At 45.0% G+C, this 72,089-nt stretch overlaps 1 long non-coding RNA gene across 1 annotated transcript; it reads right to left on the bottom strand.

The window, feature by feature from the left end:
• Window positions 1-25,273: 25,273 nt before the first annotated feature.
• LOC140624702 (uncharacterized) lies at window positions 25,274-37,868 on the bottom strand. The gene is made up of 3 exons (XR_012024172.1): window positions 37,586-37,868; window positions 30,506-30,626; window positions 25,274-28,819 (listed from the first exon to the last, which is right to left on the bottom strand). It is a non-coding gene; the product is annotated as an uncharacterized lncRNA (long non-coding RNA).
• Window positions 37,869-72,089: the final 34,221 nt, after the last annotated feature.

Here is a 72,089-nt window from a genome sequence, read left to right as displayed (position 1 = left end):
CCATATCATCTTGATGTAAACAAGGATTAGCACATGTCTATCTGCCAGCTCTGCAGGTGGGAACTTTCTAGTCACATCCCCACCTCCAGCCAGTTATTACTGCCCATACCCCCAGCACTGCCAAAACATCTTCCAAACAGCTGGAGGTTCTACTTGCTGACTTTGCAAAAGCCCCTCTTAAATTCCTCTTTTCTTAGAAAGTGACTCTGGCCAAGTACTGAGAAGTTCACACCAGATGGGATGCATTTACACAGAACCAGGGCCAAAGAACACCCATCTCTTTGTGCGTGGTCACAGTCTGGGCAGAAAACATCCTCTGAGGCTCTGCTTTTCACACCTGTCAGATAGAACAACTCTGTGTGAGCATGCACTTTGGTGAAAGAGATTTTCCTGATTAAGGAAATATTTTTAAACAAATATACAATTAGGCTTTTTTTCCTACTACAATGTCATTCCCTTCTTCCTCATGATCTTGAATCAAAGCCAAAAAGATGTTCTCTAGTTATGTGTCTTTGAAAGTTGGAGCTTGGATCTGTCCATTCCCTATGTAATTTATGAGAGAAATATGTTCTGACTATAGTCACATGCCAGTTATGGTCATTTCTTTCTCCAGGGCTTTTCTGTGGGGCTAGACTATTCATCTTCAAGTTCAGGCCTTTCCTATTTGGAAGATGTCATGCCATAGCCTGGGTTTCCTGGGAAGCGGGCTCTGAGAAGGAAATAGCATGCAGGATGTCTAATAGGGCACACTCAAAGGGAAGGGGAAAAAAGGATGCAAGATGGGGAAGAAGGAAAAGCCATGCTGCAGAGAAGGCTTCCGCTGCCTCCATAGAGGGCTCAGAAGCTGGAAAGGCCCTTCAGCATTGTCCACTTCACAACACAAGCAGAGGGCTTTCTGCATCGGGTACCCATTGGGTGCAGGCTACCCCAGAAAGGAGGAATGGTTTTGGATGAGGAAATCTATCCAGTGCAGGGCAATTTCAGGAAAATGTCAAAAAACATTTCCTACCACTAAAGAACAAAATCATTTATTGCTAAAGAGGGATCTAGGTGGAACATTATACTATCCCCTATTCATTTTGTATTCATGGTTAGAGTTCAAGTTAGGCTAGGTGATGTCATAGGGCAACACTTGATCAAAAGAGCACTAGACAAAGATCAGTGATCTTCAGTCAAGCTGAATTGAGCAACTCAGGCAATCATAGGGGTGCTGCACCTCAGTAAAGATTAAGGACTCTAGTCAAGCCCTTGATGTTTGTGATCCTTCCCTAAACTCCATAACATACAGCCCATGGCCACTTACAGGCTGGTACAAACTGGAATAGATTTGTCTCACCCTGACACTTGTGGTCCCTTTCCTGAAAAGCTGATGTCAGCTAACAGCCCACTGCTGTAGACCACCCTGTGCCTTTAAATCAGGCCAACTCACCCACAGCCATCAACAGGGATAATCGCAAGTACTCTAGCCTGTTTTACTTTGCTCAGGATCTTACACTTCCAGATGCCAGCATTTGCCTGGCTTGAAGATTTCCTTCACCCTGTTGGCCTCTGGGAAGAGCTAAAGGAATGTGAATTTCCTAACTGGGGTCCTCATCCTCCCTGTTTCTGGCTCACCATCATTCTTTTAATTCTTCATCTCTTAGACATGTCAAGGAGCCTCTGCATGCAAACTTCAAGATACCTGGCTTGAATTGTGGCTTGAATTATGCCATCCAAAAATAACATGTTAAAGTCCTGACCTCCAATATCTAAAATGTGACTTGATTTGGAAATCAGGTCTTTAAGAGGTAATCAGGTAAAAATGAGGTCATGAGGGCAGGCCTAATCCAATATGACTGTGTCTTTATAAAAAGGGGGAATTTGGTCATCCACACAGGGCAGATCCATGTGAACAGGAAAGCAGAGATCAGGATGATTGTCTATAAGCCAAAGATTGCTAACAAACCGTCAAAAGCTAGAAGAGAGGTATGAAAGAGATTCTCTCTCACACCAACCCTACCGACACCTTCCTCTTAGACTTCTAGCTTCCAAAACCATGAATCTATACAGGTCTGTTGTTTAAGCCACCCGTTTTCTGGTACTTTGTTAGGACAGCCGAAGCAGACTAACCCACTTTGGAATCTCATCTACTCATAGCCTGCATCCTGGTCATCATTCCAGACAGGCCTACCACAAGCCCCCTGAGACAGGGAAACCAGACATTATGCCAGGGTCACAAGGTCAACAAGTAAAAGAGATGACAATAGTACTTTAGAAGCTAGGACATCTGCAAATCAAAACCACAGCGAGCTGTCACCTAACACCCATCAGAATGGCCACTACCGAAACCAGATAATAGCAAGGGTTGCCAAGGATGTCAGGAAATTGAAATACCTATGAACTGCTGATGAGAATGTAAAATGGTATACCATGGAAGACAGTATAAAGGTTTCTCAACAAATTGAAGTAGAATTACTTTATGACCTAGCAATTGTACTTCTGGGTATAGAAAGATCCAAAGGAATTGAAATAGATCCAAAGGAATTGAAAACAGGATCTTGAAGAGATACTTGCACACCCATGTTCACTGCAGAATTATTCACAACAGCCAAGAAATGGAAGTAGAACAAACACCCACCCACAGATAAATGGATGAACAAATGTTGTATGTACATACAATGGAGTGTCCACCCACAAAATTAAGGGAATCCTGTTATGTGCTACAATATGGATGAACCTTGAGGACATTATGCTGAGTGAAATAAGCCAGTCACTAAAAGACAAATCACTGTATGATCTTACTTACATGAGATATCTAGAGTAGCCAAAACCATGGAAACAGAAAGTAGAGGGGTGGTTGCCAGGGGTTAGGAGAAGGGCAGATTGGGGATTTAGTCAATGGGTATAGAGTTTCAGTTTCTCGAGGTGAAAAGTTCTGGAGATCTGTTACACAATAATGTGAATATAGTTAACACTACTAAACTGTACACCTAAAAATTAATAGAATAAACTTTATGTTATGTGGTTTTTTAACCACAATTAAAAAGAAAAAGAAAGAGAAGCTGGAGGCCAGGTCATCTGGCTCCTGGCCCAGCACTCTTTGGCGCAGCATGCCACCTCTCCCTGCCTGCAGGATCCACCCAGGGAAAATGCCATAGGGACATGAAAGCAGAGATTGGGGTGACAGATCTAGAAGCCAAAAGAATGCCAAAGACTGTCATCAAAGCAACCCATGTGAATGCTTTGCAAAAAGACAAGGGACAGACTGGTCATCCAACAAAAGTGCTGCCCGTCCTTTGGAGCCAGGAAAACAGAAAAAGGAGCATTCATTGAACATCTACTGGGGGTGGGGGGGTGCTCAAAGTATACATAGTCTTCTGAGCAACACTGGTGATGGTTCTCATTTCTCCAACATGTAGATGAGGAAGCTGAAGTGCAGGGGTGAAGGGACCTGTTCCAAGTCCCCCGGCTGGCAGGAGGCTGACCTGGGACCTCCTCCCTCCACCACCGTTGCCTGTTTGATGACTACTTAGCAAAACCACTTGGCTTACAAAGCTCTTAGGAGCCTTTCAAAGGGGTAACTGGAACTCTCTCTCTGCCACACACACTTATCTGTGTGTTCATCTGTTGTTTTTCTTTCCTCTTTTTTCTGGAAGAGAAAACTGATCAGCTAGTGAAAAATATTTTTCTTAGAGATCATTCAAGGTATTTGGCAATTTGGATTGCCAAATATCGCAAAAGAGAAAGAAGTATGATGTGGGGCTGAGGGTGAAGGTAAACATTCAGCCAGTCCTAAGAGGCTTGGGAAAAGCTTCCAGCATGGCTCCCTTGCCACCACCCCAGATGCTCACACAGCCTTTTAGGTTGGCAGACCCTTGGGAGCCTGCACCAGGGTGGCCAAGGCCACCTCTTGCCAATCTCGGTTACCCTCTCAAATCCTGCCCACTGAAAACAAACCCACCGCCCCCACTCGCAAGCCTTGGTGTGTTCGAATTTCTTTCCCTCTTGCCAAAACCTGATTTCCTGTTTCTAAGAAAAAAAACTTTTAAAATACCCCTTTAAAAAATCTCCTTAAGGCAGCTTACACATCAAAGAACTCTTAGAAAGTAGGGTTCTGTTTGGTTAAGTACACATGAATCAGAAAAAAATCTGATTAAATTTCCCCTTTTAAGTGCTAGGATTTTTACTAGACTCGGGCAAAAGGTTTTTGGACAAAGCATAGATTCTTGGGGGCCACAAGGAACATTCATTTCATCTAGTACGCTCATTGCAGAGATAAGGACCCCAAAACCCAAGGAGGGAAAATAATTTCCTAAGGCCTTGGGGCAAGGAAGAATCACAACCAAACCTTAAACTGGGCTCTTTACTCCTGGACTGGTGGTGTTTACATACTTCTGTCAATTTCTCTGTAAGGCTTTTTTCAAAGTCAAAGATGATTTAAAGTTTAAAACACTCAGAAGGAAGCTGATTACTAATCTCATTTTTTTTTAAAAAAAAAAAGGTATCAGAGTCTTAAAAAGAATGGCCATAACTACCTTTCCTGAGCACTTATCATATATACACGTTGTTCATTTAATCACCACAATTCTATGAGATATTTACTGTATTCTGTTTTACAAAACAAAAAAGAAAGAAAAGAATTTTTAAAAGAGAGGGGAAGAGGGAGAACAGGATTCAAATCCTGGTTCAAGCTTTTGCTCTGTATTTTGAGGGACTGAAATGTGCCAGGGTCTTTCTTGTACCAGATATCCGTGAACCTTCAAAACAATCTTACAAGGTAAGTATTATCATTTCCGTCACACAAATGACAAAAGCAGATCTTAAATTTGTCAACCCTTCCAAGTTCTTGCCACTAGTGAGTAGTAGCACTGGGATTAGAACCTATATCTAGACAGCAAAGCCCACCCTCTTTCTGTCATTTCACAGGGTTGTTTTGAGGGTCAAATCAAATCATGGAAGTGAAAGCCTTCCGAAAAACTGTAAAGAAGATAGCATATTTGAGGAATAATCCTTTGAATTCTAAGCTGTTGTATTTTTCTAAATTTCCACCCTGGCTTTTAGCAACAGGATCCCAGAGCCAGCCAATGACCAGGGGCCCAAGTCTCTCAGCTGAAAAACATTTTCCAAATAAAAGATTTGATTGAATACACTCTTGTTTTCCTTGGGCAGGTCCCAACCACCCAAATGTTTAATTGGGTTGGAAAGTTTTGATCCTGATGGCCATTGTTGCAAGCAAATGAGAAACGTGGAACCTTGCTCTTTGACCCTGAGAGGAGAATGGGGCCCAAGAAGCAGAGAGCAGTCACCCGGCTAGGGGTGATGCTATCCAAATAGCAGCATTATTAGATCAAATGCTAGTTCATTCATTTGCCTGGTCACTTGTTTATTCTAGGCTGTCTTATGAGCATCTTCTGCAAGTCATACCCTGCTTGAGGCATATGGAGTACAAAGGAATAGCTACAGTCGTTCCCTGGAGGAGCCCACAGTCCTGAGGCCTTGGATAACATCCCTCATGAAGGTTCCCCTGCCCTTCCTAGTCAGAACATACTGTTTCCTCTTCTCTGTGTCATAATCTTGTGCCAGTGTTAAGTGCTGAGTTATGGACCACCCTCAACAAATTCATGTTGAAGTCCTAACCCCTTAACCTCAAATGTGATTATATTTGGAGACAGGGCCTTTAAAGAGGTAATTAATGTAAAATGAGGTTGTATGGATGGGCTCTAATCCAATATGGCTGGTGTCATGGTAAGAAGAGGTTAGAACGTAAATGTATACCCAGAGGGAAGGCCACATAAAGACACAGAGAGAAGAAGGCTATCTATGAGACAGGGAGAGAGGCCTTGGAAAAACAATCCTGCCACACTTGGATCTCATACTTGGAGCCTCAGGAACTCTGAGAAAATAAATTTTTGTTGTGTAAGACACCCACTCTGTGGTTTTTGTTATGACAGCCCCAGCAAACTCATATAACTAGCTAGAGCCTTGACTCTGATCTGCAGGCTATAAGAATTATTTTTGTGTTTACTGAATTTTAAAATAATGGTAAAAAATAACTATAGGTCAACCCTCAACAGGTTTGCAGTCTTAAGGGGAGACTGGCATTTTTTCTTCCTATTCTGTGCTAAGTGCTAGAGGCACTGGGTTGGAAACACTGTGAGCCTTCTTTGTAGGGTATTCACTTAGTGGGGAGCCAAGCCAACATCTTATGCATAGTGATTTAAGTGCTATGATAGGAGACTACAATGCCCAGGATGCAGAGGAACACCCTGACCCAGCTGGGGGAGGGACAGAGTCAGGAGATTCCTCCAGGAGAAGAAACTCCTCGACTGTCATGATGTACAAATAGCTATTACCCAGGAGTGGGTGGGGACAGACCATCCCTAGCATGTGCACAGGTGGGTATGAGTAGCCCAGCATGGCAAGTCAGTGCAAATGAGGGAATAGGAAGAGAAGAGGCCTCAGCTGAAGCTGACACCAAGTCCCAGAGAGGGTAAGAGCCAGCCTTCCACAAAAGAGGCACTCCAGGAGTGTTCGCTGAGTTGAGTTGAAATGAGCACACCTGAACATGGTGTGCAGACCCACCTGTCAAGAAGAAACGATCCCATTTCCCTTTTTCCTCTACTCTACCCAACCAGACCCCATTCTTTCCTCTTTCATGCCACCTCCTTCTTTGTGAAATCTGGCCATAGTTTGGTTGGATGGTGGTCTTTATCTTCCTAGCAGTCACATTAATGCTATTTGTTGAGATTACAGAATAACAGAGGCTCTTCAAGTAAGCAGACCTGGGAGCCAGTCCTGAAAAGTTCTGGGACCTTGGGGTGAGTTGCTCCAGTTTTGGAGGCCTCTGCTACCTTATCTTTGAGCTGAAGGTCACAAGACCCACCAGTATCCATCCTCCTTTTCTTCCTTTTTTATCATAGAGCCTCCCTATCATCCCATGTTAGCTGGGAACACACGGCCACGAGCTGGAATCTGTGTTTCCCAGGCTCCTTTGCAGCTATGGTGGTCAGGTTCCTCAGGTCAGAACAGTGGACCTGAGCAGAAGTGAAACAAACAACTCTTAAGTCATTCCTTAAAGACAGCTTCACTACATGCCAGGGGACCTCTTCCATTCTTCCTGAAGGCTGGGAAATGGAAACAACCAGAACAGTCTCAAAGCCACACCAGGCAGGTGACGGACTGACCTACCAGCCAGGGGTTCTGGATTCCCTAATAGAATAGAGAAGTCCTGCCAACCTCAGACCACTTCTCTCTGGACTCTTCTAAAAAGGAGTAAATATCTGCTTTGTTTATACCACTGAATACCTGGGTCTTTCTATGCAAACACTTCATCTATACCCTAAGTAACCCCAGCCTTATTTTGGAGATTGTAGATAATATGTTCAAAGCAACTTAACACAGAATGGATCTGTGATGAGTTGATTCTAATAGCTATTATTAGGATGAATTGATAGGATGTGGTGACTCTCTATAGCTGGCCAAAAAAAAGGGAAAGCTCCCCAGACTCTGGGATTTCTCACCCAAGAGTCTAGGACAGTGGGGCAATTCTGGCTAGAAATGGGAGCCTATGGAGAGGGCAACTCTGGTTTGAAATGGGAGCCTATGGTTAGAGGAGGAGCCTATGGAGAGGGGAAATAAAGGCAGACTTTAGCTGTGTTGAATTTTAGTTGCTGGCAGGACTTTTGGAAAGAGATGCCAGGAGGCAATTTGAAATTCAAGTTGAAGGTAGGCCCAGAAATCAGGTAGGCCCAGGAGTGGGGGGTGGGGGGAGCTGTAGGACCATATGAGATTTCTAAGGGAAAGAGCCACAGACACAAGTCTTAGAAGGATACTGAGGAGATCAGTCAGTCTGGAGCAAAGACTTTTAAAGTCCAAGGGAGAGAAAAGAATAGAAAAGCTGGGTCAGATCTTGGAGAGCAGCAGGAGCCCTGCTGAGGAGTTCAAATTTTACCCTACAAACAGTGGGGAGCCATGGACCATGCTGAATGAGGAGGAGGATGACAAGAAATCTTCCTGTCCTACCAGAGGATCCCTGGGTGACACAGAGGAGCACAGCTCATCTGCAAGACAACCAGCTACCAGGTAAATCATTGCACTGTTATTTAACAGACACTTGCAAAGTATGGGGAACACCATCAATAAATATTTGGCCTCAAGGTGATGGCTTGGGAGATCATAGAATTTTTTTAATATAAAAATTGAATGAATTAAATGTGTTAAAACGGCCATGTGCATTATGAACTAGGTAAATCAAAGCACTTAAAGGTTGAATATTTTGGAGAGATTCTATGCAGAAGGTGAAAGCAAAGATTTTGCCAGAGTGACCCTATGGATTGAAAAATGACAACATGAAGGAGGAGGAAAGACAAATATCTCCCATTCATCCTTTTGGTCCTTGAGACAACAGATCAGCATTGAAGGTGCACTCCATGTCTGTGTATGCTGGGTGCTGATGGGAGGGTGGAGACAAGACAAATCTGTTGGGAGTTGAGGAGTTTGTGGTGGAAAATAAAGCTTAATGAAGGAATAAAAGTGAAGAGTACAGCTGCCTTAGCTCAGAGAAATTCCCTCCGAAGCAACCTTTGAGCCCAGAGGGCAGCGAGGAGCCCAGGTGGGTCTCAGACGCAGAAGGAACAGGAGTGGCCCAGAGGTGGGGGACAGCATGACATGAATGGCCATGAGGTCAAAGCTAGCACCAGGGTAGGACGAGTGCCTAGGTGCAAATTTAAGGAGGCCCTCACTCTCAGGGCCACACAATTGCCAGCTCAGAGAGTAACTATCTCCTGACATACTGTTTCCAAGCCACTCTCCTTCCATTCTTGGGTCTCTCAGTCCAAACCCTGGTGGTAGAAGCTGAGCGCAGGATGGGGAGAGTGGCAGCGGGCCCCAGAGTGGCCACTAGACTCAGAAGATCCCTACCAGGAAGCCCAAGGCCACAGATGCTCACCTGCTTGCTCTGCCTAAGAAACCAAATGTACAGTTCTCAAGAAACCCCACATGCCTGGAGGTGTCACCTAAAGGGTAAGAGGAGGGTTTGGACCTACTTCTCGATTTGTTAGAGGATCTTCACTAAGGAGAAAGGTCCAGCCTTATGTCCCAACATGACATGGCTGTAAAACCTCAAATAAGCCCCTTCTCCATTCTGGACTCAAATTTCCTTTTGTGTACCATCAAAGAATTGGATTTGATGAACTCAAAGTGCTCCCCACCACCACGCAGGCCCAAAATGTTAGGATTCTATGAACTCAAAACAAACCTCTGTTTTCAAAAGTAGAGAAGTGTGTCAAGGAAGCTGTCAAAAGCTGAAAGAAAAGAAACCCTTTTCTAACTCAAGTAATATGGGAGCTAGTTAAGAGGTCTAGTTGTGGGATCAATCTCTCTCAATAGGATGGATAGCCTCTTTAGATATGTGATGACCTAGCTATTACTCGAAATCTGCCACCCTGGAGAGTGTTCAAATGTGAGCGCTTTCACTGCCCGGAACCATAGTGCACACTCACGGTAGGAGTAACTTCAGGATTCAACAGATAAAGAGCAATATTCTGTTTTGAGCAAGGTGGTCCAGGGCACTTGGGTGGCTCGATGGTTGAGCGTCTGCCTTTGGCTCAGGTCATGATCCTGGGGTCCTGGGATCAAGTCCTGCACCAGGCTTCCTGCTTCTCCCTCTGCCTATGTCTCTGCCTCTCTCTGTGTGTCTCCCATGAATAATTTTTTTAAAATCTAAAAAAAAGAAATGGAACAAAGTGGTCTACTTGAAGCCAATATTTCCATTCTTAATCCTGAGCCAACACAGTTATAACTGTCCCGTTACCCTTCTCTCTTAGGCTTTCTGCAAGCCATCTTGTTCTTTCCACATTTCTAACAATCTCCCAGGGGCTTAGAGTTTTGGGGGCAATTTCCATTTTGACCTCTAACTTGACTTCTGCACCCAGGATCTGAGGCAGAAACTATCATCATTGCTACTTTACAAATGAGGAAACTGAAGCTTTCAGAGAGAAGAGCTACAAACCACCTCCCATGTGGGTGTCATTCCCGAAAAGCTGGCAGCAAGACCCTATCAAATTGTATCATGAAAGCTCATAATAATAGAGGGTTAATGACAAGAAATACCCCTGCCTGTTGCATCAGTGAATCAAATCTCTTTTTTATGCCTTATAAATATCTACTGTCTACTTATCATATCCCAGTATAACAGATAGTTGGGACACAGATGCCACACTATCCCTTCTGTCCTCCTCTACACCTTTACCTTTAGACTCTTGGACACATATCAATTCCTTTCTCTTCCTACTCTCCCTTAAAAAGTCCATGCATATCAGCTCCAGCAACTAGATCCATGGAAGGATCACCATGCCACTGGTTCTGCCACCAGCCCGACTCCAGTGCAGGTCTAGGCTCCACTGGAGCACCCCTGCTATATGCCACCTTAAGGAAAATCTTTTCAGGGACTTAGAGTGGCCTCCATCCTCTAAGGATAGAAGGATGGAGACACATAGATCCAGGACATCAGCTACTCTAATTTTCCATTCTTGACTCACAGTGCCCTGCCCAGAAAGCCGTTTGGGTCCCAGACTATACAGAGTCCAGAATGCCAGGATTTAATAGATGTTTTTGCATGTGTAGTATGAGCCAAAGAATGGAAACTCTGTCCACATCTAGAGGGAACGCCCATGACAGATGTGTATTCCCTAAAATAACCTGATAGCAAAACTTGGTAGAGGCAAGAGCTAGAGAGGAGAGACAGTGGTCTCTCAAGTTACAAAGCACAGTTAGACACATGCAGAGAAAGGCCTCTGGGGCCACCACCTAGAGGAGGGTAGACTCATGACAAAGACAAGTAGAGGGCAGAAGTTACCTTGATAATTTGGTTTGTTTTCACTTTGGGTTTGGCAACCAAGGATTTGCCTTATAGAAAATGGAAAAGCATAAGTTCAAAGATTTAGTCTCCTGCAGCCTGCTTCAGGCCAGTCGAATCAAGCAATAAGTGAACAAATTACCCATGAGAAGAGCAAGGAAGTTCAGAATGGATTCCAGTGTGACCTGGAAAAATCTTCCCCCTGCCTTGAACTTCGTAAAGTGCTTTCATTTACCACTCAGCTCTGAACCATCCCAACGGCCTTGTAAGAGATGACTTATTTCTATTTTGTAATGAGAAAACTTAGGCACAAAGAAATAAAGTGACTTATGCCCAAAGCCACATGCTGCTAAATGGCATAGCTGGAATTCTACCCCAGGTCTCTTTGAACCTGGAATGTCTAGCCAGCTTACCACATGCTTCGGAACAATCCGATGAAGTAGGGACTTCTTATACCTCAGAGTCAAAGGAGTTAACTCAAGGTTGCATGAACAGTAAATTCAATACCAGGAGGTAAACATAAGTTCTTAGCACCAGAACTAGGCCACTTTCCACCACACACAATGCTTTGGTGAACACTCTCTATCCGATCTATTCCTCTACACTGCTAATGCAGCATCTGGTGTGTAGTAGGTGTTAAATAAATACTTGGTGGGTAAATGAGACTTTCTTTGATTAGGATTAGTTTTATTAGGAAAGCAGATGATCGTCTTAACTGAGCGAGATAGTCACTGACTCATTTTGTTCAGGGCTTAAATCTGAATTTGGAGCAAATCTCTTGATTTCACTATGAAATACAGCCCAGGCTCCTCCCCACTTAAGAAGAGGGACAACTGGAAAAAGAACCCACTGTTCCTCTCTGGAATGAGAATAAAACCATAAATTAGGCTTTTCTGTTTGTTTTTTTTTTCCAAGGCAATCAGGGAATAAAGTTGGTACTTGACTACATTGTGACACCCAAGAGCACAGCTTCTAAGTGGCCAAACACTACTTTTTTCCTCCATTATCTGTTACTTTGTTAAGCTATGGTGATTTACCAATTGAAAATCATAGAAGAAACTTCTATGCTTACCTCTAGGGAAAATTTACTCATACATCCCTCTCCTACATTCTTTAAAGTACTGGGTAAAGCACTAACATCTAAGGGGTGGGAGCCAGTGGAGGCGGTGCAGTGAAAGGGGCTGCTGTGTGCAGGCATGCTTCCACAGAGGATCCCTTTAATCCTCATGGTGAGCCTGCAAAGAAGCAACCCCCATTCCACAAGGGAGGAAATTAAGGGTCAAAGAAGCTTTGGAATTATTAATTTTCCCACAATTAGTAAGTGGCAGTCAGGATTTGAACCCAAGACTTTATGAACTCAGAACCTATGTTCTATGTCATATACCATGTTTAGAGTCTATTAATGATAGGTATGACCACAGGAAAACTCCTCCACAAAGAGGCTTCACTCACTTTATCTTTTATAGTATGTGAGGATCAAAAGTGATGGAGAGGGACACCTGGGTGGCTCAGTGGTTGAGTGTCTGCCTTTGGCTCAGGTCGTGATAGTGGGGTCCTGGGATCAAGTCCCATATCGGGCTCCTCACAGGGAGACTGCTTCTCCCTCTGCCTACGTCTCTGCCTCTTTCTCTGTGTCTCTCATGAATAAATCAATAAAATCTTTTTTAAAGAAAAAGTGACAGAGAGTAGGGATAAGAACTCCCATTTTATAGGTAAGGAGACAGAGGCATATAGTGTTTTGAGTGATACACGGATGTAATATATGCTCCATATAGTTCCTATTTTATTATAGAAGAGAGAGCTGAAGCTCAGAGATAATCATGTTGCATAAGCATATACATATATTAATACTGTGCTCCTACTATGTGCAGATTCTATGCTGACATTTATATTTCTCCAAACCTCAGCTGCTTCTTTTGTAAAATGGAGATGAGTGGCTTAACCAGAAGTAATCATCTAGAAAGGGTTGCATTTAGAATCTGCATCTAGACTTTTCTAATTTTCAGACTTATTAAACTTTTTTATGTTACAAAAATCTCAAAGCTTTTAACTATTTCCTTCTACCTTGATATCCTAAAATATGTGGCTTCTAAAAGCATCTAAATGGAGACCATTTTATCATTTCCTAGTCAGGGTAGATATTCAAATACTTCTCTGAATCTGTGTAGGAAGTCTTTAACTCAGCTGCTTATATGAATCATTTACTTGTGGAATCAAAACTATTCATTCTACTAGTGTAGGAAAGCCGCATCTGAATAAATCCTGCCTGGCATGTCGCCTATGAGGTGGTGGGAGGGAAAAAATTTATTAACTTCCTCCAAGAGAATGGACAAGAAGGCCCTTCAGTCAGGGCTCTATGCCAAGTACGTAAAATTAGAATGGCTTTTGTCCTCTTGGAGTGCAAGAAAAGCTATATTGGACAAAACTATGGAAGACAGAAACCCTTAGCCAATCTCTGTAGAAAGATTCCTTTCCAGCCAAGGTTGTTCAGCACCAGTCCTGAGCTTAGGGAAGTTCAGCAAAATGCCTGAGGAGCACATGTTACCACCCTTGGAGGCCAGGCCCAGAAGAAGACAGGGTAGATAAGCCTGGCCTTGACGAGGAGCCATATTTTAGAACTTTCAGGGCAGTCCAGGCACAAACGCTCACATGAGCAAAAGCTTGAGTTGAGAAACAAATTGGACGTGAGGGCCACACTGGGAAAAATCATTAAGGTCTGGACCAGAAATTTGGACTTAAGCTATTAGACACTGCTGAAGGTAGCAAAGAAACATAATCAGAACAGTTTTAGGAAAACTAGTCTTTTACTTATTCACCAACTACCTGTTAGACATTTTGATGTGTGGCATCTTACCGGGATTTGCACACTTAGTCTAGTGCACAGATGTTTTGGAGGTTTTCAGTGTGGGAAGTGTTGCACTGGAAATGGTGCAAGCTGCAGCAACCCTGAAGCAAAGAGCCTGAGGGCAAATGGCTCATTTAGGAAATGATCTCAAGAAGCATTCATAGGGAGACTGAGGGAGTGAGACAGGAAAAGGAAAACTAATACCTCTGGAGTAACAGAGTCTTAATCCCAGTGGATGCTTCCAGGGGAACCATGCAGGGCACATTTCAGAGCAGTCCCACGTAAGGTATGAGAAAACTAGGGTATTTACCTACCAAATACCATCCTTCATTGGCTCTGGGGTGCTCCCTGGAGACAGGAATGGCCAGGCTTTCACAAGCTATGCTCTGCAGCCAGAGAAACCCTGAGGCAGATAGTCCCAGAGGCTAGAAGTGTGTATGGGAAGGGATCCAAGCAGGGAGGAGCTTATCTCCTGCCATGGTTCCCTGGAAGGACAAGGAGGCACCACTGCACGGGTGGTGCTTGAACTGAGGCTAAGAGAACTAGCACATTCTCCCCAAAGGGCAGTACAATAGACAGTACACTCCAGTAAGTAAAATGAAAGAAAGGAGAAGGAAGAGTGAGTTATGTCACTGAGCAAGTAGGCAAGAGCTAGATCACAAGGACCTTGGAGTCCCTGCAAGGGCTTCATGGCATTATGGAAAAAAATTAACTAGGATGTTTCATGGTCAGAATAGCACGCTTCTGTGGAGGAGGGATGCAGAGGCCAGACCTGGAGGGTAAAGACCATTAAGATGTAGGGTATGGGGTGCAGGGAATCCCGGGGGGGGGGAAATATAGGCTTGAACTAAGGCAGAGGCTGTGGGATTAGAAATGAAGTTGCTGACAGGAGAAATAGTTAGGGAGAAGACGCTAAAGATTGTCCTCCATGCACCTAGAAGGATACCTATGTAGGATTTGCCTGTGAAGAGCACAACAAATAGGGAAAAGGAGCTGAGGGGCAGAACCCAGAAGCACTGCTGCAACCACAGAGGCACTGCCATAACCACATTCAGGGCCTGGAGGAAGAAGAGCCAGCCACAGAGCTGTGAACTTTGAGGATACCCAGGTGTCTTTCTACGGAAGCCAAGAGAGGAGCACAGCACAACCAACACTGCTGGTCAGCAGAGGTCAGGGAGGAGGAGGCCCATCCCAAGACCACAGCTGTTACTCATTAGCTGGAGGTGGCTGCTGACTCTGACTTCTTCAGTAAGGGAGCAGTCAGGTGACAGGGTGACAATGGTAAAAATTGGTGAAGATGTAGAGGCCAGTGGAGCCAACCAGATGGAAGAGGTCTGGCCATGAGCAGATGAAGAGCTGCATATGGCTTTGATGGGTAAGAGTGGTGTGGAGTGAGCAGGGGACACAAGGTGTGGGAAGCACATAAAATATCTTCAAGCCAAGGAGGCCAACCAAGCTATGGTCTGAGGAAGAGACTAGAAGCAGAAGAGGTTAAAGATGAAAAGGAAGGAGGTGTCAGTGTTTGATGGAAAGAACTGAGATCTTTTAAGGAAGTCCACTACTGCCATTGACTACCTGGTAAAGAATGGTCCTTACCTCATGGTATCTACAACCTTGTGTGGTCCCCTCCCACATGGTAGGGGGGCTGATCTACACAACCTCTGGAATATGGCAGAAGCGATGGTACATCAATTTCATGATCAGGTTAACAAAAGATACTGTGGTTGCCCTTTTGCACTCTCTTCTCTCTTTCCCATCACTTGCTCTGGGGGAAGCCAGAAGTTATGTCACGAGCAGCTCTATTCTGATGCCCACACGGGAGGAATCAAACTCTCTACCAATGGTCCTGTGAGTAAGTTGAGTTTGGAAGTGGACAGCTCAGCCCAAATGACCACAACCCCCACCAACTGCTTGACTACAGCCTCGTGAGGAAGCCTGAGCCAGAGCCACCTCCCAGCTTGCTCGCCTCCAGAAATCGGGTGAGATAGTACTTGCTTATTCCTTTAGGCCACTATGTCTTGGGGTGGTTTGTTACACAGCCATAGATAACTCATGGTCATCTTCCTGGAACAGTTGATGTGACAGCAAAGTGACACAAGGAATGACATGACATAGGGACTCATGAAAATATAGAGGAGAGAGAAAGAGGCAGGCTCAGAAGTTCGGGTGAGATGAAGGGCCACCCTCCTTATGATGTAAGAGGCAAAGAGCAGAAGCTCCAGGTCCTAATCTGTGGTGAGCACTACCCAGGCCAGGCACTGGTGAGCCCATTATGCAGTCTCTCCTCTGAACCCCTAGCAGGACATTGAATCATATGGGTTTTACTGCACAGACACCAAAGCTGGTGGAGATTTATTTAGTAACTTGATGTAGATACAGATCTGGGAGGAAAAAAAAAAAAGGAAAAACAGGGCCTTGTTCAGGGCAGGGCTTAGGGTATCAGGCCTTAGGTGGAGCTGGGTGAGTGGCAGGAGAAAGGTTGGAGCCAGACAGACAGCCAAGGCAGGAGGCCTCTCCAGCAGGCAGCTGGATCCCTGGGCACAGGAGACTTCCCATGTGACTCTAAATGAAGGGCCAGCTCACTTTATATCCTTTTAAAGTAAAAAACCCAGGGATGTTCCCAGGCCATCTGTGTTCACCAGAAAGGGCCATTTTTCTACCTCCTGGTGTCCAGGAAAGACACTCTAAGAAGGAACAGAGCATACCTCCCTACCCATTGCTCCTCTCTGCCAGCAGGCCCAGCTTGGCTCCACACAACTCCATCCACACATGATCAATGCATTCTGTAAAACACTTGGAGGAAGGAGGACATAGGTATCCCAGTGCATTTCAAGTTCTCCTGAAAACACTGGCAGATGGTGACTGTGCTCTGAACCATCTTCCTTTTGTCCTCCCCAGAAGGCAACCAACCATGTAAGAAACTTCATTAACACACCATTAAGAATTCTTTTTTAATCAACTAGGTTATTACTTCATTTCCAAATTGTTTTGTTTTTCATGTCATAAAAATACAAGGAAATCTGTGGTGTAGACATCTAAGTACACAAAACAAACATAAAAGAATTTTTAATAGAAAATAAAGCAGGATTCATTTATTGATAATGTTTTCCTATCTAGAATCATAATTTTTTAACAAACATCACAGCTGACAAGTGTGTATTTGTACATATTTTGCAGTTTGCAAAACTTTCCTCACTTAACCTTCATACCACATCTGTACAGTAGCAGGGCACAGTTCCCACCCCTTTCAGAGGAGGGATCTGCCTACGGGGAAGCAGGAGGGTAGTATGGACAGCTGAGGACTTACTACATCCTGCTCAGTCTCAGTCTCCTCATGTGTGTCATGGGGATGAGAAGAGCACTGACTTCGACTAGTTAAAATTCTCATAGTGCTAAGAACCTAAATTTGGTCAGTAAGCAAATGACACTTGTTTATTGTTGCTGTCACTTTATACTGCAAATCTGTAAGGATTAGAAGCAGTGTTTATAAAAATGCCGAACATAGTACCCAAAACATAAAAGGTGCTAATTTTGAAGAGGTAAAGCTAAGATTGTGAGGGGTTTCTAATTCCTTAATAATTCATCTTTTCTCTGCACCCCAGGCACCTGGGCATGGGTTCAGTGAGACACATCTCTTAGCTTGAGAATGAGTAGACTAAATCTTTATTTAGGGAGGGAGGGAAGGAGGGAGGGAGGGAGGGAAGAAGGAAGGAAGGAAGGAAGGAAGGAAGGAAGGAAGGAAGGAAGGAAGGAAGGAAGGAAGGAAGGAAGGAAGGAAGGAAGGAGTAATGAAGTCTACCCCCACCCTTCTGCCCTAAGATGATACTTTGCTGTACTCATGTTTTTGAAGATTCACACATTTCTCTGCATGAGTTGTAGGGGAAGCAAGGATCATGAATCTGTAATATTTTCAGTGTCTCTCCATCCTCTAAAGAAAAAACCCATCTCCATATCCTTGTTCAAGCTGTCCCTAAATGGCATCTACTCCATTTCCAGCTACCATCCCTCTGGGAAAATCTCCCCACCACCCACCCTTCCCTCCCACCTTCCCAGACTGCCACACCTTTGCCCATGCTGTAGCCCCTGCCTGAAATGCCTTCCCTCACTTCACCTACTGAAAAACTCCCCACTCCTCAAGCTCTGACAGAGAGGTCAGACCATCAGAAGGGGTCATCTTTGAGGACAAAGGTAACATCTCATCATCCCTGTCCCCTTAGCACCCAGCACAGGGCTGGCACCAAGGAGCATCTCCTTGTGTTTACTGAGCACACCAGTTAGAATGAAGCAATTGACCCAAGTTCTTTCCTGGCAGAGGGGGTTGCAGCATCCCAACCCCTAGGATATGCCTGCCAGGGAGAAGGTGGCAGAGACAGCACACATGTAACACCCTGTTCCTCTACTTTGTTCGTCTCCTAGTTGTCAAGATGAGGCAAAAAAGTGGATCTTACCCTGGTAATCACAGACTATCTGGGTGTTGCTCTGGTTTTTCTTTAAAAGAATTATTAAAAGGGATGGACCCTCCAATTATAGCCATGTGGAGAAAGCATCACACATTGCAAGACAGGTCATTTTAGAGCAGAGAAAAAGTACTCTTATAACTAGTTTGGCTTGGGTCCACGGCCTGTCTCTCTCCAGTACCGAGAAATGCTGCCACATGAAAGATGGCAATTGCAGTCACAAGAGGCAAGAGTTAGCTTTGATCGCAAGGCAGCTGCATGGGCCTGAGTAGTAGAGCCCCACACAAAGAAGCTATACCCCAGGACACCTGCCTTGTATTTCTTGTTGCCCTGGGTTTGGGTCTCCTCACTTGCAAATTTGATGGCCTTCCCCATTCAGAGTCTCCCTGTTTCCTGTTTAGTAGACATCAAACTAATCCAAACAAACCCTCATCATTGTGATGAGATTAAAGAGACTGCCAACTCCATGAGGACAGGAAGTCTGTGACCAGCTGACAGATTGCTGCCTCCCCTCAGTGGACAGTTGTCAAAGGTGTGAATGAACAAATCAAGATAGCCATAGGACCACATAAGTTACGCCAATATTAATGTGCTGCTGGGAAATCTCAGCCCAATAAATGTTTCTTAAGGCTTTGTCCTGGAGTAATCCCCTCAGTAGTGTTGGAGAGTTTATCTCACTGTCTTGGTATCTGACCAATCGATAAACAACTCATCCACAAAGCTGGGGGAGGAAAGGAAGAAAGGAAGGAGCAGGACCACCTCCCCACTGGGTCCCTCGAATGTGAGGCTATGAGTGGTGGGTATGTCTTACTATTTTCTGGCTCCATGACTTTCTTTGTACCCACTGTGTCCTCTGCCTGGAATTTCCTCCCTCCCTGTTTTTCTAATACCTACTTATCCTTCAAGATTCAGCCCAGGATCACCTTCTCAGGATGGCCTCTCCAGGTGCCCTGTCAGGGTCAGCTGCTCCCTCCAAGGCAAGTGTAGGGCATGGCCATGCTGAGCATCACACTTACATATGGCATTGTCATATCCCTTTAGTTGTCTGAGAACCCTTACATCAGTGAGTTCCTTAAGAGCAAGGAACCTGTCTTCTCCTTTTTTAATCTAGCACAAGGGATTGTCAGATGTTGGTTATTCAGAGGATGAACGTGGAAAGGGGAGAGAAGGGAAGAGCATTCTCCAACAGTGAAAAGTACTATTGTAGATAATAGTGAAGTCCCTGTCACTTGTAGCAGGCAAGTATCCTATGCATCTTGTGGAAGAAGAGCCCCAACAGAGGCCCCTGCAATGCTACCCCCAACCAAGACTCAAACTTAAACATTTCTAGGAAAGGCAAGGTCTGGAAACAGAAACCTACATGACAGCTCATGTGTTTGCTATTCTCTCTCATACACGCATGCACGCACACCTGCACAGAGGCATCGGCACAGATCCAGATGACCCCAGATGATGAGAAGTCCTTCTCCCTACTGATACTTTAATCCTCAGCACACGCTTCCCAGATATGACTCCATTCACGTGACGCAACAATCCTGCTCTGAGCAGAGGCAGATCTTACCTTTGTTTCCTACATGGACCAGTTTGATAAGGTGAGAAGATTCTTGAACAAAAGTCAGGAAACTGTGTTTGTATCTGGAATCTATTAAGATTTGCTCTAGGCTGAAAGTCTGTGTCACCCTACCCGCTAGATTCATATGTTGGGACCTAATCTTCAATGTGATGATATTTGGAGAGGGGGGCATTTGGGAGGTGATCAGGTCATGAGGGTTGTAAGATTAGTGCTCCTGTAAAAGAGATTCCAGAGCTCCTTCCCCCTTCTACCATGTGAGGACATAGCTGGAAGACAGCCATCTAGGAACCGGAAAGTGGGCTCCCACCAGACATCTAATATGACAACACCTTAATCTTGGACTTTCCAGCCTCCAGAACAATGAGATATAAATTTGTGTTGTTTGTTGGCCACCCAGGCTATGGTATTCTGTTATAGCAGGCTGAATGAACTAAGGCAAGATCCAAGGTTGAGACCTTGAAAAATTACCTAACTTTTCAGGTCACCAAAGCAGGAGTTTCTTGGAATGTCAGAACTTGCCACTTAGGAAATGTCTGGGTCTCCCATGGACTGTCCGGGCAGGGCCTGTAACTGCTGGGCTCACCACTGTATCTTCAGAGCCTAGCCCTGTACCTAGTGCATGATGAGTGCTCACATGAATTAACAAGTGAATGAGAAGCAAATGTCTCCTCTGAATTCCAAGTTGCTACATTTAGCAGTGACAGGCCATATGGAGGAATTGTGGTATTGTCACTGGGCTTCCAGGCCTGAACTTCATGAGTCATCCTCACTGATAACATGTACACAGCATGTTATGGACCCCATAGAGCTCCAATTATCATGAGACTTCACGGGCGACTTATCCCCCTCTAGATGCTAGGTTCATTAAAGGCAGACTTTTAATTGTTTCTGTATCCTAGGACTTAGTGCCTGCTTTGGCATATGGCAAGGGCTCAGTGTCTATTCATTCGTTCATATAGAATTCAACAAAGTAGGGACCTGATACATAGAAAAGTAGCTTGTTTGCACAGTGTGTTGGTGACAGGACCAGTGCTATACCCAGGCCTCTGTACTTCCTACTATATTATATGGAGTACTATGTCATTTCATGTGTGAGGCTGAAAGGGATTCAGCCCCTGTACCCCTCAAAAGCCATGAGGATAGGGTTCTATCCTGCGCTGGCAGGGCTCCAGCTGGGACTGGTGCAATGGCTGACTACAGGTGCCTTTGAGAGCATCTGAGCTTGAAATACATCTGCCTCCAGGTGCAAAGAAATTGTGAGGGGAGTCATGTCCCCAAAAAGATATGCTAGAGTCCTAATCTCTAGCACCTGTGAATGTAAACTTATTTGGAAATAGGGTCTTTGCAAATGTAATCAAGTTCAGATGAGGTTACTCTGGATGAGGGTGAGTCCTAAATTCAATGACTTGCAACTTTATAAAAAGGCCAAGCAAAGACAAAGAGAATACCATGTGACAATGGAGGCAGAGCTGGGCGAAGGCATCGATAAGCCAAGGAATACCAGGAATCACACTGAAAGCCACCAGAGGCTATGAAGAGGCAAGGAAGGATTCTTCCCTAGAGCCTTCTGAGGGTGCATAGCCCTGTTGACACTGTCAGACTTCTAGCCTACAGAATGGTGAGAGAATAAATTGTTGTTGTTTTAAGTCACTAGATTTGTGGTATTTTGTTATAACAGCCATGGGAAACTAATACAGTAACAAGAGCCTGAAGTTAGAGATGTTTCTCTGCAGTTTAGGCAAGATGAAAATATGTGGGAAGGAGGTCAGTGGAGGAAATGAAAGGAGATGAATACATAATTAATAGCTTATACTTGAAGACTCAAAGATCCCTATGACATACAGTTTAGGTTTATATTTTTATCAACACAATCAAATGATGTCAGCAGAGAACCAACATATTTAGAGAATAGTGTTTTCTTCCAAACAGAATAATCACCTGATTTGTTTGCTCCCAATTTGGAAACAGGTCCACCCAGTCAATCGGAAAGAAGTGTTTATGGTGTCTTGCTCTCTGGCACTGGCATGCCAGCATGTGTGATCTGTGAGGCCCCTGACCAAGGGGCTCCCCATTCAGTTGGAGAGACAGTATTTTGAGTCAAGCGCACATATCAGCTTTTTTTTTTTTTATCCCCCACGAGGTTATAATATGATTTTTTTAAATAAATTTTTTATTGGTGTTCAATTTGCCAACATACATTATAACACCCAGTGCTCATCCCGTCAAGTGCCCCCCTCAGTGCCCATCACCCATTCACCCCCACCCCCCGCCCTCTTCCCCTTCCACCACCCCTAGTTCGTTTCCCAGAGTTAGGAGTCTTTATGTTCTGTCTCCCTTTCTGATATTTCCTACCCATTTCTTCTCCCTTCCCTTCTATTCCCTTTCACTGTTATTTATATTCCCCAAATGAATGAGAACATATAATGTTTGTCCTTCTCCGATTGACTCATTTCACTCAGCATAATACCCTCCAGTTCCATCCACGTTGAAGCAAATGGTGGGTATTTGTCGTTTCTAATGGCTGAGTAATATTCCATTGTATACATAAACCACATCTTCTTTATCCATTCATCTTTCAATGAACACTGAGGCTCCTTCCACAGTTTGGCTATTGTGGACATTGCTGCTATAAACATCGGGGTGCAGGTGTCCTGGCATCTCACTGCATCTGTATCTTTGGGGTAAATCCCCAGCAGTGCAATTGCTGGGTCGTAGGGCAGGTCTATTTTTAACTCTTTGAGGAACCTCCACACAGTTTTCCAGAGTGGCTGCACCAGTTCACATTCCCACCAACAGTTTAAGAGGGTTCCCTTTTCTCCGCATCCTCTCCAACATTTGTGGTTTCCTGCCTTGTTAATTTTCCCCATTCTCACTGGTGGGAGGTGGTATCTCATGATACATCCACGAAGGCAAAAGAAACAAAAGCAAAAATGAACTATTGGGACTTCATCAAGATAAGAAGCTTTTGCACAGCAAAGGATACGGTCAACAAAACTAAAAGACAACCTACAGAATGGGAGAAGATATTTGCAAATGACGTATCAGATAAAGGGCTAGTTTCCAAGATCTATAAAGAACTTATTAAACTCAACAGCAAAGAAACAAACAATCCAATCATGAAATGGGCAAAAGACATGAACAGAAATCTCACAGAGGAAGACATAGACATGGCCAACACGCACATGAGAAAATGCTCTGCATCACTTGCCATCAGGCAAATACAAATCAGCTTTTGACAGAACCCTCTGGGGTACACCGAGAAGTCAGGGCAGGAAGGTTCAACAGAGGAGAAGTTCATTTGAGCTGAATCATGGGGGAGAAATGCAGGTGGGGTTGCTTAAAATATAATCAAGGTGACAAAAGTGAGAGAGCACTCACAAAAGAAGGAAGCACACAAGCAAATCCAGAGCATGTTCCACTGAGAGACCAACGGTGTCCTTTGATTTGGCTGGATCTGGCAAAAAGGAAGAAGGCAGATGAGATTTGTTGATTACCAGTTCAGTGTATGTGAATTTCTCACTAAACAGTCAAGTGCAAGAAATGCCATTCATTTTTCTAAAAGCACCTATTTTCTATTCTAAACCCATATTCTGCCCAAAGGCAGAAATCCTCATATAATCCCTTTGAAATATTCTTAAACCACGGTTTTCTTAAGCCAGAACTTCCATCTGGGACCAAACCTAAGCTTGCACCTTAGTCCTGATGTGAGTGGGGGTGTTGGAATGATGAGGCTGGTACATGATGTCAAGGCACTAAGAAGAGGGCCAGGAAGGCAAAGATATCTCATCCTCAGCAGCAGGGCTTCCCATGTGGCCCATGCAGAACCTTCCACCCTAATCCCTTACCCAGCCTTGCAACCCCAAGATCTGCTCCATCTCAATGTCAAGTCAGTCTCCAATGCTCTCAAAAACATGAATGTGGCAGTTTGTAACTCTGTCACCATGGCTGGCCTAGAACTACATTAACCAGAATTCCTTTCTATGCAATTTCATATTGGAATTGGTCAAAAGAGAAATTCACCTGAGCTGTAGAAACAGAAGGGAAGCTACAGCCATTGCTGTCTTGAGTCAGTTGTGTTTAGATGAGGTGAAGGACAAACGCAGAGGTGTTGAAGATCCAGAATGTCTCGTTCTCACCTTGCCTACCTGCACTCTTAGAAGCATTGGTTAGAAACTTTGATCCTCCAGCTGCCCAGTTCAGACGTTTTTCCTCAGCTCCCACAGTCCTTTATTCCATAGGGTCACAATGGTTCCACTTCCTCCACTGAATCCCCACCTCAGCCAACAGAGAAATATTTGCCATTCTCTGTAGGCTCTCTGTAGCAGAGTCATGAACTGTCCCCAAATATTCATTCTATCCTGATTCCTATTAGTTATAAAGCCCCACACCTATAAGTTTCAGCTGGTCTGATGATCATGCAGCTAGGGATTCCATTTCCAAGACTTGCTTGCAGCTCGGGATACCTATATGACCAAGTTCCAGCCAATAGGATATGAGGAGTGATATGTGAAATTTCTGGTCATGTCCTAGAAGGGGAGAGGTTGCTTCCCATTCCTCTTCCTTCTTTCTTTCCCCTTTCCAGCTCACTGATATGAAGATGTGGTGGATGAGCACTAACTGCAGTTAGGGAGACCAAACCAATACCCCAGGGGAAAGTGAAGTAACAAGAAAGAAGGAACCACAGCCCCAGAAGACTCATGGAGCAGAGCTGCCTTTCCTCTCTGGACCACCTACCAGTCTTAACTTTAAGGTGACAGAAATAACCCTCTCATTTAAGTCACTGTTACTATGGGTTCAGTTAAAGGAGCTGAGCAAATAGTCTATTACTCTACTACCCTTCCCATGTAGCCCTCTGACGAGGGCCCCACTCATCAAGGGTAAGATCCTTGTAGAGCTCACAATGCTCCAGAACAAGGAACCAGACTCTGGGCAGAGGATCTCCTGCCGCTCTTCTTTGGGAGGCATCAAACCCATCTGGGAATTCCTTCACCCTCTGCTTCATGTCCCCAAGTAGGACAGGGACACTTGCACCAGAGATTCACTCTATTGTCCTCCTCCCAACTCTTCCATCTTTCTACCAACTCAGAAAGGTTTGAACTCTTTTTATGCAAGACTACAGCATCATTCCTGAATCCTTGGTCATTTTATGCATAAACTGCTTGTCCCAGGTTGGTCTGGGCTTTGTCTTCTGTATAGACTGTTTGCTGCTAGGAACTTCAGTGCCTACTTAGAAATCCTAAGGTGATTTTTTTTAAAACTAGGGTTTTGGGGCAGCCCTGGTGGCTCAGCGGTTTAGTGCCACCTTCAGCCAGGGTTGTGATCCTGGAGACCCTGGATTGAGTCCCACGTCGGACTTCCAGCAGGGAGCCTGCTTCTCCCTCTGCCTGTGTCTGTGCCCCCCTGCCCATGTGTTTCTCATAAATAAATAAATAAATAAACAAACAAACAAACAAAACAAAATCAGGGTTTCTGCCCTGATAACCATGCTTCAAAAGCTGTAAGTCTAGAATATGTCTGCTGCTACATGAAAGGAAGAAGGTACAGTAATTAGTACTTGACAGCATCATCTCTAACACCTATGATGAGCATCATGCTAGACACAGGTCATTTCCTCTGCGACCCAGCCCTGAGGCCCAATTTCCTTGTTTGTGAAATGGACCTAATATGACTCAGACCAACAAAGTGATTTGCCCAAACACACACAGACCGGAAGTTACAGAACAGAGTTTAATATCAAATTCATACTTTTTCAGCTGCATACCTTTGTGGGGAGTGAGGGGCTAGGAAAAATGGACTTGGGTTTCTTTTTTTATTTTTTTTCTAAGTTTTATTTGCTTGGTGTTGTAGAATTTTGATGATTGTTTTTCCTTCTTTTTTCCCCCCTAAAAGAGACTTATATTAAATTCATGTTTTAAATGATCTTTTAGGGGATCTCTGGGTGGCTCAGCGACTGGGCACCTGTCTTTGGCCCAGGGCATGATTCTGGAGTTCCAGGATCGAGTCCCACGTCGGGCTCCCTGCATGGAGCCTGCTTCTCCCTCTGCCTGTGTCTCTGTCTCTCTCTCTCTGTGTCTCTCATGAATAAATAAATAAAATCTTTTTTAAAAATGATCTTTTAATGTTTTATGTACTAGGCAGAAGTAGACCTATTAAATAACAGAAACATTAAAATCATGTTTCCTTTCAGAATAATGAGAGATTAACACAGAAGCAAAGAGAGATTTTTAAAAGACACACTTTTTGATATTCTTTGGATTTCTAAACTGGTTTTAATTGTATTGCATTAATAGTTTTGATAATTTAACTACAAATATTGAAATCATTTCCTCTTGCATACTAAATGAACCTCAGAAAAGGAATCCTGCCTCTGAAAATCTGTGATTTCTACAATTACATATAAGGATTACATAAATGTTTTGAATGTTTTTCTGTTGAACTACAGTTCTATTTCTCATCCCCAATAGCTCCAGGATGATTTACTTCTCTTCTGCAGATTTGTGGTTAGAGCAGAAGTGAGTCTTAGAAGCAGGGTGTATCAGTTTCTTCTTGCTGCTGTAACAAATGACCACAAAGTTAGTGGCTTTAAAAATAAATTCATTCTTTATGATTCCGGAGGTCAGCACTCCAAACTGCATTTCACTGAGCTAAAGTGAAGGTGTGGGCAGGGCTGGCTTCTTCTGGAGGCTCTGAAGGAAGACTCCATCTCTTTGTCTTCCTCAGCTTCTAGAAGGCACCTGTATTTCTTGGTTAGCCCTCTCTTTCTCCATCTTCAAAGTAACCCCCCCACCCCCATCCTGTCATCATATTGCTTTCTCCCATGACTCTAACTCCTCCTGGATCTCTCTTTAAGGACTGTTGTGATGATGTCTGGCCCAGCAGATTATCTAGGGTAATTAATTCTCCATCTCTGGATTCTTAATTTATTCACATCTGTAAAATCCTTTTTACTATGTGTTAGGGAATGTGTTCACAGGTGCTGGGGGTTAGAACATGAACATCTCTGGGGTGCTTATTCAGCCTTCATCATGGGAAGATGGGTTGGGACTAAGGCTATGGGGATGGATGAGACTGAGGGAGCAGCACGTGGGTTGTGACAGTATAGATGAGAAAGGCAAGAGCAGAGGTCTGGACACCAGAAAGCCTGGTTAGAACTTAAACACAATCTGCAGAGCCTGGTGCAAAATTAAAATGCAGAGCATTGCTCAAAAATTTAAAATTTTGAGAAAGTACCACAGAGCAATAAGCCAAGGGTGGAGCCCTTCTGAGTACACAGCCCTGTGCAGCTGCCCAGGTTGCACACTTATGAAGCCAGCCCCAGAACTGAGTTAGAATCCAATTTGAGGCATTTGCCAATTCTGTGATCTTAGACAAAGTCCTAAATTATTTCTTAGCCTCTGTTTTCTTATCTGTAACATAAAAAAAAAAAAAAAACAGGGGCACCTGAGTGGCTCAGTCAGTAAAGCAGCCAACTCCTGGTTTCAGCTCAGATCATGATCTCAGGGTCCTGGGATCAAGTCCTGCATTAGGCTTCATGCTCAGTGAGGAGTCTGCTTGAGGATTCTCTCTCTCTCTCCCTCTGCCACTCCATCTACTCTCTCTCTCAAATAAACAAATATATCTTTAAAAAATAATAACTCCTATATTATAGGTATTAAAAATTACCAAAATCTTGCTGGCTTAAAACAACAGAAATTTACTTTTTGACAGTTCTGGAGGCTAAAAGTCCAAAATCAAGGTATTGGCAGGGTTAGTTTCCTCTGGAGACTCTGGGATAGAATCCATTCCATATCTCATTCCTAGCTTCTGGTGATTGCTGGCAGTCCACAGCATTCCCTGGCTTGTAGCTACACCCTCCAATCTCTGCCTCCACCTTCACATGGATTTCCTCTCTGTGTCTCCATGTTAAATCTCCCTCTCCTTTCTCTTATAAGGATGTCAGTCACTGGATTTAGGGCCCACTCTAAATTGAGGATGACATCATCCCAAGACCTTTAACTCAGTTACAACTGCACAGACACTAGTTCCAAAAAAGGCCATGAGGGTTAGAATTTGAACATTTCTTTTGGGAGAGGACCCTATTTAATCCGCCACTATAGGGTGCCAATATTCCAGGCATCGTAAATGAAGTGATCAACACAGTTTCTGTGACATTGGAAGCCCTAAACATTACACCTATCACTGTTAGGAGTATTATTTACTATATCTAAAGTAAAACTAGACATATATTTGACAATGGCTTAATATCTCAGAATGGAAATCCAGAGAAGAAAACCCATTCTAATGAATATGAGAAGAGGAAACTGAGGAGACTGTTTATTCCCAAGACAGGTCAAGCACAAGGTTAGGGTGGGGAGGGGCCTGAAATCCAGACTGGCCGCAAAGCAAAGGAGTTCCCAGGGGAGCACACCCAGGCACAATGGAAAGAAGCCCTGAAGTGGAGGCAAAAATGGGCACAAGTAGGCCCCTGTGGGAAGAAAGGGGTGCAGGTAAGCAAAAGAGGGATCCATTTGCCCATATTGTTGTCCATCATTTGCACCAACTAGAGCCAGGCTTGGTGCCACGCACTGGGGATACCAGCCAGAGCAAGAATGCTGCACTGTGGAAAGACTGCTGCTTCTGCTGCTCTTTTTTCTGGAGCAACCTTTTAAAATGTGTCTGTTTTCATTGTGAAATTAAGGTTTTGGAAACCCCTAGAGGCAAACAGGAAACCAGAGGAGACAACTGTGGTACAGAGAAGACTGCAGGCTGGGAAGCAGACAGACGAGGTTTGAACCCGCTCACCAGTGGCAGAGCCTGGATTGTGTCACAGAAACCCTCAGAGCCTGTTTCCTCATCTGTAAAATAGGGAGAAGACTACTCCTCCCCAGGAGGGTGGTCCTACACAAGGGGAGCTAACAGATGGGAAGCACTGGTACTCAGACTGGAATGGGGGGTTGGAATACACGCTCACTTTCCTTTTCCGATGGCTGTTTCAGGAAGAAGGCTCCCCACATCCTTGCACCCATTCACCATAGAATCTGACACTCATATTCCCTCAGTCAACTTTCACGAGAGGCTCACAGGCTGTTTTCTTTCAGCGCAAGAGAGATATTTTCCTGGCTGTGTTGTAGCTGGAAAGAAAAGCAAGAAATATAGAGTAGAGTGAACTTGGGAAATCTTTCCTGTAAAAACCCCAGCAGATTTATCACAGATGTCTGGCCCACTCATGGCCTTCTCCTGAATTCTATTAAAAATAATAACAAACAATCAAGAAACTGAACCCCAAAGCCCCAAAAACAGTGTTCTGGGTCTCTGGCAAAGTGGGGTCATGTACACACACAAGAGACCCGAAGCCCTCCGGGCACTCCCTGGTCGCTAGGACAAGGAAGTCAGCGATTACCGAGCACCCCTGCACAGGCGCTGGGTCGGCCCCTTTCACATGCATCAGCTCTCCTGGGTCCTTGCACGGAGCCCTGGGCCCCAGCGGCCCCCGTTTTTCAGATAAGAAAACACGAGACTGAGTTTCTTTATGCTGAGATTCTCAAGCACAAAAGCACATCAGAATCACTCAGGGAGCTTATTCGGAATAGAGCAGTTCTGATTTGGCAGGTCTAAGGTGGTGCTCTGGTCTGAGTATTTTTTAAAAGTGTCCGAGGCTCTTCCAAAGTATACATTCTTCTGACCAAGAACCACTGTGCCACAGGCTTGAGCTCTGCCAATATCTAACGAGGTTGCATTGGGCAAGTTACTTAATCTTTCTGAGCCTCGGTTTCTACTTCTGTCAAGTGGGGGTAATTAAACCCAATCCATAAGGTTGCTTTAACCAGGATCAAATATGATAATGTATGCAATGCAGCAATGCATTTCTATTAAAGGCTAGTACACAGTAAGTGCTCAATAAATCATAACCGGGACTGTAATTACTGACTAGTCCTGTGATCCTGAGAAAGTTATTTAGCTCCTAGACTTAATGTCCTCTTCTGTAAAAATGAGGACTATTGGATAGAATCTTTAGAAAACATTCTGCTCCACTTAACCTTGAATGGGCCCCTGCTAATCTGTCCCTCCTCCAATGAGGAGGGAACTCAATTGGCCGCTTAAGGGATGAACTAATTCTGGGGAAAGACAGTGAGCTGAGTGAGAAAACAATGATAATTCTAGGCTAATATATTTCTGTTCTGTCTCCTGAAGAGCTGGGCCATCTACTGCAGGATGCATCAGCAGCTGATGTCTGTGGAAAGGTCTGCAAATGGCACCCAACTTGCTCTGCCGCCAACACCGTCCTCCTGCAGCTTGGATTTATGTAGCAAGCCATATGCTCCAGGGAGGAGCATGGCTGAGGCAGAGGCCACAACAGGGTGCTCTAGTACCTGGCTTTGCTCCTCCAGCTTGCAACCACTGATGAATACAACATAGGAGGCAGTCATTCATTCATCCTTTCATTGTGTTTTGAGTACCTCCGATGTACTAGTAGACACTGCTAGGTACTAGAGATACTGAGACAGGCATGAGGCTGGCCCTAGCGCTCACAATCAAATGAGGGGAGACCAGTTGTGAAATCAAGGCAGCACTGTGACTAAAGGAAGAACAGATACCTGGGGAGACCTCATGGGGGACCTGGAAGCCAAGGCCTATGTCTGTTTTACTCATGATTCTTTCATTCTTAAGTACCTGTCGCATGCCAGTCTCTGTGCCAGTCACTGGCTTTGAGTGATCATCAGATCCAGTCTCAAGGTTTGAGCTGCTTACAGCTCATCCATGTGGGTATGCAGGACTCAGCCCTGTCCCAGAAGCATAGGTCTCTACAGTTCTAATACCTCCGAAGCTGTAGGCCTCTGGAGCGCAGCAGCTCTGCAGGTAGAGCCACATTCCAAGAGCTGAAGGCCAAGAGGAGATGGTTGGTGTTGCTCCACCGACTTGGCAACCTTTCTCTTGAACCTGAACCAGTCACAGAAGAAGGTGAGAGGAACTGTGAGCAAGGTGACAAGAAAAGGCATGGAGGTAGGAGACTCCAGACACCCTAGGGGAAGGAGGGAAGATCAGTTCTTCCCATCAAATCCATGACCTATCTCAGCAGGGTCCGGAGGCTCCTTGGCCCCATCCACGGCGCCCCACCCACAGGGCCTCACTGGATGTTCCATGTAGGCTTCAAAGGAGGTGATACGTACAGCCCCAGACATGCACTGACAAGATTAGAAGGGGATGATCTTGCCCTGCCTTCTAACACATCCTGTTTTATAATCCTGTGTGGCTCTTTTTTTTACCTTCTATTATTATTATTATTATTTATTATTATTATTATTATTATTATTTATTGAAGCATCTTCAAGAATGGCAATGGCTGAAGTTTCCTTGTATCTCTGCAAATCTCCATCTACAAGCAGCTCTCCCTGTCATTGGCATCCCCCTTCCCCATGAGCTGCCCCCCCACCCCCAGTCTCAGCGCCTGCAAATAGGAAAGGCAGAGGGAAACGAGGTTCATGGAGGTGACGTGACTTTTTCACGGCCACATAGCTGTCAAGACTAAGATGAGGCAAAGCATGCAGTCTGACATGAGGCTGTGCGCATGGCACCCTTTTTTTTTAAGATTTTATTTATTTATTTATTCATGAGAGACACAGAGAGAGAGGCAGAGACACAGGCAGAGGGAGAAGAAGGGTCCACACAGGGAGCCTGATGTGGGACTCGATCCCAGGACTCCAGGATCACGCCCCGGGCTGAAGGCAGGCGCTAAACCACCAAGCCACCTGGGAATCCCATGGCACCCATTTTATCCAGAAAAGAACACTGGCCTCAGACACAGGGCAGATGACTTGTAGCTTTGTCTTAGCGCCCTGAATGCCCATAAAGAAACCCCATTAATCTTTCCACTCTCTCTTCCCAACAGGGGACATTTCAAGGAAGATAGAGATTTCACATGGGGACTGAAAGAATTTTTGAGTCCTCCTGACCCAGGAGAAAGTGCAGTCCTTGGTAATCAGGGTCAACACCTCAGCCTACTTACTCTCTGCAGGGAGAACCACTTGTGAAAATTCAATAAGAGACACATGTATATGAAGCACCTGAGGTGTAGTAGACATTAAAAAATAGCAATGTACATCCATATATACATAAATGCAACATTTATATGGGGCTTACTGTGTGCCAGGCACTGTTCCAAGCCCTTCCCATATATTAACCCTTAATCTTCACATCAACTTATAAGGCAAGTAATCGCAATCTTCTCTCACTTGATAGATGAGAAAACCGAGGCACAAAAAAAGATTAAGAAAGCTGATAAGGAGGGGCACCTGGGTGGCTCAGCGGTTGAGCGTCTGCCTTTAGCTCAGGGCATGATCCCAGTTTGGGGATCGAGTCCCACACCGGGCTCCCTGCGTGGAGCCTGCTTCTCCCTCTGTCTCTGTCTTTGTCTCTCTCTCTCTCTCTCTCTCTGTCTCTCAGGAATAAATAAATAAAATCTAAAGAAAAAAGAAAGCTGATAAGGATCACACAGTAACTAAAGAACCAGGGGGCTGGGATATGAACCCTGGTTCCAGAGATGGGGCCCTGAACCCTGTACTACATTATGTCCTCCTGTAAGCCGCATCTCCCTGGTAAAATACAATTGCCTTTTACTTCCCCTAAGACTCACTTTAGAAAATTTCAAAAAGGATCTTGGGCCTAGCACCACCACCCACCGTGGTGACTACTCCCTAAGCAAATCCCTTCTTGATTTTTCCCCTCCTGGCTCCACCTCTTTGGGCTGAGGACATCCTGGTGCCCCTGGCCCACCACCCACCTTTCCCAGGCTGGTACAGAAACCCTCTCAAGTCAGCCCGCCTGGATCTTATTTAGACATTTTCTTCCATGGCAGATAGTGCACAGGCTTTGCAGAGGAGAAGCAGGTACGAGTTTACCTCAAATGTCAAAGGACAAGACAAATGGGTGCCCTTCAATGCACTCCCATCCCACCCGGCAGCTGGCCACCCACTGGCCACCAGGTCAGCCCTGACCTCTCGGGGACCCCTCCAAGCTGGTGACTCCCTCACTCCCCTGATCAGTATTTCTCATGTCTCACTTTGGAAAGGAGGAAAGGTCAGTGCTGGGTGGGAGTGAAGTTTTAATGCAAACACCTCCATAAGTGAGAAGTGTGCGCCCACCCAGAGAACAGAGGAAGTTAAAATTGATAGAGCATCTCCCGAAAGCAGGCCTCTGGATGTGCTACGTATAAACTCAGGTTCCTGCTGTGTGATACGGAGACACATATTGCGCAGTGTTGTTTGGAAATGAGATCAAATAAAGAGGCATTTTTCTGAGGAAAGGTGGCCTTTGTCTCTTGCACCCTCAGATAATAAGCTTCCTGTTGTGCCTTTTCTAAGGACTGACCCTAATCAGTTCAAACTATTAGTCACCAGGTGTAAAGAAAGCCAGCGGAGCCCTTCCCAGGGCAGAAGGATGCCCGGGAAAGAGGCCTGGCCTGTACCCATCCCAGTTCACGCAGTCACTTGCTGTGTAACTGGGCAAGTCCCCTCTCCACATATAAATATGACCCCACTAATAATAATAGCGAAGACTTGCGGAGCACCTGCTTTGTGCTGGGCACTGTTCCAAGAGATTTCTTCTATCAACTCATTTAAATAAATTAAATAATAGCGCACGAAGCCCCAGATCTCCCTGTCTGCTCCCAGCTCTGCCTGTCAGGGACGAGCAGGCCTGCTCCCGGGCTCTATAATTACTAACGGTGTTAATGGCCCTTATCTGCCTCCAGATCATCAGGAGCCACCAACACACAGAGTCCGGCTTGCCAGTTGTCAGCACCCAGCCGTGGGGGTCTCTGCAGCAGCACCGTGGGCCCATTGCCCCAAGCCCAGGGTGATTGATGAGGTGTGGGGCAGCGACTGGACGAGGAACAGACGAGAATGCCAGCGGGGCAGGGTGGCTGAGCAGAGGCGAGGAGCGGCCGCCGTGCTCTGCAGCCCCCTCACGAGCCCCCTGCCCGCGGCCTTCCAGACTCGACACCTGATCCTCCCGGAGCCACCAGCCAGCTGCGTCCTCTCACTGCAAACCTGGCTCAAACAGGAAAACACTTTTCAGGGGCCCCTCTCTTCTCATTTTTAGATTACAGTGAGATGATGGACTTGCTGAGAACAGATACCTTTCTTTCATGTATTAAATCAAGTCCAGGAGCTCATGGCCCACCTCCTGCCTCCCTCTGTTCTCTCCCGCTGCTGCCCCAGACCACATGTTCTCTAAATGAGGCCACACTCGGTCCCTCCAAACCTTTGTCACTACCTGTCCGTCTACCTGGAACACTCTTCCTTCTCCTCCCAACTGGTCAGCAGCTTCTTGATCTTCAGGACTTTAACTGAAGGGCACCTCGTCATCCTTCTAGAAGGTTCTGGGCTTTTCCTCTGAGGGCTTGCTGAGCCGCAGACCTAGGTTGAACCACAGCTCTCCTCATACTGTGTCCTAATCTCCTGGCTATATGTTAAAATGCAAAAAGCTCTGTCATCCATCAGAGACCAGGGTCAAGTTCTGGTTCAGTGCTTACTACCTGCATGACCTTGGGCAGATTGGTTAACTTCCTTTAACCTCTGTTTCCTGGACTATAAAACAGGGATAACAAGGGTTTCCTCAGCCAGCTGCAGCAAGGAGTAGCTGAGACCATGTAGGGGACAACACCTGCGGGGTGCTTGGCAGGGTGCCAGTGCTCATGGCCACTCTGCTCAGTGTCACCTCTATGGAATAACCCTCCATGGGTTGTGAAAGAAAAAGGGATTTGAGAATCTTATATTGAGATCTGGCTTAGTATGGTTCCCACCCCTTTCTTTAGAATAATTGCTTTTGCTCTCTTAGTAAAGAATTTTGGCTACTGAGTTTTGCTTTCCCTCAGACCCAGCCCTTTCCAGCAGGCTGTACAGGGTAGTCAGGGTAACCTGCCGGGACTCGGGGCACCACCAGTTAGTAGTAGGTGAGGTTAGGGGCATCCCCATGATGTGTCTGTGCTCAGCGAGGTGCTTCCCCAGCCTTTGTCTCACCTATGAGGTCAGCGTCCCCCTTTTATAGACGACAACACAGACAGGCAAGTGGCTTGGGTTGCCATCTGCCGCTCAATGGCTGCATGACCAGGAAATGTGACTTGAACTCTCAGAGATTCTATTTCTCACCTGGAAAGCGAGGATGCTAGTGGTGCTTGGTTCATGTGAGGAGTGGGTGAGACAAGGCAGGTGATGGCTTTGGCAAAGTGTCTGGTGGGCAGGATGCCCGCAGCACCTGCTGTCATTGGTAAACCCTTGATAAATGGCAGCCCCTCTGCTCCTACCTTAACCCCAAGCTAGAAAGCTTCAGTGCAGTCATAGCACAGTTTAGTTCCTTAAATTCGGCACACTCTCTCACCTTAAGCTCTTAGCCCATGCTGCTCTCTTTGCCCAAAGCATCCCTCTGCTCCCCACAGTTGGCCAACTCTGACTGATCTGAGGCCTCAGATTAAATGTTGCCTCCTCTCTGGGGCCTTCCCTGTTACCCCAGACTGGGTCACGGGCTTCTCCTATGTGGAGCCTGTGCTTTCTCTATCATTTCACTTCACAGGTAATCAGGTAATTTTTCTACATGGTTCAAAAATAGAAACAACATAAAACCTGGCTTCCAACATGCTGCACCCAACCTACTTTCCCTTGCCCCACAGGACATCACTTCTATTAGTTTCTTGTGTGCTTTTCTGTAGCTACTTCATATGTATTCTTATTTTCCCCCTTTGGACATGCTCATTTCTCACAGGCCACTTCATACCCTACCTTGGAGATCAGTCCTTATCAGCCTAAAGAGCATATTCTTTGCTAGGGGAGCCTGGCACTGTACTGTATGGAATTCGATAACTGGCCCCAACTGTTGAAAATGTGGCTTGCGGACACCTGGGTGGTTGAGCATCTGCTTTTGGCTCAGGTCATGATCCCAGGATTAAGTCCCACATCAGACTCCCCTCAAGGAGTCTGCTTCTCCCTCTGCCTATGTCTCTGCCTCTCTCTGTGTGTCTCTCATGAATAAATGAATATCTTTAAAAAAAAAAAAAGAACAGAAAATGCAGCTTGTGTATCTGCTATGACATAAATATACATGCACATCTATAGGAGAAATTTCCAGAAGTAAGGGAAAGGCAGTTATGATACAGGGCAGTCTCCCCCAGTTCCACTGTTTGCCTCAGGAAAGCAAGGACATCTGTGTCACCCTGCACAGAGCACCGAGTTGAGCCCCCCGCTGGCCTGTGCACCCTCCCATCATGCAGCCCCACTTGGAAAGGGATACTGACACCAGTGAACCTCCTTACAGTATTCCCCTAAAAACTAGTCCTGCAGGAGTACCCAGAGACCCTGCAAAACTCCGGGGCATGGTGTATTTGAATGCTTACATCAGGTTGCCAAATATCAAGATACGAGAAATTGAATTTTCGACAAGCCAGTGAGAACAAGTGGCCTTTGGGGGTGGCATGATGATTTGCTATTTGCCCACCCCTGCCCAGTCTATTCCAAGCCACACAACTTTTCCAGGCTAAGGGAGTAAGCACTCCCTGATGGCATGCCCAGCTTTGTGAGGGGCAATGTCATTGATTAGCCACCATGGCAAGCTCAATGTGGGACCCATTCATTCTCTTTCACTCCTCTGTATCACGGTTCATGAGTCCTATCAATCATACCTCTTAAAAATCTCTAGCATGTCCTAGTTGCTCCATCTGAATAGTCTATTTTTTTCTGGATGATTCCACAGCCTTATCCTGACACTTTCCTCTGCTTCAAGACAATGCAATTTTCAGAAAGTCAAAATAAAAATGACTGTCATACCACTGTAATTTAGCTGTGTAAAAATTTATTTAATTCATCAATGAGAGAACCAGCCAGATTGCAAAGCTGGCTTGGAGAGCATTGGAAGAGCTGAGTATTGACATACAAGTCCTACAGAGATAATATTAGAATAAGATTTCTTGTCAGGTACAAAATGAGTTAATGTCCTTTGGGAGAGTAAAAATAGAATTATTTTTTCCTATTAGACAAAAACTTCTTTATCTCTGACAAAAATCCACAAATCAAGGAGGATTTTCACAGGGCCTGGGCTCTGATCAATAGTAAATAGTATGTCCAACAGGAGTACGTTCCCACAGAGCAAGAATGGCAGCCACCTCTTGTTTTTGTTAATAAAGTTTTATTGACACCATCCATGCTCGTTCATTTACATATTGCCTTTGAGGGCTTCCCTGCTTCCATGGTATTGTTGAGTAACCCTGTTGGAGATCATATGGACCACAACACTGAAATATTTACTGCCTAGCCCTTTACAGAAAAAGTTTTAAAGAGAACTAAATACCCCTTGGATAGACCTGTTAGACACTGCTCTGTGTAACAATGAGAAAACAGGCAGACTTCACCTTATTTGCATGTTGGGGATGATTTTTCTTACACCTCTTGCATGCTCACTTTCCTCCCACCCCTTCTCCTGTCATCAGAGCAATCCTTCAAAATCATGCACCTTATATTGTCAATTCTCCGCCTAAAATCTTTCCAAACCCCCACCACTCACCATTTTAACTGGCCTCAGAGGAATCCCCGAAACCCTCAGGCCCCAGTCACCTTCAGCTGTGGGGAGGCCCTCCTAGGACAATACATGGCAGAGCTCAGAAGACTGGCCAGGCCATGCACCAAGGGCTGTAACCGCACCTGTGATGGGCGAGATTCGTTTTTTTCCCTTGACTGGGGGCACCAGAAAAACTCGGGGCATTCCTGGTTCCAGAGAACCAGGGCTGAGTGAGGATTAATACCAACCACCCCTGGAGCTTCTAGGGAGAATTAAAGGGGGAACTTGTTTACAGGGCTTTGGCACCTGGTAAAGAGCCCAATAAATGAGAGCTTATTCTCTTACGATCCACTTACCTCGTGCGGATCTGAAAGGAGGATTATGCTTCTGAGAGGGAGAAGAGCAGGGAGGAGGAGATGGAAGCTGGGGGCAAATAACACTGAGGACGACATCTGCTTTCTATTCCCCAGACTCTGGGGCCCAGGCCGCCTGCCTGGTGTAACGTTTCTCTGTTCCGTATAAACAGAAAAGATGACTCTCGTAATCTCGGCAACAAAATACGCAGGCATAAAAATGGGTCATATTTTACTTTAATGAGAGAAATGAGGGCCTGTTTCCTTCACACAGAGAAGCCTGGGTTGCTGTAATTAACACCAAATGGGCCTGAAGCTGATCTCTCAGATGCTGAAGGGGTTGTTGGGATTGGAAGAACCTGGGGCTGCGGGAGGTGCTGATGCAGTGCCAGCCCTCCAGCCCTGCGTCCCCACCCCTCCTCCTTCCCCTCACTCACCAGCCAGCCTGCCTGCCAGGTCCTGCAAAACAGGGAGCAGCATTCACTGTCCCCAAGCACTCACTAGGTGCTTTTAGCATGCAGGCAATCAGGAAGGGCATTTTAGCCCCACTTCCCAGATCAGAAGACTAACACTCAGAAGGGTGAAGTAACTCACCTACGATCTCATGGCTTGGAGGTTACAGGATCCTTCACCATCTGGCATCAACCTGTCTTTCAAATATCATCTCTATCCAGAACAACCCCTTTGTGTGGTTTATAATCTAATCACATGGGACTTTTTCCTATTTTCCTATTTTCCCTTTACACCTGACTCCTGCCTGTACCTGTGCTGGTGTCTCAAAGTGCCCGCCCTCCCAGTCCTTCCTTGCTACTGCAGTCTTGTTCAGCTTTCAAAAGTCAACTCAAAATTGAATGTAGCATGGATACTAGCATAGAGCATGCCTGTGGGCACTGGAATCACCCAGACCATATTCAAATACCAATCCCACCATCTAACTGACCTTTTCTCTTTGAGCCCCAGGTGTCCATTTGTAAAATGAGGATAACAACACAAAGCTTTGAGGAATTGATGTATCCAAAAATGTCCTGCACAGACCTTGGCTCTCAGTACTTATCTTCTATATCTCTTGGTTGGAAAAACTGGCAACATTGCCAGCCACCAAGAAAAGGCATTTCAAGGTTATCCCCTTATGATAGGACTACTACTACCATAAGCAACTATTTAATGTCCCAACCTCTACCCCTGCCAGAGAAACATGCTCCTGCTAAGCCTCTACCTACATGCCCATCTTTGTTTTGGGGGCCACCCCAGTAAGAACACCAATGCCAAGGGCAAGTTCCAGACACTGATCCTAGACTTAGGATGGACAATTGTCAACACCAGATAGGACACCTGACCTGCAGGAAAGAAAAAGCATGATGACCGATGATGATAACAAATTCAGACTATTGGTCCTCCTTTTGTAAGACTTAGTTGGTGGGAACAAGCTGACATGCCTATATGAACAAGGAAAGGAATAAGGGGGGCTTAGGAAGACAAAAAGATGGGAAGGACATTTTAATTATCAAGATTCGAGGGGAAATTCTTGGGAGATTCTACAACATAATAACTTGAATATGTGCTCATGATCCTCTTCCTGTTCCAGTTCCCAAGGGTGAATCAGTCACCAAAATAAGGTTGGCTAATTGTAGTAACCTAGAAAAGCCAGATATGGCTGACACCACAAATACTAGCAAAGACGACCTAGAATGAAGGCTTCATTCCAGGCAATACCAAGAGAAGGGCCCAAGATCCCACTTGAAAAGAGGATTACTTCTCTGGAAGAATCAGTGGTGACGACCTCAATTATAAGGTAATGAGAAGGAAGCCTGGTGAATCCCCCAGGATCTATTCTAATAGGTGGCTATGCCTAAGGGCACTGGCAATGAGGATACCCCATTTCCACTGGTATGTTAGAAGAAAGATTGCCTCCCTTTTTTGTTCCATCTTAACAAATCCATCATCAGTAGCCTACTGGAGAAGAAACTCTTTCTCTTCCACTGCCTAGTCTTAGTCTCTCTGGCCCCAAAGATGCCAAGGTCTGGTGTGCATGCCCTCCAAAACAAGCATTTACAGAGTAGATATCATCAAAGGATCAGAAGCCACTGAAGAAGGGAGATTAGTCAACAACTAGAACAAGCAGCTTTTAAGGGGGCAAGATTTAGTTAGAACTCCTAAGGAGAGGTTGTGAAAGCACACATGAAAATAACTTTTAGTACTTTACACATGATTTCTGAATTTTAAAGTTCAATAGAAAAATTTTAAACTGTTAATTTCCCCAAAACAATCATCATAGCATTTTGGAAAATTAAATATAGGAAACAACCCACAATACAGAGCAACAAATACATGAAAATCATAAATGAAAAGGTAAGGGACATAAAAGACACAGGCAGGATATCTATTATGTGACAGAATTACAAAAGGGGAACAAAACACAGATGGGGAATTAATAATAGGAATCAGAGTTAAAGTTCACCAGAGTGACAAAGACGTGAAAATTCATATGGAAAAGACATAAACAGGAGTCATGTTTAAGTGGCACACATCTTGACATACCTTGGCAAAATTACCAAACTCCAAAAATAGAAGAAAGAAAAAATATTCATAAGCTTCTTGTGGCAACCACAAAGACATGTGTCTCAGATCTGATTCTACCACGAAGGACACCCTGAGGCCATGCTCCCTACAGGCTGCTCTGGCCAGTGACTAAGCATGTGAGGACATGAGGCAGGCCAGTTCTTGTGAGACATGGGAATCCTCCACAAGGGGCACCTTTTGCTCAAACCCCCTGCAGGCCTGGTCAACCTGTCTCAGAGCTGAGCTTCAGTCAGAGCCAACTCCTGCCTTAGCCCTTCCTTTCCATCTCCTGTCACAGACTTCAGACCTCCCTCTGGGTCTGAAGCTTCTGCCAACCTTCCCCTCCTCCTGTCCCACTAAATCTCTTACATATCTAATCCTATCTGTGAGTCATCTTGGCTGACCTCAACTACCACACACATGCAGATAGGTAGGTAGACAGAGAAAACTAAAAAACAAAAAAACAAACAAAAACAAACCAAAAAAATTGACTCTATATTCAATACTGGTATATAGGAGACAGTGAATAATAATTTTTAGATCATTGAGAGAAAAAATATAATTAAAGCATTCTATATTTTATTATATTCTCATTCTATATTGTCAGTGAAGGCTGTTAGATACTAGTGATACTCATGAATATCTCCAGCTCTTTGCCTTCCAGGCATACAAGGGGCTTGGCATGACTCTGCCCCTTTGAAGTTTATCATGGTCATGTGACATTCTTTGGCCAATGAAAATATGTGTGTTACTTCTGGGTAGAGGCATGACAGGGTAGTGTGAGACCCCCTCCAGCAGTCTTTCCCCTTGCTACTGCAATCTGGGAAACTTGCATGGATACAGAAGTACAAGACAGAGCTACCACATGGAGGGTAGCCTCCCTGGTAAGTCTCCTGGACCCAGCAGCAAAGCTTGAATGAGCAAAAGGGAGACTTTTCTTTTTTTAAGCCTTTAAGATTTGGAGAATGTTAATTCTTGCAGTATAAATGATTTGACTCCACTGATACAAAGGCTACAGGAAAAGATGTAAGCTCCATGAGGGCAAGACCCTTGACTATTCTCTGTCCTACCCCTTTGCCCAAGGACACCATAAACTCCTGCCATATACATTGTAGTGGTGGTGGTGGTGGTGGTGGTGGTGGTGGATTTTGACATTGAAAGAAATTTTTGATTATTAAAGAATTTTAAGAGTATGTGCCCATGCCCCTAGCTGAGGAAAACACTTGAAGAGGAATTCTAGGCAAATGAAAATTCAATTAAAATGAAAGTCTCAAGATAGAAAGGATGACAAGTATAAGAAAGAGTGGAGGGCAATAAAACCTGTAGTATTTTATAGTTTAAAAGAAAGATGAATGCTTGACTGGGAATTGTAATATGAGTTAAGCAAGGATTATTGAAACAGAAGAGGCATATTGTAAGAAAACATGGGATAATAAAATGAATGTTCTGAATTTACTCAGCAAAACCCAGGAGGTAAGAGAATGAGGGGATGGGGGCAGGTTCCTCAAGGAGGTAGGAAAATGAAGAAGTTCAAACATTTAAAGGTTTCATCACCATGGTGAGCGTGTGGCCAAGTAAAACATTGAGGCAGGAAAGAATCAGGAAGAGTTATCGAATTTTTATGTAGTGATAGAGAAGCATTTGACTGCAAAGATGGTTAACAATTACTATGATTAGATGCCCATTGCTTGATCATTTAGTCAACAGATAGTTATTGAGCATCTAGTACATGCTAGGTATTTCTGTAGCTGTTAGGGTTGCAGCAGTAAATAAAACAGTTAAGGTTCCTACTCTCATTCTCAAGAGGGAATGGGCAGGTTATCAAACAAATAACAACATAATTTCAGATGGTAATGATCACCATTTATTTTCCTTGACTAAAAACCTTAAGAAAGAATAGAAATTATCCATGGTAGGATGAGGAGACCAGGGTGTTCTCGGCAGAAAATTTAAGACAGTGATAAGCTTGGTATATTCAAGTGATGAAAGGAAGGTCAGAGTGGCTGAAGATTGTCTGTGTGTCCGGGCTGGGGGTGGGGCATCATGCTATCAGTTCACAAAGGTGATGGATCACATAGAACTTCATGATGCTGAGTAAGAATGCAAGACTGTTCCAAATGTGTTAGAAAGTTATTGAGGGGTTTTCAGAAGCGAAGTGTCATTATCTGATATAAGCTCTTCAGCTGATAGGCATAAAAAAGGGTTGTAGAGGCCAGGACAAGAGTGAAAGCAGGTACACCAAGTGGCACTCGATGGTGACTTGGACCAGATGGTGGCAGTGGACATAGCCAATGGAGGCCACATTGGAATTCTTTAGAAGATACAGCTAGTGGAACTTGGCCATGGATTAGCTGTTCTAAGTGAAGGGAAGAAAGAATCAAAGTTAACTCAGTATTCTTGACCTCGGCATTTGAGTAGAAGACCTAGAGATAACAGACTGGAACCTGGGGGGATGGCAGGTAGCTTACAAAAAAAGCTATATTTAGGCAAGTTCTATCTGAGATGCTTATTAGAGCCAGGGAGAGACATATCCAAGCTCACATTCTAACACATGAGCTGAGTCAGAACCCAGGGATGGAGGTGAACAGTCATCAGAGAGAAGGCATCTAAAACCAAAGGAAGACTCTGGCTACTAGATTTCCATAACTACATATATAAAGCACCTGGCCTGGGATTAACACATGGTAGGTGCCCAATAATTGATTTCTTCTCCCTTTCTCTTTAGGATGATTGAAGATGATCTCCTCGAATGAATCCTGCCCTGTCAGGAGACTGGACCAGATAGTATCCCTGAAACAGGCAGGATGTGTCATCTTCTGGCCCTCAGTTTTCTCAGTAATTACAAGAAAATTGTGGTCACCAGTAGCAATCATCTGATGCTGGTAGAGGAAGAGAATGGATTATAGTGACGCATGAAAACTTTAGGGGGTGGTGAGCACATTCTTTGCATTGACTACACAGTCAATGATGGATTCACAAGTTTGTACATACCTCAAAATTCATCAAATTGTACACTTAATGAGTATGGATTATTGTGTAACTGATGCGTTAACGCTGTTGAAATAAAAAGTTAAGGGAACAATTTTTGCTTTATTTCTCTCCCTGCATTGTTGAGTCTAGAATTAAATAATAAGATTAAATAATAATTATAGAAGCCCTTGAAATAATAAAAATTAAACAGATGGAGCATATTCTATTGCTGGTAACTTTCTGCTCCCTGTAATAGCCACCGCCTTATTCAGAGATGGAGAATAAGAGCTAAAGGATGTACAAAGGACCCATGTGAAGATTTTCCTGAAAAAGTGACAACCTAGGAAAGGGGACTGTATTTGTCCGCGTTCTCCAGAGAAACGGAACCAACAGGGTATGTGTGTGTGATTTATTACATGGAATTGACCTGTACAGTTATGGAGGCCGTCAAGCCCTCAGATCTACAGTCAGCAAGATGGAGACCCAGGAGACTGATGGTGTTGATCCAGTCTGAAAGCGGAGGCTCCAGCCCCAAGGAGAGCTGACATTTCAAACGGAATCTGAAGGCAAGAAAAACCAACATCCCAGCTCAAAGGCAGTGAGGCAAAAAGAGCTCCCTCTGTCTTTTTGTTCTATTCAGGCCTTCGACTGATTAGATGAGCCCCCTCCCACCCATTAAGAAGAGCAGTCTGCTTGCGGAAATACAGACTATTTATTTCCAGTATCACACGAAACACCCTCACAAAGACAATAATATCTGACTAAATATCTAGGCACCTAAGCATCCCATAGCCTAACCAAGTTGACAGAAGAATTAGCCATCACAGGGACTATTACTTATTGAGCTCCTATTTATATCAAACCTCTATAATCCCCCTTAGCACAGATAAAACCCAAAGGGACAAAGAGGTAATATCACTTGCCCAAGAACACAGGGTTGCCAAAATGACAGAGCCAGATTTAAACTTCATCCCATCTGAGTCTACTGTACCATACTCTACTTCTTATAACCCCAAAGCTGAGAGGCGAATGAGCCTTTATGGATTATCTAGTCCCCATCCTTGGCTTTATTGAAATTCAGAGATGAAGTGACAAGCTGAGGTGACACACAAGTTATTGAGAGAGCCCACAGCTCCAGCATCTGGCTTGGGCTCCTGCCTCATGACATCACCACTGCCGGGTTTGGGTTTGGTTAGAATCCAACTCCATCTTTGGCCACTTCCATGTCTAGCATAGGAGGGAGGAAAAGCCCACACTGGGATCACTTTCTGCCCACAAGGCCACACCAGCTCCAGAGAATATTCCCAGAGGTAGGCCCCATTCTGCCCCCTCACCATTTCCAGCTCCTCCTTCTCAGACTGTCCTGGTCAGAGAAGCCCAGATATTTCACACGCAGTAATTAACACCTGTTTTCCTTCTCTTGGAGGAGAAAATGAGGCTCAAACTTCCTAAATTCTAGAGTGTGGGGCTGCCTCGTGGGGTCATTTCCTTTGCTGGAGGCTAGTTGCCCTTGGGGGAAACTTACGTCTTTAAGGCTATAAATGATTGGATCCTAGTATCCTAGTAAGCTCCAGAGAAGAGATAGGGGAAGAAAGCCTAGTGGGGGAAAGGAAAGAGAGGGATGCTTTACCTGAAAGATGCCATCTCGGGGAAAGTTCTTCTCATGCTAATACTAGTTGGCATTTCTTGAGAACTTACTGAGCAATCAGCCACTATTCTAAGGGACAAAGGTTGTCTCAATTATCACAGTCATCCAACAAGGTAGGTACTTTTATGACCCCATTTTACAGATAAAGAAACTGAGGCACAGAGATGGTAAGTAACTTTCCCAAGATCACACAGTTGATAGCTGGTGGAGCCTATTTCCACCTCTGGCAGTTTGACTTCAGAACCTGTGTCCTAACACTCACACAACAGTTTCCAGTTTGCACTAACATGCCTACGAGTTAGATTCTGCTACTTTCCTTGGTTTCCTTCTTTATAAAATGAAGTTCACAGACTGAAGAGACTCACCCGAGTCCACATAATGAATCAATGGTAGACAGGGAGATACTCATGGATTCATTCAAAAACTGTTTATTGAACACCCACTATGATGTAGGTGGAGCCGCTGCCTTCAGGAAGTTACAGACTATCCAGAGATATAGGCAATTACAATACAATCTGATTTTTTTATTGTTTTAATTTTTATTATTTTTATGGAAGTATAACAATGCAGTGAAGCATACAAGTCAAAGTGTACAGTGCCATAAATATTAAATATGAACATGCATCAATATACACATACCTGTGTATAAATGTGTGTATGTGTATATTAACTCTGAATCAGGATACAGATTATTTCCAGTACCACACAAGGCTCCTTGGGACCAAGGTCACTGTTATTCTGACCTCTTTCACCACAAATTGTTTTGCTGGTTTTCACCTCCATTTAAATGGACTTCCATGGTATGTACTCTTTCATACCTGGTTTTTCTTACTCAACATTCACTCATGTTTCCTGTGTCATAGTCTGTTCTTTTTGCTGCTGTACCATATTATGTTGTATGAATACACCATGCACTGCAGGTTTCTCCTCTGGGAAGCCAACTCTAAGACAGGTTAGCATGCAGTATTGTTGCTAATAAATGCTGTTGGGATGACAGCTGTGGCAGGGAGAGACAAGAAACAGGACTGGGAACAGGGAGATGTCAAGAGTTGGGTGCAGACCCAAGGACCACCTCAGTCAACCTCACAGGGAGCCTAGAAGCCAAAATGGCCTATGTGGCCTGTGCTGTGTGGATGTGGGCTGCCCCAGGAAGGGCAGTCTTGCCACAGAGGCTCTCTGCAGCCCAGGCCAATCTGGAAGCACCAGACATCCTGAAGGTTGTCTGCTGGCAGCATTCCCAACAGCTGGGGCAGGCCCCACCCAGAAGAGGGATCTGGGCAGCACATGACCATGTCCACACTTTGATATATTTCTCCATTCTTCTGTTGATGGACATTTGGGTGGATTCCAGTTTGCACTATTATGAATAATGCTGCTATGAACATTTTTATAGATGTCTTTTGATGGACATAACCACTTGTTTCTGTTAGACATATAACTAGGAACAGAAGTGCTTGATCGGTCATAAGGTATATATCAATTTACACTTCCACTAGCAATGTGTGAGAGTTTCCATTATTCCAACACCTAAGATTAAAGCCCCTTTAATTTTAGCCATTTTTGTAAGTGGGTATCTCCTCGTGGTTTTGATTTGCATTCCCTTCACTTAACACATAACCATCAAATATCTGCCTAAGCTCCCATGTCTGGTCAGGTGTAGCCAAATTTGAACCCAAGGTAGTTGGTTCTAGAGATACTATGTCTCTCCCTGTACGTGTCAGTGCCAGGGAGTGTCTGTTTCTAAGGACTGAACTACTTCTGAAGTAATCGTTGGTCCCCTCCCTGGTGTCTGGTTGTGTGTTATGTACTTTGTTATGTACATTGCCCTCCGGGGCAAAAGCTGCTTGTGGGATCTGACAGCCAGTTCCCACTTCCTTCTTGCTCTCATACACTTTCTGATCAGGTGTCTGGTGGCTGTGCACGTAGGGCAGAAGACAACGAAACATGGAAGTCTCCACTTGGGCTGCTGAGATTCCTTCTGGAGCCTTTGATAACGCTATGAAACAATTGAACTCACCAACCCAGAACCCCCCATAATGCAAACACCCTAAAATATGAAATGACAAATTTTCATACTATTTAAGCCATTTGAGTTAGTCTTCTGTTGCTTGTAGCCAAAAACATCCTAACTCCCTCTTTCCCATATCTCTCCTCTGACAGATTGGTACTTTCCTTCCCAGCTTCTCCTTACAACGTGGTCTTCAGAAAATGAAGAAGTGTCATTCTTACAATATTTATAATAACATAGATTATTTTGGTTTTTTTTGTTTTTTGTTTTTTTTTAATTTATTTTTTATTGGTGTTCAATTTACTAACATACAGAATAAGACCCAGTGCCCGTCACCCATTCACTCCCACCCCCCGCCCTCCTCCCCTTCTACCACCCCTAGTTCGTTTCCCAGAGTTAGCAGTCTTTACGTTCTGTCTCCCTTTCTGATATTTCCCACACATTTCTTCTCCCTTCCCTTATATTCCCTTTCACTATTATTTATATTCCCCAAATGAATGAGAACATATAATGTTTGTCCTTCTCCGACTGTCTTACTTCACTCAGCATAATACCCTCCAGTTCCATCCACGTTGAAGCAAATGGTGGGTATTTGTCATTTCTAATAGCTGAGTAATACTCCATTGTATACATAAACCACATCTTCTTTATCCATTCATCTTTTGTTGGACACCGAGGCTCCTTCCACAGTTTGGCTATCGTGGCCATTGCTGCTATAAACATCGGGGTGCAGGTGTCCCGGCGTTTCATTGCATTTGTATCTTTGGGGTAAATCCCCAACAGTGCAATTGCTGGGTCGTAGGGCAGGTATATTTTTAACTGTTTGAGGAACCTCCACACAGTTTTCCAGAGTGGCTGCACCAGTTCACATTCCCACCAACAGTGTAAGAGGGTTCCCTTTTCTCCGCATCCTCTCCAACATTTGTTGTTTCCTGCCTTGTTAATTTTCCCCATTCTCACTGGTGTGAGGTGGTATCTCATTGTAGTTTTGATTTGTATTTCCCTGATGGCAAGTGATGCAGAACATTTTCTCATATGCATGTTGGCCATGTCTATGTCTTCCTCTGTGAGATTTCTGTTCATGTCTTTTGCCCATTTCATGATTGGATTGTTTGTTTCTTTGGTGTTGAGTTTAATAAGTTCTTTATAGATCTTGGAAACTAGCCCTTTATCTGATATGTCATTTGCAAATATCTTCTCCCATTCTGTAGGTTGTCTTTTAGTTTTGTTGACTGTATCCTTTGCTGTGCAAAAGCTTCTTATCTTGATGAAGTCCCATTAGTTCATTTTTGCTTTTGTTTCTTTTGCCTTCGTGGATGTATCTTGCAAGAAGTTACTATGGCCAAGTTCAAAAAGGGTGTTGCCTGTGTTCTTCTCTAGGATTTTGATGGAATCTTGTCTCACATTTAGATCTTTCATCCATTTTGAGTTTATCTTTGTGTATGGTGAAAGAGAGTGGTCTAGTTTCATTCTTCTGCATGTGGATGTCCAATTTTCCCAGCACCATTTATTGAAGAGACTGTCTTTCTTCCAATGGATAGTCTTTCCTCCTTTATCGAATATTAGTTGCCCATAAAGTTCAGGGTCCACTTCTGGATTCTCTATTCTGTTCCACTGATCTATGTGTCTGTTTTTGTGCCAGTACCACACTGTCTTGATGACCACAGCTTTGTAGTACAACCTGAAATCTGGCATTGTGATGCCCCCAGATATGGTTTTCTTTTTTAAAATTCCCCTGGCTATTCGGGGTCTTTTCTGATTCCACACAAATCTTAAAATAATTTGTTCTAACTCTCTGAAGAAAGTCCATGGTATTTTGATAGGGACTGCATTAAACGTGTATATTGCCCTGGGTAACATTGACATTTTCACAATATTAATTCTGCCAATCCATGAGCATGGAATATTTTTCCATCTCTTTGTGTCTTCCTCAATTTCTTTCAGAAGTGTTCTATAGTTTTGAGGGTATAGATCCTTTACATCTTTGGTTAGGTTTATTCCTAGGTATCTTATGCTTTTGGGTGCAATTGTAAATGGGATTGACTCCTTAATTTCTCTTTCTTCAGTCTCATTGTTAGTGTATAGAAATGCCACTGACTTCTGGGCATTGATTTTGTATCCTGCCACGCTACCGAAATGCTGTATGAGTTCTAGCAATCTTGGGGTGGAGACTTTTGGGTTTTCTATGTAGAGTATCATGTCATCGGCGAAGAGGGAGAGTTTGACTTCTTCTTTGCCAATTTGAATGCCTTTAATGTCTTTTTGTTGTCTGATTGCCGAGGCTAGGACTTCCAGTACTATGTTGAACAGCAGTGGTGAGAGTGGACATCCCTGTCTTGTTCCTGATCTTAGGGGAAAGGCTCCTAGTGCTTCCCCATTGAGAATGATATTTGCTGTGGGCTTTTCATAGATGGCTTTTAAGATGTCGAGGAATGTTCCCTCTATCCCTACACTCTGAAGAGTTTTGATCAGGAATGGATGCTGTATTTTGTCAAATGCTTTCTCTGCATCCAATGAGAGGATCATATGGTTCTTGGTTTTTCTCTTGCTGATATGATGAATCACATTGATTGTTTTACGGGTGTTGAACCAGCCTTGTGTCCCAGGGATAAATCCTACTTGGTCATGGTGAATAATTTTCTTAATGTACTGTTGGATCCTATTGGCCAGTATCTTGTTGAGAATTTTTGCATCCATGTTCATCAGGGATATTGGTCTGTAATTCTCCTTTTTGGTGGGGTCTTTGTCTGGCTTTGGAATTAAGGTGATGCTGGCTTCATAGAACGAATTTGGAAGTACTCCATCTCTTTCTATCTTTCCAAACAGCTTTAGGAGAATAGGCATGATTTCTTCTTTAAACGTTTGATAAAATTCCCCTGGGAAGCCATCTGGCCCTGGACTCTTGTGTCTTGGGAGGTTTTTGATGACTGCTTCAATTTCCTCCCTGGTTATTGGCCTGTTCAGGTTTTCTATTTCTTCCTGTTCCAGTTTTGGTAGTTTGTGGCTTTCCAGAAATGCGTCCATTTCTTCTAGATTGCCTAATTTATTGGCGTATAGCTGTTCATAATATGTTTTTAAAATCGTTTGTATTTCCTTGGTGTTGGTAGTGATCTCTCCTTTCTCATTCATGATTTTATTAATTTGAGTCTTCTCTCTCTTCTTTTTAATAAGGCTGGCTAATGGTTTATCTATCTTATTAATTCTTTCAAAGAACCAACTCCTGGTTCTGTTGATCTGTTCCACAGTTCTTCTGGTCTCGATTTCGTTGAGTTCTGCTCGAATCTTTATTAACTCCCTTCTTCTCTTGGGTGTAGGATCTATTTGCTGTTTTTTCTCTAGCTCCTTTATGTGTAAGGTTAGCTTTTGTATTTGAGTTCTTTCCAGTTTTTGAATGGATGCTTGTATTGCGATGTATTTCCCCCTTAGGACTGCTTTTGCTGCATCCCAAAGATTTTGAACGGTTGTATCTTCATTCTCATTAGTTTCCATGAATCTTTTTAATTCTTCCTTAATTTCCTGGTTGACCCTTTTATCTTTTAGCAGGATGGTCCTTAACCTCCACGTGTTTGAGGTCCTTCCAAACTTCTTGTTGTGATTTAGTTCTAATTTCAAGGCATTATGGTCCGAGAATATGCAGGGGACAATCCCAATCTTTTGGTATCGGTTCAGACCCGATTTGTGTCCCAATATGTGGTCTATTCTGGAGAAAGTTCCATGTGCGCTTGAGAAGAATGTGTATTCAGTTGAGTTTGGATGTAAAGTTCTGTAGATATCTGTGAAATCCATCTGGTCCAGTGTATCATTTAAAGCTCTCGTTTCTTTGGAGATGTTGTGCTTAGAAGACCTATCGAGTATAGAAAGAGCTAGATTGAAGTCACCAAGTATAAGTGTATTATTATCTAAGTATTTCTTCACTTTGGTTAATAATTGATTTATATATTTGGCAGCTCCCACATTCGGAGCATATATATTGAGGATTGTTAAGTCCTCTTGTTGAATAGATCCTTTAAGTATGATATAGTGTCCCTCTTCATCTCTCACTACAGTCTTTGGGGTAAATTTTAGTTTATCTGATATAAGGATGGCTACCCCTGCTTTCTTTTGAGGACCATTCGAATGGTAAATGGTTCTCCAACCTTTTATTTTCAGGCTGTAGGTGTCCTTCTGTCTAAAATGAGTCTCTTGTAGACAGCAAATAGATGGGTCCTGCTTTTTTATCCAGTCTGAAACCCTGCGCCTTTTGATGGGGTCATTAAGCCCGTTCACATTCAGAGTTACTATTGAGAGATATGAGTTTAGTGTCATCATGATATCTATTCAGTCTTTGTTTTTGTGGACTGTTCCACTGAATTTCTTCTTAAAGGGGAATTTTAAGAGTCCCCCTTAAAATTTCTTGCAGAGCTGGTTTGGAGGTCACATATTCTTTTAGTTGCTGCCTGTCTTGGAAGCTCTTTATCTCTCCTTCCATTTTGAATGAGAGCCTTGCTGGATAAAGTATTCTTGGTTGCATGTTCTTCTCATTTAGGACCCTGAATATATCCTGCCAGCCCTTTCTGGCCTGCCAGGTCTCTGTGGAGAGGTCTGCTGTTACCCTAATACTCCTCCCCATAAAAGTCAGGGATTTCTTGTCTCTTGCTGCTTTAAGGATCTTCTCCTTATCTTTGGAATTTGCAAGCTTCACAATTAAATGTCGAGGTGTTGAACGGTTTTTATTGATTTTAGGGGGGGATCTCTCTATTTCCTGGATCTGAATGCCTGTTTCCCTTCCCAGATTAGGAAAGTTTTCAGCTAGAATTTGTTCAAATACATATTCTGGCCCTCTGTCCCTTTCGGCGCCCTCGGGAACCCCAATTAAACGTAGGTTTTTCTTCCTCAGGCTGTCGTTTATTTCCCTTAATCTATCTTCATGGTCTTTTAATTGTTTGTCTCTTTTTTCCTCAGTTTCCCTCTTTGCTATCAACTTGTCTTCTATGTCACTCACTCGTTCTTCCACCTCGTTAACCCTCATCGTTAGGACTTCTAGTTTGGATTGCATCTCATTCAATTGATTTTTAATTTCTGCCTGATTAGCTCTAAATTCTGCAGTCATGAAGTCTCTTGAGTCCTTTATACTTTTTTCTAGAGCCACCAGTAGCTGTATAATAGTGCTTCTGAATTGGCTTTTTGACATTGAATTGTAATCCAGATTTTGTAACTCTGTGGGAGAGAGGACTGTTTCTGATTCTTTCTTTTGAGGTGAGGTTTTCCTTCTAGTCATTTTGCTCAGTGCAGAGTGGCCAAAAGCAAGTTGTATTGGGAAAAAGAGAAAAAGAGAGGAGAGAAAGAAGGAAAGAAAAGAGAAAGATAAAAAAAAAAGGGAAGAGAAAAAAAAAACGAAAGAAAAAAAAAAGAAGAAAAAGAGAAAAAGAAAGGAGAAAAAAAAGGGGGGGTGGGGGAAGAAAACAAATCAAAAAGCAAAACAAAACAAAAAAAAAAAAAAAAAACAAAAAAACAAAAACAAAAACAAAAACAAAAACAAAAAAAAAAAAGAACCACAGGGGAGTATCTTCTGATTCTGTGTACTTTAAGTCCCTTGGCTTCTCCTGGAAGTTGTCCGTCTAGCTGGTGTTCTGGGGGAGGGGCCTGTTGTGCTGATTTTCAGGTGTTAGCAGTTGGGGGAGCTGCTGTGCCCCTGCCTGGTGCAGGGCTCAGTGGGGGTTGTTTACCCCGTGAGGCCGCAGGAGGAACAGCCCCAGTGGCGGGGCAGCTCTGGAAACCTGGGTTCAGCTCCGGCAGGAACTCCGTCTGCAGGGCCTGGAGGCTCCGGGGCGGGGCCGCTGATCTGCTCAGCTGGGGCAGGAGCGTCCTCGCTGTCCTGGGCCCTCCCGGCCTCTGCCTGTCCCGGGGGAGGCCGGATCCTGGGCTGTGTCCCGGCGCCCTGTGCTCCCGAGCCTGCGCTGGTGGATTCGCGCTCCCGGGCCGCGCAGCCCCCTCCGCGGAGCCGCCGCCCGAGCCCCTCCGAGCTGCTCCTGGAACCGCGCAGCCCCCTCCGCACGGAGCCTCTTCCTCTGCCCGAGCCCGGCCGAGCTGCCCCCGGGGCCGCGCAGCCCCCTCCGCGCAGCCGCCGCCCGACCCCCCGAGCTGCTCCGGGTCCCGCCGTGCGCGCTGCAGCCCTTGGGGAGCTCGGCGCACTCTCCTGGGCGCGCAGTTGCTGTTACTGTCCCCGGGAGCCCGAGGGCCTCCCCGCCCTCCTGGGTCCTGCTCCAACTCCCTGCGAGCCCCTTTCCGCCCGGGAAGGTCGGTGCAGCTCCTGCGTCTCCGGGACGGGGCTCTCCTGTCCTGGGGACACTCGCCCCGGCCTCAGCCCGGCTCCTCGCGGGGCCCTTCCCCCTTGGAGGCCTTTGTTCCTTTATTTCTTTTTCCCCCGTCTTCCTACCTTGATAGAAGCGCGAACTCTTCTCACTGTTGCATTCCAGCTGGTCTCTCTTTAAATCTCAGGCCGAATTCATAGATTTTCAGGATAATTTGAAGGTTTTCTAGGTAGTTTGGTGGAGACAGGTGATTTGGGGACCCTACTCTTCCGCCATCTTGCTCCTCCCCCCCCTAACATAGATTATTTTGATTCTTATGCAGAGCAACCCTAAAAGGTAGGGTTAGTGTAAATTCTATTTCATAGATGAGGTAACGATGGAAACAAATCTCAGCTTCCTGAGGACTTGAACATCTCAAAAAGCTCTTCCATGCAACAACTTCATCTTTTAGAAACCATAGCCAAGAGCCAGAGAGAGGAAATATTTTGCTTACGATTCCACAACCAGTAAGTAGAACATCTGAAATCTGTAGATCTCTGTGCAAAACAACTCTTCCCTTACAAGAAATGAACACACAAGCACTCAACTGGGCATGCTGGGAAGCCAGAGGACACAGCCACTCCAGGTTTTAACTGCTCTATAAACTCTTCTGCTTCAGAGGATGCACATCGGAACGTCTCCTGCGCATCTCACAGAGGACACATATTCTGACACCGAGGAGAAAATGAAAGCAACTCCATGTCCAAGACTCATAAAGTTAGCACTTCTGCATAAATATACAGTTTTCCCTGAGCTGGAAGCCAGAGATAGAAGCCAGAGCTGCCGTGCAGAGGAGGGAGAGCTGAGCTGAGCTCTCTAGGACAGGGCAGAGGAGCCTGGCTCCTTGAGATGCGGCCCCTTTCCACAGCTCAGATTCTCTTGGGGGAACTGCAGGCATCCCTCATGTTCTCAGGGCTCTAATGCTCCTCAGATTCTGTTTTCTTCTGCTGGAATCCTGCTTCCCTTTCTTCTGCGGAGCTGCCAGCATCATCTCTTCCTTCTGGAAGGCTCAGTCACCTCATCCGCCATGCTGGTTGCTAAGGACGGCACCATCTCCCCTGTCTACAGGCACGCTCTTATTTGCTTCTCCTAAAGCTAAGCCCTTGACCCTTCTATTAGGTGAGTGTTACTGGAAGTTTTTAACACAAAGGAGTAACTGAAAGTCGTATGGCATTACTGAGAGAACAGTCAGGGGGCCACTGTAGAAGAAGGTGGGCAAGAAGACTGGGACCACCCCACAGGAACTCACAGGCCTTGTTAAGGACTTTTCACTTATCTGGAAGGCAAAGGGAAGCCATTGGCTGATTTTAAGCAAGAGTGCAACAAGATCAAATCTGGGATCTAGAAAAATAACTCTTGCGGCCAAGGGAAAGGTTGAGGAGGACAAGGGACAAGACCAGAAACCAAGGGCAATAATCTGGGCTGCTTTGTCGGGTAAGGAGCTCCCTGTCAGTGGAGTATGCAAACAAGAGAGAGAAGCTATTACGGAAGATGCCTACAAAGGACACACAGTTGGACTAACTCATGCCTGAGGTCCCTTCTGGCTTGAAGACACCAAGAGAAACCTCCCTGCCCCAGTCCAAATTCCACTCCCTAAACTCACAGGCTGGGATTACAGTGTCCCAGTCCATGCTTGAGTAGGTTTCTGTCTCCATGGCATATATGAGGTCCTCAGCCACTGCCCCCCATGGGGACAAGGGGCGGTTCCATTTTGTTGTGCAACAGCTCATAAATCCAGGAATTACAAACAAAGAGAATTCTGTTATAGGTATATACCAATTGAAATACAATCTCTGTAAGGGCTTTATGTTTGTCATGAATTTTATAAATTGTTGCAGTAATTAACAGGGCATAAAACAGGCTTCCTACCCCATCCAGGAAGGCCTTCCTGAATGCTCCATTGTCAGATATGCCACTCAGGCTCTCAGAGTGGCGGTGCCCTGGGTGATGCTGGGTGTGGGATGAGGGTGGGGGCATGCAACCCTGGGAAAAACGCCTTCATTCACGGGCGGTAGTTTAATGGGCTCGTTTTAGGTGGCTTAGAGAATGACATCAAGATTTATCTCCTGGGCCCTTTCCTCAATAAATTAGAAAGGGGCCTGGGGCCTGAGAGACAATTAAGACCCTCTCCCACATTTTCATCTGACGCCGGGCAATGAGAAGTGTTTTCTTCCTTGCTGTGACTGCATGTGTTTAGGGGATTTTCCCACTTTTTCCCTCTTGTTTTCTTGCTCTCTGGGAAAACTGTCAAAGCTGTATGGAAAATAAAGACCTCAATTCATGAACACAGGTTTGATTTCTTTCTGGAAAATAGGACCTTCTCAAAGTCTGAAGTGACCTAGGGAGTTGATTCATAGCCCTCCCTGGAGAATGCTATCTCCCTCCACATAGCTTGCAGGATGTCAGGAGACAGTCAATGAGCTCAGTGTCCATGGGACTCCCTCCTCATGGCTTTTTAATTAAGGAATATTTCAGGCAGACAAAAAAGTACAACTAATATAAATAATGTTTGTGTATCTCCTATCTAGCTGAAGATATAAAACATTACAGATCAAAATGAAGTCCCCTGGCCCCTCTCCCATTTTCCAACAATGTGTCCTGTGGGATTTTAGCAGGGAAGTGACATGGTTGGACAAGATTGGGAGTTCACTGTGACCTCTCTATGGATTGGAGGAACCAAGACTGGACCTGACCAAACACTGGAAGAGGATTCAATGGCCCAGACCAAATACAATAGCACCACAGGCCCTGCCCTGCACCCCTTAATGCTAAACATGGGAAGTCAACAGCAAACAAAATTTGTAAGTGATAATAGCGAATTAATACTGGTATCTCACCTTTAATTTACCCAGTATTTTTCAAACTCACTAAATCACCAAATCCTCTCCATAACTCTTTCCTTAATCCCAGTTTTACATATATGGAAAGAGATACTCAAGGGAATTAATAATTATCCCAAGATCAGGCTGCTGGTTTTGAGTCCTGGCTAATGCCCCTATAGCTCTTTCCTTGACCTTGTGTCAACATAACACCTAGGGAAGAACCTGGCGCATTGAGCCTTTACTCTGTAAATGCTCAGTGCATAAATGAATCACTCCTACTACTCATCCTCTCTATTCTTTGGAGATTTAATCACATACAGCTTGTCTCATTTTTTGTACATAAAATCATTAACAATGATATATTTTCTACCTTCGTAATAAACTCCTTGGAGGGGAAGAGATCATGTTTCTTATCTCCTGGCACAAAGTAAGAAATCATAATTATAATTATGTAACAGGCATAGACTTCTGCAACCAGAAGAGATATTTGAGGACATCTGGTTAAATTCCTTCATTTTACAAATGAGAAAATTGAGATTTGGAGAGGAAAAAAACGCCTGGCCAGGGTTCTTTGGGTGTGTTAGGAGGACTATGTATACGTGTAATATGGCCACTTTCACTCAGATTCTTTCACCAGCCCATATTTAGAAACCTCATGTGCCAGGCTCTGGAATGGGCACTGGGATACCATAGGCAAAAAAGACACAGTATTTGCTCTAAAGGTTCACACTGTAGTCCAGGGGTCACAGAAGCTTCAAGGACAACCCCACAATAAGAAGCCACATCATAGAAAAAAACGGGGAGAGGTAAAGCCCGTGAGGAAGGGGAATGCTGGGGATGCCCAAAGTAAAGTAATTCTGCTTCCAGGAGCCCCTGGGTGCCTCAGTTGGTTAAGCATCTGCCTTCAGCTCAGGCCATGATCCTGGGGTCTTGGAATCAAGCGCCACAGCAGGCTCTGTGCTCTGTGGGGAGTCTGTTTGTCCTTCTCCTGCCCCTCCCCCCACTCGTGTGTGATCTCTCATAAATAAATAAAATCTTTTTTTAGAAGACATTCGGCTTCCAATTTTATACTCTGGGTCCATAAAACACATCATTTTGCCTTTCTTGATCTCAGGCACTCCCAAAATCAGAGGAAGAGAACCAGAGTCTCATGTAATCTCTGACTTATAATGGAGAAGAATTGGTTGCAGGAAGCCTGGTTCTGCTGTTTCCCCAGCGAGTGCAGAAATCCCAGCCACAGCTCCTACAGAGCACCCCTAGGGTTGTGGCTCTCACTATTGTTGGGAGACAGTTCTCCATGGATCTCCTGTATTTCTGCAAGAAGAGGCACCAACTATCTTTTCAAAGATATTTGTAGAGCCAACAGCCTTGGAAGAGAGAGATAGTATCTCCCACAGGAATAGGGGCCAGTTTGTTTGCTCTCCCTTGTAGTACAGACAATGTCTCCTCTGGGGCAACAGTCAGGTTTGCATCCAGCCCATTATAAAAGGTTTATTTCCCTAAGCAGCCCCTGGGTGGCTCAGTCAGTTAAGTGGTGGTTTCCTGATTTCCACTTAGGCCATCATGTCGGGGTCCTGGGATTGAGCCCCAAGTCAGGCTCCATGTTCAGAGGGGAATCTGCTTAAGGATTTCTCTCTCTCTCCCTCTGCCTCTCCCTCTGCTCGCTCACTCTCTCTCTCAAATAAATAAATAAATCTTTAAAAAAAAAAAAAAAAGATGTTTCCCTAAACCCAAGCCTCCACCGTGAAGCAAGCCCACCAAGTGGATTTAAGCTGGAGCAGAGCTCAAGCCTTTAGGCACTGATTTTAACTGTATGGTGATTGTCTGACCTGGTTTGTCCCACAATGTCATTCCATTTATGTCTACTGTCCCAGTATTCCTGTTAATAACACTCCTCTTCATTCCCAAAAGTGTCCTAGTTTGGATGATACATTCTATAGGCACCCTTGTTAAAGGAGCTTGTATGACCCATTCAGCAATCAGCCCCAGGGCTATAACCTCCATATCCCTGCAGCATATTCCTACCAAAATGATAGGGTACAAGGTAAGCCTTCATGCTTCAGTATAAAAACGTCATGGTTTTGGCAAGCCATCTAACCTCTTTGTGCCTTGATTTCTCCACCTGTAAAATGGAGATAATAAAGAGGATCTACCTCATAAAGCTATTGTAAAGATTAAATCAGTTAATATATGCAAATGTAAAACACTCAGGGCAATGCCTAGCACATAGTAAATATCATGTGTTATTATCATTTGTATTCTCGTTATCCTTATCACTGGCATCTTCATTTAACTACAAGAGCCATATGCCTTCTTTGGCCATTTGTCAGCACCCACTGATCTATTTCAAGCATTCACAGAACTTTAAAGAACCCTAAGTGGTTACATGCACCATACCCGTGGTTCCAGGCAAGACTACATTCCATCAAATTCTGGAAAGCAGCTCATTTGGCTTCTCATGAGAGCCACTGGAGGGCTCTCTGCAGGAGTGTCCCAGAGCCACACAGTAAACAATTATAAAGAAACAAAAGCAGTCTCCTTCCTATAAATCTGTATCTAGTTTGTGACTCTAAACCTTCACCATTTTGTATGTAGATTGTGGAATGGTGGGTGTATATCCATATACCTATGTTTTACAAAGGGCTCTACTCCATATCCAAGAGGGAAAGGGGTGCTATTAATATTTACACTAGGGCTATGGGCATAAACTAGGGCAGTGTGAGGCTAATCAGATCACAGGGTCGACTGGGAATACACACAAAGGAAAAGAACAGGTTGTCTTAGGAGCTAGTGGGCCCCCAGCATCAGTCTCTCTCAGTAAACTTTGCTGGGTTGTGGGTGTCAAACAGGAGTCCCTCTGGTCATGACATGCCCATGCCCTGGCCAAGCAGCTGAATAGCAGGGTCACATTTCAGTTACAAATCAAGCAGCCTAAATCTTGTTAAGGTCCCCCCCAATTCTGGTGGGTTGGCCAGTGGGGGAGTCTCTCATTCTGTGCACTCTATAAAAGGCAGGACATTTTTATAGCCCTGGGGGACAATAAATGTTAAAACACCAAAGGTGGCAATATAACAAGTATGCAAAACATCCCGAATGGTCTTAAATCTCCGGGCAGCATGGCTTGTGTTTGATTGTCTTCAAGTCCTGACAAGTATAATGAATTGTCCAATATGCTCTCCACCAGGGCATCAGGGAGGAAGCGTTGAGTATGTCAAGTATGAAATATTCCTCTTTTTAAAATTCATTTGTTTCCCTGTGAAAACTGAGCTGCCTTGCACACTCCAAGTGGGGCCCTACACCCCTTGTGAGGAGAGCAACAGGGATGAATATGAGTATTTGTAAAGCAAAGATCTTCAGAACTCAGCCCCTAGGGCCATGATCTGCAGAACACGGCCACTGTGCAGAATATGTGTCCTTTCTGATAATTGCTGATCAGACTGAGAACCAACATCCTGTTTACCTCTCACTTGGGCTTCCTAGACCAGAGAGGCTACAAGCTTTTTCTTAATCATGAGAAATAATAAGAACAGCTAAGTCTACCATTTGTTCTGCCCTTACTGTGACTCGTGGCAGGTCCTCTGGGCAGCAGACACTGAGACAAGTGAGGGCATAAGTGGCATAGTAGAGGCAATGTCTATCAAAGGTTGGGCAGGGAAAGCCTTTAGACTGAGATATGGATCTAACACCTGGGAAAGGAAATGGGGAAGGAAGCAGGATTGGCAGGGAGTGACTCCAGCAGCAATGCAGAACTGACAGCTGGCCCGGCTAACCCAAGAGGCAGCTCTGCAGCAAGGGTGGCCTGTTACAGGCCCCCCACACTGGCCAGAAATGGCCAGACCCTAACAGCCCCAAGCGCTCATTGTCTGGGGCTGCCCAAGAAGAAGGACATGATCTCAGGTCAGAGGCTGAGGCAGATCCTGGAGGGGCTACAGTTGGGGGCCTCAAACCTCCACAGCAGCCACCATATTATTCTACCTGTTTTAGCACTGACTGCATAAACGAGGTCCAGGGGGAAAGTTGCCCAAGTATGCACAGACAGTAAGCTGTGGGGCAGAACTTGATTTCAGATAGACCTGCTTTCAAAAGCTCCACCCTCTTAGAGTCGTCCAGAAAGACAGCAAAGAGGAGGTGAAATCCCATGGGATTCCAGAAGGATGGGCAGGACTTGGGCCTCTGGGGATAAACATCCCAGGAGGAGGGGGCTGTCCAGTCTCCCACGCAGTCGTCACTCTTGGGGAAGCAAGGAGGAACGGCTTTCAGGCAGCACCTGTGTCCTGGGTTGGAGTCTAACTTGTAGCCACCATCTCAGACCTGATGCAGATTGGCGTCTCATCACAGGGGGCTCCTGACATGTGGACTCAGTGACTTCATCAGCAACACAAAATGGAGAGTGCGGGGCTCAGTCAGGCAGTTCTGAGAGCCATTCTACCTCTGCCCCCTTCCAGAGTCAATCACATGACATCTCTCAACCTCCCTGTCCCATTTTATCCCCTCACTGATGAGCCACACTTCACAGAGGGCCCTTCCTCTTTTGTTCTAGGAACTCCACTGGGGGCTGCAGATACCCCCAGGAGGAAACACAGCCTGTGTTCCTGGGAGACAGTTTCAGGCTAGTGTGAAGGGTACTCCAAGGATGGTGGTGGGCACAGATTTAAAGGTAGAGTCGCTATCCTGACCTTTGCAACTCCGTGTCAAGACTGTGCCATGCCAGCAGTCAGAGCTACTCGGTGAGCGTATAGCAAGCAACATACACAGAAGAGCTATGAATGAAGAGCCCAAGACCAGCTTCCTTCTAATTCCTTATTTCTGGACATGACACCTACACTGTGCCTGTCCTCACTTTGAACTACTGGACAACCTCATTGCCTGACTGACTCCAGCCTTTGCTGTTCTCCCTCTCAACCCCTGGCCTAGCCCCTGTGTTCTGTGCTCACCCCCAGCCTCCTAGGTCTGCTTGAGCAGTTGAGAGCCTCATGACACCATCCCTGATGAAGCCTGGGACTGAACCTCCCACTGAAGTGCAGCCCTGACGGTCTACACACAGGTCCAGCTCACATCCCACACAGTCACATGGAAAACACTTCAAGGCACAAGAGTCTCTCTGACTGAACTGAAATGAATTAGCTTTTCAACATTTCATGGGCTCTGGAGTATGTGGCAGTCAGAACTGGAATGTCTGCTCCTGAGCCACTTTCAGGGAACTTAAATTCACACCCAGGAGGGCAGGATCTAACCACTGACCCAGGTCTTCAACAGGGGGGGGCAGACGGATGGAAAGAGCATCAGCTTGGCATTTCCATCCCAGCTCAGCCACTTCCTGGGGGACTTAGATGGACCACTTAGTCTCTGCAAGCCTCAGTTTTCCCATCTGCATACTAAGGCTAATCATGTTCTAAAGATGAAAAAGCTAATGTACAGAAATCTCTCAGCTGCCTTGAGTCACCGAATTATTCTAAGGTTTAGTGAGAAATAAATACAAAATGTCTATGTCAACTATACTTCAATTAATAAAGACTATCAGCAGCAATAAATAATAATAAAATTTTTTAGTAAAAAAATTTAATGAAAAAATTGGTAGCGTACAAAACAAATTATGCTTGTTGAAAATATAATTATCTACTATTTGCCAATAACTCTCCATAAATAATCTCACAGAATGATTTCTGTTTTATAAAACATTTACAAACCTGTTATTTGGTCTTTCAACCCGATCAAGAAAGCATTCGGTGTCTCCATTTTACAGAGCTGTACACTGAGATTTAAGTGGCCCACCTCTGGGTGCCTTGCTGTGGATCTCGCACTGCCCCATAGCCAAGAGGCTGACCCTTTCTCCAGATCTCTCATCCCACAAACCTGGCCTCTTTCCCTGTGTCCTCCCAGCCCCCATCTCCCCACAACACAGCTCCATGAATTCCAGAAGACCAGTAATCCCATTCCCTGTTGTGTTTGGAAACTAGGAGAATAAGCAGTTAAGTGGACAGGCCTCCGGTCAGAATAAGAGAAGGAACTGGTTCCTGTCACTGAGCCAGTCTTCCAGATGATTCTCTGCAGGGAGCTTGGCAGCATCTCAGGCAGCTGGGTTGAATCTCACACACGCCCTGAGAAGCAAGGTCAGGAATAAACTCATTTTACCGATAAGGACAATTCAATGCCAAGAAGGAAAAGGAATGCACCGTGGTGACATGCAAAGAGCCCTGACAAGGAACCAGGAGCCCCAATGTTGAAAGTCCCAGCTCAGGCTCGGACATACGGTGAGGCCACACACATTAAATCATGGCTCTCTTCTGACCTCAGTGTGTTGCTTCATGATCTTCCTACAGTTTCCTCAGAAACCAACCACAGGGCGAGCCCCTCACAGTATCCATGAGCTTGGCCGCGTACAGAGCTCTGGTCCCCAGTGGCTCTCATGTTCCAGGGTTACTAGTGACTTTCTTAGAACCTGGAAGACACAGAGCCCATGTAAGTATTAGGATCCCCTACAAGGCCTTCCTGCCATTCTGATACATGGTACCAATTCAGGGGTAATCGGCCGGTCTTCCGCTTCTCACCCAATACAGGGCAGATGCCTGATTACAGTTAATGCCTGTAATTTGAAGGTGAAGCTGTAAATGGAATCCAGACAAGAGTGGGTAGGAGTGGAGATGAGGGGTCTTGAAAGGGTGGCACCCCCAGAACTATGAGGCTGGGAATCTTGCATTTCCATAGGCTCAGATCCTTTAGGACACAGGTAGCTTCCTGGGGTGGGGCTGCTAGAGAAAGCTGAGGTTCAGCTGTGCAGTGGGTAACTCCCCCACCCTCCCCATCCACTGCCTACCTCCAGCCTCTGCGCACCTTCAGTCCCCCTCCTGGCCATCCTGGCCTGGGACTTCCCGGGAGTGCCCATGGAGTCATGCTCAAGGCAGCTTGCTGCAAGATCTTGCCAGAGAAGCACAATAGTTTGGACCCTCCCTCCCTAAATGTTGCTTCATTCAAATCAAAGTTTCAGACAGCTCAGAGATGCTTAATAAAGACAAACGTGCATCAGGATTTCTCCAGTTTCTTCAGAAACAAACCAGTCAGAGTGAGCCCAAGGGCTGGCCCTCACAGGCCCACAGACCCATATAATTTACAAAGTTCTGGTTATTGATATTTCTATTTCTAAAAAAGTAAAACTAGGGCTTACTGGCTCCAGAATTCATGCTCTTACTCATGACTCTGTATTGTCATCTGTCTCAGGCAGTGCCCAGTAAGGGGACAGAAACCTGACACAAGCAACGATAGATTAATACAAAAAATTATTAGCTAGTAACAGTGAGATCAGGAAGGGTAGACCTGTTTCATGTTCTGAGTTATGTCCACCATATAACGTTGCAGAAACAAACAACAGCAAGGCACACAAGATTGCAGATTTTTCAAATGCTAGGTACAGTGCTGAGGTGTTAGAAATTTGGCAGTGACCCATACAAACATAGCTCCTGCTTTCACAGAGTTCAGAATGTCAGGGGGGGAATGCCTCATATCATTTGGGGAAGCACTTGGAAATGCCAGTTTAGAAAATTAAAGTAAGTGGGACCCATTAGGATCACCCGGAATGCGTGGAAAAAAGGGACTGGCATATCTGAATCCTACCCTAAACCCAATAAATCAGAATCTTGGTGTACACTCAGGGAACACATAGCACAAACATCTTAATCCCACTGAGCTGATTACAGGAAGGGGGTACCAAGGAAAGCCTTGTAAAAGACTAATAATAGAAGATCTCACTGTTGTTGCACACTAACTAGCGCAGGACGTGGTGCTAAGCATTCTATACGCCTAATTTTATCCAGCGACTTATTGCCATTACAGTTGCTAATCATGTCAACCTTTTGAATTATTATTATTATTATTCTCCCAATTGGTTAATTATTGAAATGAAACAAAGAGAAGTTAAAGAGTCTGTCCAAGTTCACAGTTAGTAAGTAACAGAACTTTTAGCCATTATACTATAGAGCTATCCAATCTGGCTCCTGAAGTTGGTAGGAATTTCCCAAAACAAAAGTCTCTTCTCTCTGCCCTTCTTCCATTGTGCAGCTCATCCTCTGACTAGCTGAAGGAACAGTATATGGAAAGGCCCAGGGGTAAGAAAGAACAGAGACCACTCAAGGTGACTGAGGAGCAGAGAGTGCCAATTGATGGGGCTAGATCACAAATGCTTGAGATAAAAGCAGGTCACAAAATCTAGACCCAACAGGCTAATGTTTTGACCCTCAGTCTAGTCCTCTTGACCTGCCTAGAAATGTGCTGGTCCATTCCCTATACTGTGTTCTGGCCTTGTTTATACCACAGCCATGGCATAAAGATACCTAAGAACCCAAAGTCAAGAAATTGGCAAAACCTACCTTTGATACACTGCAAACTCTCCTCCAACCCTGGGGATACCCAGCTCAGAATCACTGCTTCCCAGCCCCTCTTCCTCATCCCTGCTCTGCCTGGGTCTACCTTCTAGACCCTGTGGTCCAATCCCAGCTTCCTACTTTTTCCTTCTGTGTCCTTCTACTCACAGAGCAATTGATGTGACATCAATTACATAGTTAATTCACTTCTTAATAGCGACAAATACCATGAGGAAACAGAAAGAGCTTATGTTTTGCATCAGGAAAAATGGATTCAGGTCGTGGCTTATCTGTTGGCCAGCTCTCTGAACCTTAGCTGTCCCATCTAAAAAACGGGGTAATATTTACTCCCTGCCGCCCTCAAGAGTTGCTGAGAGGTGAAAGGGAGAAAATGTCAGTGAAAAGCCATTTGAAAACTCTTTACAAAAATGATTTCAGTTAGCTTGAAGTTGGTCACCTAACATCTGTCTGGCCCATTAAAACCCCCTACTTCAAAAAATAAAACAAAACAAAACAAAAAACCCTACTTCAGCTAAGTCAGAGTAGCAGGCATGTTTGAGAACTTTTTCAAATTTCTCTAAGTCAGGGGTCATGTGTGTTGGCTCTGGGATCAGAACATCTTGCACCTGATTTGGACCCTGCCACTATCTACCTGAGTGACCCTCAAACAATCTGCCTTACTTTGCTCCCATCTGTAAAATGAAAACAATGATAGCACCTAGCAAGTGGGCTTGCTTTCTCTCATTGGGAGAACTAGGTGCCATAACACATGAGGTCCCTTGTGCATTGCCTTCTATAGAGCCACTGCTCAAAAAAATGTGTGTGACTTCTAAAAAATATCTCCACAACATGCTCCTAAGGGCAGTATCATGACCTTACATCTTACATAAACTGAGGCCCAGAGAGATTGAAGCCTCAACCAAGCATGTTCAATGAGGGAATGGTGTTGTTGAGCTTTGAACCCAAGTCTTTGAAATGCCAAAATCTGCATATATCTCATCTGCCCCATTGTCTCTCATTGGGGGGCATGGCCAACAGCTTCTCCTACGGGGTCATGAGCACCTCTGTGAGCTCCACAAGAACACGATTTCTTATTGAGGCTCCAGCCTAGATTATATCCTCTAGAGAAAGAGTAAGATGGGGATAGGACTCTTCCAAGCAGCAGAGAGGGGAGTGAGGGCAGCAGGAAGATGGGGAGGTCTGTGGGACCCATAGAAAGTGTGACAGGCAGTGTGAGCCCAGATGGGTGGCAGAGGGGAAGCCCCACATGGAAGAGGCATGAGAAGCAGAGAAGCAGCATGCTCCTGCCAAAGTCAGGGGGGCCCAGGATCCTCTTTTCATGTCCCCCCATGTTTAGAGGGAAGCTCTCACTTTGTACAAGACTTAACCCTGGAGGAAAGAGAGACTGTATTAGAAAGTTCATTTCTTCCCTGCCAGGGCACAGCTCAGCCCCCACTGGAGAGAATAGAACACACCACCCATAAACAGCTCTGCCTTCTCCAACAACCCAAGACCTGCTACATGGTAGCTGCCTCACATTTGTGCCACTGATCCTGCCTGTCTTTTGGGGGTACCAAGGGTCGGATGCCCAATGGTGCTTAGAAATCATCAACTGGGGAGCGCCTGGGTGGCTCAGTCAGTGGGGCATCTGACTCTTGATTTTCGCTCAGGTCATGATCTTGGGATCATGAGGTGAAGCCCCACATCACATCAGGCTCTATACTCAGCATGGAGTCTGCTTAGGATTCTCTCTCTCCCTCTGCCTCTGCCCCTCCGACTCCCCCACTTGTTCTCTCTCTTTCTCTCTCTCTCTCAAAATAAATAAATAATTCTTTAAATTGAAGAAGAAGAAGAAGAAAGAAGAAGAAAGAAGAAGAAAGAAGAAGAAAGAAGAAGAAGAAGAAGAAGAAGAAGAAGAAGAAGAAGAAGAAGAAGAAGAAGAAGAAGAAGGAGAAGAAGAAGAAGAAGAAGAAGAAGAAGGGGCACCTGGGTGGCTCAGTTGGCTAAGTGTCCAACTCTTGATTTCGGCTCAGGTTGTGATCTCAGGGTTGTGGGATCAGCCCCATGTCAGGCTCCGTGCTCAGAACGGAGTCTGCTTGAGGATTCTCTCTCTTCCTCTCCCCCCACCCCGCTCTCTCAATCTCTCTCAAATAAATAAATCTTTAAGAAAATAAATAAAAATTTAAGAAACTTAAAAAAAAAAGAAAGAAAAGAAATCATCAAGTGTAACCCTGGGCTTTTAGGGAAACTGAGGCCACAGTGGCAACTATGTGAAGAGGAGTACACAACCACCTCTGCAGGCCTTCAAAAAATATTTAGATCCTTCCCCCCCCCCCCACTCATTCCTTTATTCATTCATTCAATATCTATTTGTGAAGATACAGGCATTGTGCTCATAATAAGAAGCTCGCTAGAAGCCACTAATTAACAGCCCAAAGGCATGATTTTTTTTTGATCTCCTGGAATATTTTTAAATTAATGGACATTTAAAATCAGTTTTCCATGAATATCCAGATATTTGTCTTCTTCTAATCAGACCTGGCCACACTTCCTGGGCCTGAAAACATTTTTGACTACTCAGCCTCATGACCAGTCCCATGTTACGCCCCTGGCTCACCCTCCCCACACCTACTCAAGTGTCCTAAGAAGTTTACCCATGCTTTAGGTGTTTTTTTACATATGCTTATTCCCTCTCTAATAGCACTTCCTACACTTAAATGTGCATATGGATTGCCTGTTAAAATTCTGATTCTGATTCCGTAGGTCTGGGGTAGAACCTAAGATTCTGTATTTCTAACGAGCTACCAGGTGATGGCGGGGGCTGCCGTGTGTCTGGTCCAGGACCACACTCCCAAGAATACCTAGCTCTCTTAAATGGTTTTTACGTAGGCCCGGGACATATTTCACTCCTCCTGTTTGCCCGTCTTACTTCAACCTTTCTTTCAGGACAAAGTATAGGTATTCCCTCCTACAGGAAGCCTTCCCTGACTGCCCAGGGTGCCTTAAACCTACTCGGTCCTCAAAACTCAAACCCCTTGTGCTTTTCTGTGTCCCAAGGAAACAAGTGAATAGAACCAGCGTGAGGTGTTCCCCACCCAGCAACTGGGGACAAGGAGTCTGTTTCTGGGCTTCTTTTCCTTACAGTGCCAGGAATCTGGTGGGTACTTCAAAATTGTGTTTAAATATTGATGTCTGTCCTCTCATCCATTAACATAGCCCAGCGGGTAGAGCAGTCCTGAGATCTGTATGAAGCAGAGAGTGTGGAGAGAAGAGGAATTGAATTCAAATCCTTATGCACCAGGTGGAAAGGAGACTTTACACAGGCTGTCTCAGCTCTCCGCACTGTCTTATCAGTAATATGAGTAAAGAAATATGTGTTGCTCAGGTTTCTTCTAAGTATGAAACTAAATCACACATCTAGCCCAGTGCCTGGCACACAATAGGTGATGCATACGTGCTAATTACTATTCACCTCCCTGGGACAGAAGCAAAGGCTGATCGGAGCAGGCCTTTAGCTGACAGATTGGCGTCCTCTCAGATTTACATGGCCTTCCCAGGGATGCCTGCAGCCCAGGGGCCTGTGGTGCTCCAGCACATGTCTGCCCCTCTGACCACAGACAGGATCCGGGCCTCAAGGGAGAGGCTGCAGCCCTGGTGCAATGGGAGTAAAACTGATGGGACCTTGGGCCCCATCATTTCCACCTGCTGAATTGGGGTTTCGGCTATACCTCTCAGCCCCTTTCCCACTGGTTATAAAGGACCTTCCCTCTTGTCCTTCTCTCTTCCTTATTCTCTCCCTGCATCCCTCCCTGCCACCATCTATGTGTAAAGTCAATCTTAACTCAGGTAACAAGTTGTTCTAGAAAGTGTAATGGTCAGGGAGCCAGAAATTCAGGAATCCAATGCTCTCTCTGCCCCTGGCAATCCATGTGCCCTTCACCTTCCCAAGCCTGGTATAGAGTTTATCAAGAGCTGAGTAATGAAAAACCTCCAAATTTAGCAGCTTTAACACAACTAACATTTATTGTGTCACATAGATTCTGACCATTAGAAATCCAGGAACAGTAGAGCTGGTGGTTCCAGCCCAGGCTCACTCGTGAGGTTGCAGTGACCCGAAGGTTGGCCTGTAGCTGGCGGACCTGCTTTCATTATGGCTCGCTCACCTGGCTATTGGGAAGGGCCTCAGCTTCTGGCCATGTCAGCCTCATGACACGGCAGCTGGTTTCCCCCAGAACAAGGGATCTAAGGGAGAGCAAGAATAACCAACACACAGACCAACCACTGAGAATCCACCTCCTTTTGTCAACCTGCAGGACATCAAGAGGCCTGGGGACACGCACTTCTGGATGTCACCTGCCGCAGTTTCTCCCGGATGACTGGCACATGGGAGGGAGGGATGTGGTTCATCTGGCCCTTGTTAAGGGCTGGGCAACCTGGGCTCCTTGTGATTTATCTCTAGTGTAAAACACAGGCAGTCTGTCAGTTTTACTGGGAAATGCTGCAGAGGTCAGATCCAAAAGGAGCATATGAGGCTGCCCGGGCCCTTCTGGAACAGTCCTCTGGCAGTCTGTAGCCACTCCAGGCTCTGACGTGCTACAGCCACGCTCAGAGGCTGTGATGGGGTCTGCAGCACAGGCTGCCGCCACCACCCCAAGAGCTTGAGCCCAAGAGTGCTCTGCAGTTTGTACAAAGGCTTTTGCATCCCCTGCTCAGCCCCATCCCTGCAGGCCCACACCTGACCCCACAGGAGGGGTTGCAGTTTCTCATGTGGCCCTGGAAGGATCCCAGATGCACTGGAGCAGAGCAACTTCCACGAGTGTCACCAGCCAAGGCCCACCCAGTCCCACTTGTCTTTCTCTTGTAATTATTTAATCTACCATTCGTCGATTTGGAAATAGAAAAACTTGGTGATTTGCTTGAAGATAGTAAATCTGAATTCACATAATCTTTCCTTCCATTTTTAAGAGAAAATAAAAGTAGGCTCTGATCTTTAATGACTAGTTTAAATCTATTATCACGTTATATCTAGCTTCTGGAGGTACAAGAATGGAAGACTCGTCCAGTCCAGAATCTTCTGACTGCAGGGTCCCTGCGGGACACAGGGGAGTGGCAGTGGCATCTTTGCAGCCACCATGGGTGAGGCTCTGGCTGGCCACAGGACAGCTGTCATTTAACCCCCTCCTTCCAGATGAGAAGCCCCAAGTGAACAGGGGTCAGCGACGTCCTTGAGGCCCCACATCTGTGAAGGGCGCAGCAGCCACGATTCAAGCCTGTCAGATCCCAGAGGCAGGGCGCACAGAGGGCCGTGTCACACAAAGCCAGTTCGACTCCATGTCTTGAGTCTCGTTAACGTTCCTCCCATGCCAACCCCTGAGCAGTGGATGGGGGAAAACTAGGGATTTCTCCACACCTTGGCTTCCTCCTAACCCCTCAAGCCTGCAGCATATCCTCTCTCTTCCTCCCTCTGGGCTAATGGCCTTGCCCACCCATGCCTGTGTGCTCTGCCACTTGGCCTGTCACTCTAGGTGTCTGTGCTGTGCTGCAGAGGCCAGCTTTCCTGGGGGGCCCAGACCCTCACCCTCCACTCCCCATGGACATTGAGGGACTAATTGTCTCCTTTCCCTCCTACACTGTTGAATTTCCCCTTGTATTTTGCAAAAGCACATGAAGCACTCCTGCTCCCTTTACAAAACCCACTCTTGACTCTTCCTTCTCCTCTAACCACTGTCCTAGTCCTCCACTCCCCTTATGGTAAACTCCCAAAGAATCTTCTGTAACCTCCCCACCTCAACTTCCTCCCTCCAGTTTCTCCTGGACCCTCTCCAGTCGTGTCTCTATCCCACGTCCCACGGAAATAACTTTGTCAAGATCACCAGTGACCTGCATGCTGCTAAATCCAATGATCAGTCGCCTTGACCTAACAGCAGTGTTTGGTAGTTGATTACTCCCTCCTCTTCGAGGTTCTTTCTTAATTTGACTTCCAACGCTCTCTGGACTCCCCTCCTATCTCAATGATAGCTCCCCCTCTTCTCCCTTCCTCCTGAATTTGGGGGCTGCAGAGCTCATTCTTAGTGTTCTTCCCATGTCTTCTCTTGATAGATAATATAGATGGATGATAGATAGCTAGATGATAGATAATTTGATAGACAGATGATAGTTGATAAATGATAGATAGATGATAGATACTCGTTCAAGTCATCCAGTTCTGTGGCTTTATGGACCACGTGCTGACCACTCCTCAGTATGCATCCTTAGCCCAGACTTATCTCCTAATCCATCTCATGTATCTTTCTCCTCAACATCTCTCTGAGGTGTCTTTTTTTTTTAAGATTTTATTTATTTATTCATGAGACACACACACACACACACACACAGAGAGGCAGAGACACAGGCAGAGGGAGAAGCAGGCTCCATGCAGGGAGCCCAATGTGGGACTCGATCCCAGGTCTCCAGGATCATCCCTGGGCCAAAGGCAGGTGCTAAACCACTAAGCCACCCAGGGATCCTCTCTCTGAGGTGTCTAATAGATATTTCAAACTCAGTGTCTCCAAATGTGAACTCCTGATCACCTTCCCAAACCCCACTTCTTCTCCACTTTCCTTCATTTCAGTTAGAGCAATTCAGCCCCTCCAGTCACACAGGTCAGCAGCCCATAGTCACCCTGACTTCCTTGTCTCATATTCCACATTCAACCCATCAGGAAACCATACTGGGTTTACCTTTAAAGTATATGCAGCACCTGATCACTGGCCAACTCTTCCATTGTTGCCTGGGCTGAGGCATCAGCATCTCTAGCTCAGATTTATGCAACAGACTTCTAGTTGGTCTCCCAGCTACAGCTTTGACCCTGTGGCCCAACCACAACTGAACCACTAGTATGATCCACTTAATAAATAAGACAGATAAAGCTATTTCTTTATCCAGAGTTTCCATGGGCTCCTTGTCCTGCTTTAACAGTGACCCACAATACCCATGGTCCAGGTGCCCTGTCACCACTCTGACCTCACCAGCTGCAGCTGGCTCCCTCTGCTCCAGCCACAGTTGTCTCATAGACATATTTGTCTCTGCACCTAAAGTTTTTCTAAGACATGGCTTCCTCCATGGCTTCCTCCTTTAAGACTCTGGTCAAAAATTAACTTGTCTTAGGGTGCTTGGGTGGCTCAGTCAGTTGAGCACCCCACTCTTGATTTGGGCTCAGGTCATCATCTCTGGGTTGTGGGATCAAGCCCCACATCAGGTTCCTTGCTCAGTGCGAGTCAGCTTGGGATTCTCCCTCTCCCTCTGCCCTTCACTTCTCTCTCTCTCTCTCTCTCTCTCTCAAATAAATAAAATCTTTTTTAAAAAAGATTTATTTTTAAAAGACACAGGCAGAAGGAGAAGCAGGCTCCATGCAGGGAGCCTGACATGGGACTCGATTCCAGGTCTCCAGGATCACGTCCTGGGCTGACGGCGGCACTAAACCACTGAGCCACCTGGGCTGCCCTAAAATCTTTTAACATTAACTTCTCTTTACAATATTAAGGGCCCTATCTCCAGCGTTCTCAGTCCCACTAATTTGGTCTATTTTTCTTACAGTATTTGTCATTTTAGAAAATACTCGGTACCTTTTGTGTTTACACATATGGTCTGCTATCTTCTCCTTTGATGATGTAAGTTCCAGGAGGGCAGATATGTTCACTGTTTTGTTCACTGATACAGCCCAGTTCACTGACACTTAGAACAGTGCCTAGTATACAAGCACTTAAGAAATATTTGTTGAAAAAAAAAAAAAGAAATATTTGTTGAATAAATGAGCTAGTGAATGAATGAATGACTGA

This window comes from Canis lupus, chromosome 3 (genome assembly GCF_048164855.1).
Source record: "Canis lupus baileyi chromosome 3, mCanLup2.hap1, whole genome shotgun sequence".
Lineage (NCBI taxonomy): Eukaryota > Metazoa > Chordata > Mammalia > Carnivora > Canidae > Canis > Canis lupus.
This window is presented reverse-complemented; position numbering and strand designations above follow the sequence as displayed.